We start from the raw sequence: 72,089 nt of genomic DNA on the forward strand, positions 1-72,089 counted from the left end.
GCCATGGTGGTTTGAAGGTCCTCCATACAAGCATACTTTTTAAAAATCAAAACAAATGTAGGACAAGCTATACTCGCTTCAGTCATTTTTTATGGAGTGCAATTCGGATGTCATAGAGGATCAGGGGACGTTCAAAAAAGGGGCAATTCATTCTGGTGGGGTTTCTCCCTCTCTTTTTGGGATCGTTACTGACACCGCCCCATCTCCAATCAAGGTCACACAGATGGTCACACGCAGTGGGAGGTGCCACCCTAAAGATCCCAGGGACCTACAAGCATTATAGGAAGAGAAAAAATAAAACAGCGTATTATGAAACGCAAGCCTTAAAAATTCAGATTTGCAAGTTAATTACCTATGCGTAATGTGGAACATGCGCTATTCATTTACCCCTCAAGTACTAATTTGCCTGATCACATTCCCTCCTCTCTGGTATCAGCACCTGGATGTTTAAAAATCCCTATTCCCCATTTGCTGATCAATAAGGTAGGGAAGTCCGGATTTAGAGCACTATGCCGAAAAAGGGGGCCGGTATCTCACAACGACAGAGGTGTCTCTGATCCACATGATAAAATGGATGGAGCAAACCCCAATGGTGTTTGCTTAAGAGGGGTTGTGAGCATTGGGGGCATGTGGGCTGCTGCTGACTCCCGTGGTGTTGCTCAGGTGGGGCGCGGCATGAAGCTGTCTGAAAAGGTGCTCCCAAAGCGTGAGCAAAGACCCTGCATACCCCTTAACGAGGATTCACATTTTTTTTCCCCTCTCACAGTGCCATCGAAATGAAAAAAAAAAAAACTGAAAGGGTACCAGAAAGGTCTAAGAGCCCCAATTTTGATTTTGCTATTCTGTTCGATCAGGAATTGGGTACTCTTTATAGACACTTTATTCTACACTCTCTATTAGAAATGGAGTCATTGAGATTGGTGACAAGCAGCAACATCGAAAATGTTTATTTAATCCATCAGCCCCACTGCCTGGCTCTAGAGTAACATTTAGCTCAAGGATTATTGTAATGATAATTATGGAGAATGTTGAGCATTTTCTTAAAAAGGGAATCAACCTAATCTGTGTAGAGCCTGGGGTAGAGATTAACAGTAATAGTCCCAAAATCAATAGTCAGGAAAAGTTCCAGGACTCAGTACTAAAGGGGCCTGTTAAACCTAAGAATATTACCATTTTGGTAGGAAAAGGGGGGAGAGTTATACACATAATGGAGACAGCAGGACTGTGCTCTTGGTGGCCTGAGCAGGGGAATGAGTTATCAAGCTGGAGTTGGGTAGCAGGAGCACTGAATGACATCACAAACACTATAAGGCATCCGGTGTTGAGGCAGTAACCCGGGGGAACACTCATATCCTGGAATATGGCAGGCTTAGGACAAGCTCATTTGAAATTGAATTCTCTAATATAACTTGGTCCTTTGATTGTATCTTGGCAAGAAACATGGTCCTGCACTGACTTTGCGTTTGTTTAAAATTAACATCAATTGGAATCAAAAAGTATTTGTTCACCCTTCAAAGCTCTGTCTCTGTTTAAAGTTGGCTTTGTTCAAAGGGACAGGTTAACCTGTACATTACCCCTGGCAAGTCTCAGGACTACTTAGTTAACTTTATGTTCATATTCGTTAGTAACATCAATTTAACAGAGGAATGTCCTCTGGTAACTCTTCTAGGTGATTTCAATCCTAAGGGATCGCATTCAGCATATATGGCATCCAGTAATACCGAATTGGATGAAGCGTGCTCTATTTCTGAAGCTGTGCTCGCGGAAAAAGATTAGAATAGACAGGTGGGGTCCTCTATTTTTAGATAATCTGAGATTTCATGATTTGGTCTTTTTGAAGGTTCCCTGAATGTACTGCTGGTTCTTACACTTTTCATTTCTCCCATGGCCAGTCCCTTATTGATTACATGGTGAGGTTACCTCAAATCTTTAGTACATGCTAATATTCGTAGTTACTGCGGTCGCAGTTAAGTGACCACAGAATCCTCTGTACCTCTGTTGATTTGGAGTTAAAAGTATGTGACATCTAGAATACCGCAGGAGATAATGTGGCCTACAATAAGACAAATGGATGCTCCCTTTGGTCATGTAACAACATAAAGGCTTTGGGCCAATGTCTTAAGATAGCAAGTTTGGGTCCAGTGGATATACTGCAGCACAACCCTATTTCATGGTATGGAAGCCATATGAATTCTTTTCGCTCTCATGGGAGTACAGGTAAAGGATTAAAACCACTAAAAAGATCACCTGGGCTTTATAAAAGGTTAAATCAAGAAATAAGCAATTTATGACTTTCACAATCTCAAAACAGGTGGAAATGTATTTCCTTAAACTCAAGGGAGCTACATTGAAAGTGACAGAATGTAGAAAGGAAGAGGATAGCAAATGGATTAATCTGAGGGAAGGTGATACCTCTAACCATGTAAGAGAACACTTGTCTTTTATTGCCCAATACTGTGATTCTAGAATTAGTGCTCAAGCGATTCTGATTTTGGATGATGTTTGGAGCCAATACATTCCTGAGTGATATACACGCATTTCGTGTAGCAGTGACTCTCCTGTTCTAAAAGTCGTTGTTGGTTCCTTAGCCTTACATGGCCTCCCTTCATGCAAGGAGATCATGGGATTCAAGAGCTTCTGGTGCCACGGGCCTTGATGGAATCCCGATTGCAATCATTAAGGAGGAGAACCTTTTATGGGCTACCTTTTTATGTCCGCTATTTCACCATCGCTACCTTTCAGGTGATATTCCATCCTCCTGAAAGGAACACATTTTTATTCCCTGCCCTGTAGAAACAAGCATTGGCATAGCCAATAGGTCTCGCCTTTGGGACCTTATAAGTGTTTAGCCATGCAACAGTTGATGTTGTTGCACCAAGGATATTGTGCTGAATAACTAAACACTTATAAGGTCCCAAAGACGAGACCTATTGGCTATGCCAATGGTTGTTGTATAAGCAGTGTAAATCTGACAATAGAGTCTTTCACTACTGGCTCAGGTTAACTAGGGTCTTGCACACAAGTACAAACTCTTTAACGACGCTCGCTCTCAGACGTGCATCCTCCAACACTGGCTGATGCACTTGGCTTTTTCCACAGCAGGAGAGTTCCTTTCCGGTGCATTAGGGGCTCATTGTTATACTTAATATTGAATTATCTAAACAGAATCTCCTCTTATCGGCATCAACTGTACCCTGGAAAGAGAAGAGACAAACATGAGATCTGCAGTGTGCCTCAAACTGTAAATAAGTGCTCAGTAAAAAACAAATGCGCAGTGTACTGTCTATGACGGTTAGAATTAACAGGCACATGCATCAAGCGATTTTGGAATCGCAAACGGTGCGAATCGCAAAAATCGGGCGTTTGTGATTCCAAAATCACTTATTAGGATGCATCATTTATTTTTCATTTATCGCAATTTAAGAATTCGAAATTTTTTGTGATTCCTCAAATTGCGATAGCATTTAAGAAATCGCAAAATTTGCGATTTCTTAAATGCTATGCATGATTAATTTTATTTTGCGAATTCGCAATTTTGTAGGGAAAAATTACCATGAAGTACACCTTCATGGTAATTTTGCGAAAAGTGTAAAAAATGCAAATAAATGCATACTTGACACTTACATGTTACACACACACATGCCCTTGGTACATGTGTGTGAGTAAAATGTACTTACGTGACATTCCAGGGGTGCAGGGGGGGGTCCTTTGGACCCCCCCTGCACCCTTGACATTGCATTCTTATTTTGCGATTCCTTAATTGCGAATTCGCAAAATGAAAATGCCTTCCCATTGATTCCTATGGGCCTATAGGCCCATAGGAATCAATGTAAAGCGATTCCTATTTGCGATTCGCAATTAAGGAATCGCAAATAAGGAATAATAAGAAATCACTAAAACTTTTGCGATTTCTTGATGCATATTCCCATTTGCGATTCCTTAATTGCGATTCCTTAATTTTAGCAATTAAGGAATCGCAAACGGCATCAATGATGCATGTACCTGTAAATGTCTTGCCCACTTCGTCGCATCCTGGGTTCAGTAATTGTCTCAGGTGAATTACAATGCTACATTGTGTGCGGAATCCTCCAGGCACAACATTAAAGCTCTTTGCGGTGCCTTGGTGTCAGGTCTGCATTATCTATCAAATACCCAACAGAACAAATGTAGGCCGAGGACCCAGGCTGAATGGCGTCAGACTGTTCTGCCTCCTGTGTTCTAAAGAAATAGAACAGCGCCATTGACTTGGGAGGCGCTGGGCTCTTGAGTGGGAGCCTGCCTCTGGGTGACAGCACAGGAGTGAAGATGACGCCTCAGGACGCACTGCTGGGACTTGTTGCCAAGGATCCCTACTGCAATTAAGAGGACCCTGTTGAATAAATCAAAACCAAAATGCGGACAGCATCGCTGCATTCTTTGTACAGAATCTTTCTGCCACTGACGCCACTAAGCCCCGCACTTCGCCATGGAGAATGCCAGGTCCTACCCCCCACCGATGAGAACGCAAGATCCTGCAGCCCTGAGTGATGACATCTAGTAAGCACCAAAAGTGGGAGAGGCATTGGATCCCAGGCAGAGTATCCTAGGGTTTAAGTCCCACGCAAGAAGAAGACTGCGATGACAGCAAAACATACCCTGCCAGTATATCTGTATGCTGATTACATCTCGTCTACCTTCGCCCTGAAAAGATGCATGGCCAATGCAGAGTGCCAGCAGGCACTGGTGAATATACACAGTAAAAGCACTAATTGTTATAGACTGCAATCAATCAATCAATCAATCAATCATAACACTTGTATAGCGCACTACTCACCCGGAAGGGTCTCAAGGCGCTTGGGGGAAGGGGTCCGATACTGCTCGAACAGCCAGGTCTTGAGTTGTCTCCTGAAGGCGAGATGGTCCTGGGTCAGCGGAAGGTGGATGGGGAGGGAGTTCCATGTCTTGGCCGCCAGGTAGGAGAAGGATCTGTCTCCGGCGGTGGCTCTTCGGATGCGTGGTACAGCGGCGAGGGCGAGGCTAGTAGACCGTAGCTGGCGGGTGGGCGTGTAGAAGGTCAGGCGGTCGTTGAGGTACTTGGGGCCCAGGTCGTGGAGAGACTTGTGGGTGAGGAGCCTGAACGTGATCCTCTTGTTGACGGGGAGCCAGTGCAGGTCCCTCAGGTGGCCGGAGATGTGGCTGAGTCGGGGGATGTCCAGGATGAGTCGGGCGGAGGCGTTCTGGATGCGTTGGAGTCTTTTCTGTAGCTTGGCTGTGGTTCCGGCGTAGAGGGTGTTTCCGTAGTCCAGTCGGCTGGTGACGAGGGCTTGGGTGACCGTCTTCCTGGTTTCGGTCGGGATCCATCAGAAGATCTTGCGAAACATGCGTAGGGTGTGAAAGCATGATGAGGAGATGGCGTTGACTTGTCTGGTCATCGAGAGGGAGGAGACTAGGATCAAGCCCAGGTTGCGTGCGTGCTCTGTTGGCTTGGGAGTGGTTCCCAGGGCTGGGGGCCACCAGGAGTCGTCCCAGGCGGAGGGCCATGGTCCCAGGATGAGGACTTCCGTCTTGTCTGAGTTCAGTTTCAGGCGGCTGTTCTTCATCCACTCGGCGACGTCTTTCATCCCTTCGTGTAGGCTGGTTCTGGCGGTGTCGGGGTCTCTGGTGAGGGAGAGGATCAGCTGGGTGTCGTCGGCGTAGGAGATGATGTTGAGGTTGTGTTGGCGTGCAATGGCTGCAAGAGGTCTCATGTAGACGTTGAAGAGGGTGGGTCTGAGTGATGATCCTTGCGGTACGCCGCAGATGACTTCGGTGGCCTCGGATCGAAACGGGGGAGGCGGACTCTCTGTGTTCTTCCGGCAAGGAACAAGATGATCCACTCCAGTGCCTTCTCTTGGATGCCGATGTTGCTGAGGCGTTGAACTAGGGTGCGGTGGCGGACAGTGTCGAACGCTGCAAAGAGGTCCAGGAGGATGTGTGCCGCTGTTTCCCCGTTGTCGAGCAGGGCTCGGATGTCGTCGGTGGCTGCGATGAGGGCGGTCTCGGTGCTGTGGTTGGCTCTGAAACCGGACTGAGAGGGGTCGAGGGATCCGTTTGTCTCGAGGAAGGTGGCAAGCTGTCTGTTGACGATCTTCTCGATGACTTTGGCAGGAAAAGGGAGGAGCAAGATGGGGCGGACGTTTTTGAGGTCGGTGGGGTCCGCTGTTGGTTTCTTCAGTAGGGCGCTGAGCTCGGCATGCTTCCAGCTCTCCGGGAAGGTGGATGTGTTGAAGGAGGTGTTGATGATGTTCCGGAGTTGGGGTGCGATGGTGGAGTCGGCCTTGTTGAAGACGTGGTGGGGGCAGGGGTCGGTTGGAGATCCGGAGTGGATGGTGTTCATCGTGCGGGCTCTGTCTTCGGTGGTCACCGTGGTCCAGATGCGGAGGGTGGCGGTGGGGGGCGTTGGTTCGACGGTTGGGTGCGTGGATGGTGCGCCAAAGCTGTTGTGGATGTTGGCGATCTTGCGGTGGAAGAACGAGGCGAGAGAGTCGCAGAGATCTTGTGAGGGAGTGATGTCGTTGTTGCCGGTGCTGGGGTTGGAGAACTCCTTGACGATGCTGAAGAGTTCCTTGCTGTCGTGGGCGTTGTTGTCCAGTCGTTCCTTCAGTGATTTCTTCTTGGTGGTGCGGATGAGGTGGTGGTGCTTGCGGGTGGTGTGTTTGAGGGCGGCCATGTTGTCAGTGGTCTGGTCGAGGAGCCAGGCTTTCTCGAGGGTGCGACAGGTCTTCTTGGAGTCCTTGAGTTCGTCGGTGAACCAGGAGGCCTTCTAGCTTCTGGGTCTGCTGGGAGGGTTCTTCAGTGGTGCGAGGTCGTCGGCGCAGGCGGTCAGCCACTGCGTGAAGTTGCAGGCTGCTTCATTGGGGTCTGTTGTGCTGGCGGGTGGGTTGTGGCTGAGGGAGGTGGTGAGCTGGTCGGCGGTGATCTTGCTCCAGCTCCTGTGAGGAACCTGTTGTGGGTGGTGGTGGGTTGTGGTTCTTCTGAAGCTGAAGTGGACGCAGCTGTGGTCGGTCCATTGGAGTCCAGTGGAGTGGCTGAAGGTGATGTGCTTGCTGGATGAGAAGACGGGATCAAGAGTGTGGCCGGCGTAGTGGCTGGGGGTGTTGACCAGTTGCTTGAGTCTGAGGTTGGGGAGGTTGTCCAGCAGGGCGGCGGTGTTGCGGTCCTTGTTGTTCTCCAGGTGGAAGTTGAGGTTCCCTAGGAGGATGTAGTCGGCGGAGGGGAGGGCGTGTGGGCTGATGAAGTCTGTGATGTCTTCGCTGAATTGTGTGCGTGGTCCCGGGGGTCTGTAGATGAGGGTGCCCCTGAGGGTCGTCTTTGGGTCGGTGTGAATCTGGAAGTGGAGGTGCTCGGCGGCGGCGAAGGTGTCGTTGGAGTCGGTCGTGATGCGGATGGTGTTCTTGTGGACGATGGCGATGCCTCCTCCGGTCTGGTTGACGCGGTCCCTCCTGATGATCTTGTACCCGTCCGGGATGGCGATGGCGATGTCGGGGGCTGAGGAGACGTTCATCCAGGTTTCCGCGAGGAAGGCGATGTCTGGTGATGTTGTGTCGAGGAGGTTCCAGAGTTCCACGGCGTGTCTGTGGACAGAGCAGGTGTTGAGCAGGATGCACTTGAGGATGTTGCTGCTGGTGCTTGGCTTGGCGGGTGCAGGTTCGGAGGCAGGTGAACTTGCAGGTTTTGCAGGTGAAGGGTCCGTGGAAGCGTTTCGGGGCGACCCGGCAGCAGGCGGGGTTCCGGCCGGCATTGAGTGCGTTGAGGGCGGCGGCGTCGTAGGTCTGTCGGGTCGTCTTGCATCGGTGGGGGCAAGGGGTCCTGGCACTGGGCGCGGTCAAGGCGTGGAAGGGCGCAGACGGGCTTGCATTTAGAGCGCCTTCAGCGCACAATCGGCGCGCCCACTGCGCGTGAACGCTGCGTGTGGTCGGCATAAGTAAGGAGCCAGGAGGGAGGAGCATCTGGGTGGCGGGAGCAGGGCGGCGAATGGGCAGGAGGGGGCGGGGCTGCCGGGAGTCAGCGGCAGGAAATTAGCGGCTCAGTGGCGGCTGGGGCGTCCTAGGCAGCAGCGAGGCAGGAGCGGCAAAGCGGCAAAAAAGCGAGGCAGGAGTCGGCAGGAGCAGCGGTGAGTGGGGGCGACCTCGCCTGGAAGTAGGCTCAGCGTTCGCTCCCTTCACCTCGTGCGCGGTCCCCTTAAGTAAGGAGCCGGGAGGGAGGAGCAGCTGGGTGGCGGGAGCGGGGCGGCAAATGGGCAGGAAGAGGGCGGGGCCGCAGGGAGTCAGCGGCGGGAAATTAGCGGCTCAGCGGCGGCTGGGGTGTCCGAGGCAGGAGCGGCAAAGCGGCAAAAAAGCGAGGCAGGAGTCGGCAGGAGCAGCAGTGAGTGGGGGCGACCTCGCCTGGAAGTAGGCTCAGCGGTCGCTCCCTTCACCTCGTGCGCGGTCCCCTTAAGTAAGGAGCCGGGAGGGAAGAGCAGCTGGGTGGCGGGAGCGGGGCGGTGAATGGGCAGGTGGGGGGCGGGGCCGCCGGAAGTCAGCGGCGCGAAATTAGTGGCTCAGCGGAGGCTGGGGCGTCCTAGGCAGCAACGAGGCAGGAGCGGAAAAGCCGCAAAAAAGTGAGGCAGGAGTCGGCAGGAGCAGCGGTGAGTGGGGGCGACCTCGCCTGGAAGTAGGCTCAGCGGTCGCTGCAGGCAATCGTTCCACAAAAAAGTTCCTTACCCGCAACCTCTCCTGCGCTTGCGCTGGTGTTAGACCTCCTCCCTGGACGAGCGACCAGAAAGCAGTGTCATCAGGTTGTTAATGTGGCCTGAGGAAGGAATGCAAGTAACAGTTCTATGTCAGCTGAACAAGACGTTATTCCTTCCGAGTGCTACCCACTCCGATTCCAACTTACACAGAATGCAAGATACCGTAATGTATATCGAAAGCAAATAAAGTCAGTCATCGACAACCAATCTTGTTACTCCTTCTTCCCCCGCCCCCATAAATGTTGTAGCCTCTACCATTCTCCTACTATCTGATTACACCAGTGCCCGATCCCCTCTCTTAAAAGGGCCCCCTCTCCTCAAGTTTCTGGTCATCCATGCCCACTAATCTCTTTCGTCATCATCACTCTTTACTGTTCAGTGTGACTTTACTGACACTTTCCAATAGTCTCCTTGTCAAAGTCAACTCGCAGCTGCTGACAGTAGCCCCGCTGGCGTTCCCACAGTTGGCACGTGGCTTACAGCCTGCTTGTCTCTAGCTGAGGTAGTCCTTCAGGTTTTGGTTGCTCGGATATAGCACAGCTCGGCCATCAAATCCCGGTACTTGGAGGAGGGGCTGCTCCGTAAAGTAATCTTCCCAGTAGAAGACAAAACTCGATGCAAACTGGGAGGCCACGTGAGTCATAATTTTACTGATGGGTAGAGGGGAACGCAAATAGAAAACAGATGATTACAAGGGGGGAAGAGATTGAGATATAGCATTAGAAAGCAGCATCACAGAAATACACTATTTAAATAGTGTACACTAAGTATCACAGCGACAGGGCAAAGAAGAGCATTATAAACCTTCACTTCTATTTTTCCATTTCCAGCACTGGACACAGCAGATGAAATTTCCATAAAACTGTGAGAAAGAAAAAATAAGTACGGAAGGAGCTAGGGATGAGAGAGAGAACACATACCAACAATCTGAGCAAATCGTACTATCGCTTTTCAGACTTGGTCTTACTTAAAGGCTCTAAACTGGGTAGACACAAAGGAGCCCATTCATACTATCTATGAGCTCAGACCTATGTCTCTGAATGAGGAAATAATTGTGTGCAGTCAGTTAAAATACCTTTGTGGCTATATGTGTTTTCCACTAGTAGTTATTTCAAAACTGCAACAGAGAAATAAAGGCAAGCTGGGTTAAACAAAATCAACGCAATGACTTTTGACTCAAAAGTAGAGATCACAAGTCTAACATCCGGCTTATTTATTGCAGGTTTCATGTCTCTTTTTTCTGTAACAGTTGAGAAAACCACACATTTAGTTGCACGCATAATTTACTATTCCATCTTGAGTTACTGCATGTTATGGGTAAGAGGGTGCGGGCACTTCTAGGTCACTGGGCATGCACGCTCACATAGGAAGGACAATGTTTTTCAAAAGCTACAGAAAATTGGCAACACATCCGTTTTCTTCCTTCTTGCTGTAGTTCCACCTTACTCACCTGGCCCGCCTCTTGAACCAATTTGATTTCTTGTGGAAGACGAAGCTATATTCGTCACTCTGGGCATACACAAGCAAAATGTCCTCCAGCTCCTACATTACATTCTGTGCACAGCGGTTCATCAAGTGCAGGGCCCTTGCATCATTGGGCTTGGAGAAGTTGTGTTGCTCAGAAAACCTGCACAGAAAACAAATATCAGGTTTACAAACAGGCATGGTTGTATTTTGAAAAACTAATAACGGTCATTAAAAAACAAAAGATTTAGAAACCAGCACTCACCAGCCCCCAAAAAGCAGGTCAATGCCCACCCACTCTAAATTACATCCTCAGCAATTCAGACATGCTCAGAGCTTTCAAATCTAATGTAAATGTAAATGTAAATGTAATGTTTACAGCCACATACTCACATTCCTTAGCATATTCACTCCCGCAGCCTGCACCTTTAGCAAAACAAGTAAAAGTTGTCGAGAAGAGAGTTGCAAAAAGCAGAGTAGGTTTGGGCATGCGAGGGAGAATCACTAAAATGAAGCCATCCCTTCATTCACATAAAAAAGGATTAGAAGGACCCCATTGGAAACTTTCTGTTTCCGGCATTAACTCTCAAGGCAGGCGGTATGTGTCCTTAGCCAACTGTGCCAAAATATGCAAACAGGGATGCCTATTTGTTTGAAAAACAATGACACAGCCAACTTTACTTAACATTGATAAACGTCTGCAACAGGATTTTCTGTTCACTGAGCACCATCTTGTGGCTAATATGTTAACATCTTTTACAATGAAGCAGAAGAGAAACCGAATGTAACTTAACGTGGTAGGATATTTAACAGGCGCACGCGCCTCGGGCTAAAAGTGGGAGGGTTGAGGGAAGTGCGGCCAAGAGCACACAAAGCGTTTCCCTTGCGGGAGCGAGCCAGGGGCACCATGTGTTTGCAAGTTAATTACAAACATATGGTGTCAAAGCTCGCTCCTGCAAGGTAATCGCCAAACGTGCACGCGTTGCCATTGAAGGCAATGGAACGCGTGCATGTTTTAGGACAGAAAGCGAAGCGTTTGCTAAAGGTCTTTTTCCAATGCAGCACATGCGCGCTGTGTAGGCGAGACCTAAAAAGGAATAAATCTCCTCCTGCCAGCTATAGGTAAACTGCTCTTTTGAATGTGACAGGCAAAATATTTGCTAACAGCATTCTACTCCATCTCCAGCAGTTGCCATTTAGCAATAACATAATTCCTGCAGAGCAGACTGATTTTTTGAATAATTGTGGTGCCATTGATAACATGGCGGCATTACAAACAATTATAGAAAAATATCCCTATTTGAGTTTGGGGGGTGTGCCCATTTATTCTGCATTTACCGATTTCTAGCGTTCAATAGGGTAGACCGAGGGACGCTGTGGAGAAAATAGCATTTTGAGGCTATTCGTAGATCTTCATTCTTCTACGTGGACCCAAGTGTTGATGGATGGGAACCTAGGTCCTTCACAAAGAGTAATGACACACAATGGAATGAAGCAGGGAGGCCTGTTGGCGCAGCTGCTGTTTTCGCTTTACATTCACGATCTGCCAGGCAGAGTAAGAATGGGAAGGATGCCCCCCTAAAATTGACTCCATTGAAGTGTGTTTTCTTTTATATGCCAATGATGTAGTCCTGTTGGATTTAACACTAATAGGACTTCAAAAGCATCTCAGTGCTTTGAAAGATTATGTGGCGGAGGACTATCTCAAAATAAACATTTCAAAAGGTAAAGTTTTGACTTTTAGAAAAAAAGAAGCTAGAACAAAGCAGAATTCTTGGCTAAGGTGGAACAAGTGCAACTTTATCCTTATTTAGGCAAGATGTTCTCTAGTAATTGTTGTGATAGAGATCAAATAAACTATTGCACAAGTAAGACACTCTCCCAAGCTTCGGTATTAACAGATTGCATAAGAAGTGCAGGAAAAGGCACTTTGCACATGTCCTGTCGGTTTATAAGGAAAAAAGTAACTTCCGCGTACATTAAGTTATGCCTGTGAAATGATGGACATGAAGCACTGGCCCTTTTTTAATACAGGGGTGCATTCGGTGTCAAATTTGCTAATTGAATTCCCAGGCCTCGTCTCCTGTTCTTCGGCTGGAGTTTGGCCTACCTTTCACTGTCGAGTTCACTCTGGTAGCAATTCTGGGATGGGGGAACTGCCTGCTCGTAAGTGAAATGGGGTCAATTTGTGCCACATTAAGGCATGAAATATTTAATATACTGAGGGAGACAAGTGTATTTTATTCAAACTTAGCAAAAGCAACTGAAATGCTGAAGATAGCCCAAATTGGAGATTTTCCATTGCCAAAATCCCCTTTAAAAAGCCTATTAAAAATTCTGTGTACCCAGTAAGCCAGAAAAAGGATAGTCTGGTCTGTAAGCAGCATGCAAGAAATATGAATCTTCAAGAAAGTAGCATTTGTAAAATGCCCCAGCCCTACCTTATTTGGAATCTCCCACATGGAGTGCATACAGTTATTTTGCTTTTAAGGTTAAATTTACTCCCTCTGCATGTGAACACAGTAATATAGGAAGATGTACCAGAGGAAGAGTTACTCTGTGAATTATGTTCTAAATATGTATAAGACTTAAATCATGTGGGTTTTGTGTCCCCATATTTGCACTTTTCATATCGCCACTTTTGAAGACCGATTTTTATAAAGCATAATGCACATTTGCAGTTGAGGCACTTCAATGTTTATTTGCCCCCTCGAATGACATGGCCCTGCTAAAATGTTTAACTTCTTCAAATGATTTATGAATGTGTTTTAATCTTTTGTATGTCTGTGAGAGGCTGGCTTAGTATATGATGCTCACTTATATGAGTGTTGCACCCTGCACTAATCCAGACAACCCTTATGGTGATTTTAGGGGTTTAAACAACCTTAGAAAGGCCCTCTGAGAGGTAGCTGTGGAGAGCAGCCGTCAAGCTTAGTCTTGAAGGAGTGTAAAGCAGCTTGGTTTCACCAGTATCCAATCTTAAGCATCGGCTAAGTGAAAAAGGAACCACACAGTGTACTTATAAACATAGATATTTATTACAATCACTCACTAACACTATACAATATTGTCTATCCATAGATATACTGATAATGCACACAATACTTCAAAGTAGAACAATAAGCAGCATCAATACAAAGTAGTCTTCAGGGGGAGACCAAGCCATATACAAAATGAGTGGAATGCGAACCCCAACAGGAGTTGAGACTGTACCCAATAGTTGTAGAGATTCGGGGACCAGCAAAAAGTGGGGGTAACCATGGAAGAAGAACCTACTTTCCTACACTCCCCCCCCCAAACATAAGGAGATGTGACTAACATGGGACAGTTGAGTCTTCATTATCTAAGTGTAAATATCTGGAGAGTTCATCTGCCATGGCATGGTTACTCCCAGGTCTATGTTCCACTGTATAGTCCACCCCTGTAGGGAAATGGACCACTGCAAAAGTTTTGGGGTTTTCACCCTTCATCTGCGTATGCCATAGGAGGGGCTTATGGTCTGTTTGAACAATGAAGTGAGTGCCAAATAGGTATGGCCTCAACTTCTCCAGGGCCCAGACCACAGCAGAGGCCTCTCTCTCTATATCTGACCAACGTTTCTCCCTGGGGGTCAACCTTCTGCTGATAAAAGCTACTGATTAATACTGGCCTTCTGCATTGAGTTGCGATAACACATACTCTACCCCTATCTCAGATGCATCTGTCTGGACAATGAAAGTTTTGGAGTAGTCAGGACTCTGTACAATAGGAACAGTGCACATGGCCTGCTTCAGTTCATCACATGCCTTTTGACAGCTTACTGTTCATTTAACTTTCTTTGGCATTTTCTTGGATACAAGATCATTCAGGGGAGTTATAATGGTCCTATATCCACTCACAAAACTTCTGTATTACCCAGTCAAGCCTAAGAAAGCTCTGACCTGAGTCTGGGTAGTGGGAGCAACCCAGTCAATTAGGGTCTGGATTTTGCTCTCTGATGATTGAACTTGTCCTCCACTTACCATGTGACCCAAGTACACAACCTTGCTCTGCCCTATCTGGCACTTGGTGGCCTTGATAGTGAGGCCTGCATTTTTCAGGGCCTCTAGAACACTCCTGAGTTGGACCAGGTGATTCTCTCAGGTGGGGCTAAAGAAAACAATATGATCCAGATAGGCTGCACCATAGGCTTCCAGACCTGCTAGGACTTTGTTTACCAAAGTCTGAAATGTGGTGGGTGCATTTTTCAGGCTAAAGGGCATTACAATAAATTGATAATGCCTACTAGGGGTTCAAAATGCTGTTTTTGGCTTGGCATCCCCAGCTAGTCAGATCTGCCAATAGCTAGCAGTCAGGTCAAATTTGCTCAGAAACTTGGCTGAGGCCAAAGTATCTATAAGCTTATCTGCCCTTGGAATAGGATGAGCATCAGCCCTAGTGACTGCACTGAGGCCTCTGTAGTCCACACACAACCTCATCTCCTTTTTCCACCCTTGATGTGAGGTTTTGGTACCAGGACTACTGTACTAGCCTAGGGGCTATATGAAGGCTCAATGGCCCCCAATTCTAGGATCTTTTGGACCTCGGTCCTGATGCAATCCCTGACATGGTCAGGCTGTTTGTAGATTTTACTTTTCACAGGCAGGCTGCCACCTGTGCCCACTTCATGGGTACACCAGGTGGTCTGACTGGGTGTCAAGGAGAACATCTGTCTGAACTGATTAAGGACTTCCCTACAATCAGCTTGTTGTTGTTCAATGAGACTGCCTGCCAAGGCTACTCCGTTCACCGACCCATCATCAGGTTTCTGAGAGAGAAGATCAAAAAGAGGGCCACTTTCTTCCTCCTGTCCTTCATCAGTTGCCATAAGCAAACTCATGTCAACCCTGTCCACAAAAGGTTTCAGGTGGTTCACATGGTTATCCTATGGGAACTTCTTAGAGTGCCTAGGTCCACTAAGTAGGTGACCTTACCTTTTTGTTCAAAGGTAGTGTGGGGGCCACTCCACTTGTCTTGGAGATCTGCTGGGGCCACAGACTCCCACACCCAAACGTTCTGGCCTGGCTGGTAATCAGTCAAGACAGCCTTTTGGTCATGCCAAGCTTTTTGAGGTTCTGGGCTGGCCTTCAGGTTTTTACTTGCTTTCTTTATGTATTCAGTTGTACATGAATGCAGGCCAAGGACGTTACCCACAATATCTTGTTTAGGAGGTTTAAGAGGTTGCTCCCATCTTTCCTTAACTAGATACAAGGGACCTCTAACTGCATGTCTAAACAGAAGTTCAAATGGGCTGTAGCCAACCCCCTTCTGAGGAAACTCTCTTTAGGCAAAGTGAAGGCAAGGTAGTAAGATATATCATTTTCACCTAAGCTTTTCTGGGAGTCCCATGATCGTACCCTTCAGAGTCTGGTTGAACCTTTCAACAAGTCCATTGCACTGTGGATGGTAGGGTGTGGTAAACTTGCAGTTTATTCCACACTCTTCTCACATGGGAGTGATATAACTAGACATGAAGTCGGTACCTCTGTCTGTTAAGACCTCCTTATGGAAGCCCACTCTAGAAAAGATTCCGAGGAGGGCCCTGGCCACTACAGGAGCTGTAGTGGTTCTAACAGGAATGTCTTCTGGGAACCTAGTGGCATGGTTCACCACCACTAGTATATAACTGTGCCCAGATGCAGTTGGAGGGTTCAAGGGACCAACAATGTAAATCCCTACCCTTTCAAAGTAGATCCCCAACCACTGGAAGTGGAATTAAGGGGGCCTTTGTAGTACCACCTGACTTACCACTGGCTTAGCAGGTGACACAGGAGCGGCAAAACTCCTTGGTGTATTCAGACATATGGGGCCAGTGAAAGTGAGGGACAAGCCTGTCCCAAGTCTTACTTTGCCCTAAGTGTCCTGCTAGGGGAACATCATGTGCTAGGGAGAGGAGGAAACCTCTGGCACTCTGGGGTATTACCAACCATCTGGTAGCATCAGGCCTGGGGTCTCTACCTTTAGAGTACAGAAGCCCATCTTCCCAATAGATCCTATGGGACCCATTGCTATTACCCGCTCCCTCAGCAGCAGCTTGCTGTCTGAGGGGTTCAGGAGAGGGGCAGGTCTGCTGCTCCAACTCAAATCTTCCCTGGAAGGGCCCTCTGCTCCCAAAAACTCCACCTGGTGAGGCCCACGTTCCTCTGGGACAGTTCCTTCACACGGGTTGAGATCATCTCCCTCAGGAGGTTGATCTTCACTGGGAGTTTGAGAGGAGAATAATTATTTACCCTCCCTGTTCCTTTACTTAGGAGGATCCAGTGCTCCTTCAGTGCTGAGTTGTTTAGCCTCAGCCCTGGTAAAAGCAAATACACTGGCAGAAATTCCCATCATATCTGCATGATTCCTGAACTCTACTTCAGCCCAGGCTGAAGTTTTCAAATCATTGCCCAAAGATAATCAACAGGTAGGTCTGAAGATATGACAACCCTCTTAGGTCCAGTTACACCTCCCCAGCTGAGATTCGCAACTGCCAAGGAATGGTCTGTCCTTAAATTGCTAGCGTTGGTGACTTGGTACTGCTGACCAAGTATGATCTGTTCAGGTGACACATGTTTCTCTGTCACCATTGTGACAGTGGCCCATGTGTCCCTGTAGACCATTGCTTCTTTTCCATTGATCAAAAGCTGTTGTCTGTACTTGTCCAAGTTAGTGGAACTTACCATTCAGGTGGCAAGGTCTATGCCACCATTGAAGACTAGAACAGCCTGAGCTGTAGTTCTGACTAGGTCAGAACCCATCTCAGAACCCAAGCTTAACCCTACTAATTCCTTGGGAGCCGTACTACCACTTGTACTGGAACTAGATGGTGCAGTTGCTTTAAGGCCAATGGTGGTAGTTTCCTTGGCTTTAGGACAATCAGCATATGTTGTCCAGTGAGCCTTAACCTTACAAAAGTAGCACCAAGGTTTCTTATTTCCTTCCTTGGAGGTTTGGGACCCACCCTTAGATGCAGGTTTTTGGGGGCCTTGAGAAGACTCTGTCTTGTATTTATTATTCTCCCCACCCTTATCTTGAGATTTAGAAGAATCTTGCTTCTTCTGGTCACCCCACCAGTATTTTTGAGCTAAACCCTGGTGCGGACCCATTTGTCTGCTTTCTTTCACAATTCTTGGGGAGAGTTCAGATCAGAGTCCAAAAAGTACTGGTGCAATAGTTGGTTCTGACAATCATTAAGGATGTGCTCCCTCTTGATCAAATTATAGAGTCACTCATATTCCTACACCTTGCTTCCATGAAGCCAGCTCTTCAGAGCCTTAATAGCACCATCTACAAAATCAACCCAGTCTTGAGGGTCTGCCTTCTGGGTATCTCTGAACTGAATCCTGTATTGTTCAGTGGATAAGCCAAACCCATCTATGAGAGCAGTTTTCAAGACAATGTAGTTAACAGCATCCTCTTCTCCAACAGTGAGGAGCTTATCTCTTCCTTTGTTAGCAGGGGCTGTAACACAGGCCCTTGCAGCCCCTGTGGGTGGGGGCCCCCAAACTGCAGGGGCCCCCTCAGCACAATACACAATCCTGAGAAATCCAGATTAAATCTGGAGCGGGGGCATCTGTGTACCTTGCAGGGGGCCCTCTCAACTTTCATTACGCCACTGTTTGTTAGCAAAGAAGAGCCAAGGGATAGCTGCCCACTGCCCGCTAGGGACCTTCGCTACTTTACAGACCCTCTCTAAAGCAGTGATCCATTTATGGATGTCATCCCCCTCCTGGTAAGGAGGGACTATCCTGCTCAGGTTCCTAGAGTCAAAGGAGGGTTCCCTGATCCTAGGGACACTGGGGCTGCCACCATGGGACTCTAGTCACAATTTCTTCCTAGCCTTCTGTACTTCTAAGACCTCCTTGTCAAGGCCAACTGATCCTTCCTGAGCCTATGTCTCAGTTTCTCCAGGCCGATCCTTTGGTATTCCCTATCTATGGAGTCATCCCTCTTGTTAGAGATGGGTGTCCCTACAGAAGTTTCGGAGGCAATGGACTCTGCAGAGGAGGAAATAATCTCCCTTTGTCTACTCTGTACCCTCCCAGGTAGAATAAAGGGGGACCTACTTCTAGGGACACCCGCTGTGCCATCTGCACTATCCTCTGGGGATCTGGGTTCTCATGGGGTGGTATTAGACTCCTCCTAGTTAGGCTCAGAATTAAAGAGGGGGTTCCTTCCTGACTCATCTTCTGACCCCTGCCCACCCACTCGGCCCTGCTCCTCTCCCCCACCAGCTTTCTGGAGGTCATCTTGCAGTAACACTTCTAAGAGGCGTTGACTGCTAGGGTTTTTCCCTGTATTAAGCTTCCTAGAGGAACACAGGGTTCTCAGTTCCTAGAATGTGAAGCCACTGTATCTAGAAGGCAGAGAGCCACGGGCTTCTCTTACTAAAGACACACTAGGTGTAGTGTGGTGTTGCACCTGCCTAACCTAGTGGAAACTAAACTTCCTAAGATTGGAGAAAGGGTGTTCCAGGCCCTAAACAACCAATCTGTAAGTTCAGTAGGACATGCTCATCTATAAAATATTATATGTGCCTAACTGTTAGTGATGGTTTTTCAATTAGACCACACTCGGATTAGCTGGTAAACCGGTGCAAGATTGAATCCCACCCACTGCACACCAATGTGAGAGGTTGGCTTACTATATGATGCTCACTTATGTAAGTGTAAAATAATCAAAACATCTATTTATTTTGAAGCTTATAAAGCGCACGGCTACCCCCAACAGGGGTGTCCCGGTGCTGCAGACAGCAGGCTAGAGAGGGACGATAGCGGCTAGAGACTGGAAAACAACCAGGTTTTCAATTTACTCCAGAACAGTGACTCTGATGGAGAGAGCCTAAGATCTAATGGGAGGCTGTTCCAGAGTTTAGCGGTCCCTACAGCAAACGCTATGTCCCCCATTCTGGACCGGCGATAACGCGGAGTGACAAGGAGTTAAAGGTTATTAGATCTGAGAGCTCTAGTGGAGCGGACAGGTTTAAGCCTATTTCTCAGATAGGCAGGACCAAGGCCCTTGAGGGCCCTAAATGCAATGACCAGTGCTTTAAATTGAATACGCGGAGTCACTGGCAGCCAGTGCAGCTTCTTCAGGTATGGAGTGATCGAATAGCGGTAAGGGATGTTACCAATCAGCCTAGCAGCCGCATTCTGCACGATCTGCAGTCGATTGATCAGGTAGGCAGGTGCCCGACATACAGACTATTTGAATAGTCGAGATGCGAGGTGATTAATGCATGTATGACGGTCCTGCGTGAATCAAGAGGAAGACAAGGAAAGATTTTCCTGATCATGCGAAGTTTGCCGAAGCAGGTTGCAGTGACTTTGTTGATATGGGTTTTACACGATAGAGTATTGTCAAATTGAAAACCCAAATTGCGAGCAGCTTGAACAGGAACCAGAGGAGGATTTAACTCTGAGGGCCACCATAATGTGGTAGATAATGATGACTTCTGATTAAAGAACAAGACTTCTGTCTTGTCCGTATTAAGTTTGAGTTTATTAGAAGTCATCCAAGAGGAGATGTTAATAAGGCAGTGACGAAAATTGGCCAAACTGCAATCAGAGTGATCTCTAAAGGAAAAAACAAGCTGAGTGTCATCAGCGTAAGAGATCACTCTGACCCCCAGGATTCAACCACTTTTGCCAAAGGAGTAAGGTATATATTAAAAACAGAGGGCTGAGTGCGGAGCCCTGCGGGACACCGCAAAGCAAAGGTTTTTCCTCAGAAATGAAAGGGCGAAGAAAGACCTGCTGAGATCTATCTGCTAGGAATGATCTGACCCAGGCCAATGCAGTTCCCCCAATTCTAATGTTGCGCAGGCGGTCCAATAGTATGTCATGCGATACTGTAACGAAAACCACGGATAGGTCGAGGAGAACCAACATGGCCTCCTCGTCCGCATCCACATGCTCTCGGATGGACCCAGACACCTCAAGCAGGGCCGTGTCAGTGCTGAAGCCTGGTCTAAAACCTGACTGAGAATCATGCAACAGTTGATTGGATTCTAAATAGTCAGTCAGTTGCTCCTGTACCACTTTCTCGAGAATTTATGCCGGCTTAGGGAGGAGGGAGATAGGCCGGTAATTACTGAACAATGATGGATCAGCATCAGTCTTCTTAATAATTGGGATTAGCATAGCCTGCTTCCAAAGAGAGGGGAATTGGCCTGTAAGTAGAGAGGTGTTCCAGATAGTAAGAAGTGGGCTGATAACCAGAGAGGTAAGGCTGCTTAAAATTTGTGCTGGGGCTGGGTCAAGAGGAGATCCAGATTTACACTGGTCAAATAAAGTAGGGCAGACTCCATAGTTAACTCTTTAAACTCGACGAAAGTCTCCTCCTGCATGATTTTAGAGTCGAGCTGAAGCAGCGTACCGTCACGCCTGAAGGTGGATGAAATATTGACGATCTTACCATGAAAAAAGTCAGAGAGACCATCACAGAGAGTTTGACTTGGAGCAATCGTAGTGGCCAAGGCAGATGGATTAGAAAATTCCTTAATGATGTTAAATAGGGTTTTAGCTGAATTTTCACCGGTCTTAATTTTCTCTGCAAAGAAATCCCTCTTAGTGGCCCGTTTTAATTTATGGAAGTTCTTTAGGGCCACTTTGTAGATGGCTTTCGCAGACGCATCTTACGTCAATCGCCAAACACGTTCTAATTTCTTACATCGGCTCCCTTCCTCACGTAATGGCTGGGAAAACCAGGGTGCAGATGGTCTTGACCTTAAAGAAGCTAATGGTAGTAGTGGGGCAACCAGATCAATAGCGGAAGAAAGAGAGTTGTTGAACTTTGCTACGTCTGTATTCAAATCATAGGAGGGCTGCCCTATTAATTTAGGAAATATGGGTTCTAAGGCCTCATAAGTGACCTTATACCATTTTCTCCCAAGATTCCTACCTTGAACTGAAGAGACCGATGGCATTGGCAAAGTCAGCTCAAGCGGAATCAGATAATGATCCGACCAGGTGAGAGGAAGGGAGGGGAGAATGGTTAGGCCAGGATGATTTGAGAAAACAAGGTCGAGAGTATGGTCAACTAAATGTGTAGGGCCCTGCACCAGCTGAATAAGGTTCAAACCGAGCATGGAGTCTCGGAAGTTATTAGCCCGAGTGCAAGTGGCCTCATCTATGTGGAGATTAAAATCTCCCGGAACAGTAAAGTGCGGGTGCTTAAGTGAAAGATCTGCAATCATATCAATAATGGAAACGAGTGAAGCGGGTAGGCTGCTAGGGGGATTATACACCAGAACATCCGCAAGGATGATGGTGGAGGAATCCGCAATAGTAAAATACATGGCTTCCATAAGGCCTAACTTAGTGATCTTCCTACTAGTTATCTTGAGATGTGAATGCAGAACAACAGCAATCCCCCCCCACCTTTGAGCCCTCCTGGTTTAATCCCACAAAGCGATAGCCTAGGGGGTGCCAAACTCATATCATGATTAGAGGAACCCTTGACCCAAGTCTCCGTTAACAACAGGATGTCCCAGGCATGGGTAGAAAGTGATAACCAAATGTCACTAGCGTGGCGGTGGAGAGAGCGACAGTTGACCAACCCAGCCTTAAGGGTCACAGGGAGCCTAGCTATGCTGGAATTTCTGGCATGCAGAGTGGTGGAGGGTTTTAGTATGAGCGAGCAGTGAGCGCAACTAAAATCCTGCTTTTCAAGCTCAGGTGGATTACAGAGCGCTGGAGAGGTACAAATGCCATATCTCATATCCAGAAGCTGAGATCTAGACAGGCAGATCCGGGCGGTCTGGAGCCGACCAGCAGTATGGCTGGCGCTGGTCCCGGCTCCGGCACGGACGGGCGCAGACGGGCTTGCCTTTGGCGCGCCTTCGCCTTCCTGACCATTTGTAAAGCTGCCTCCAGTTTAAGCAGACTTGAGACCAAACTCACCAAGAAGATGGTCTATTTCATTTAATTTTTTTCTTTTTTCATTTCATTTTTTAGATTTACACGACAGATATCGAATACACTTTACAATTTACACAGTTGACATTACATATAAAAAAAATGTAAACAATAAAACCAAATCACAAATAACACTCAATTTGGATTGTTTCCAGTCAAAATACAACAACAGGTAACCCCCGAAAACAATTTTCAAAGGCACAAACTAAGGTTACCAACCAAAGGGGATAAATACATTTCGAGCAACAGAGGATTTACATTTTTAAGCATTCCCTACACACATTTCTATTGAAACAAGTCCCCTGATGTAAAAGTGCTAACTCATTTCGAATCCCAATTTATTTCTGGGAATTCTCCTCAGGGCTGTAACACGTTTCGAATCCCAATTTATTTCTGGGGATTCTCCTCAGGGCTGTGACTTGATTTCTGTAAAATCAAAATAGAAAAAAATATTTTTGTTTGGCCAACCATTACCTCTCTACTTACTTTCCTATGTTCACCCTTAAGAAAAAGGAATTATGTGTTATACAGCAATATTGGTGGTAGCGTTTCTCAAGAAGAGAAAGCGTCCGCACCTTCCGTTGATATCTATTCCCACTGAACAAGTTATACGCGAAGTGTAAGAAGAGGTGCACTGCGAACCTGATAAGACACCCACCACCAGGGGTGTTAAACAAAGCAACTAAATGCTAGTATCAAGAATCAGGGAAAACCAAGTTTCACAAGCACCCTCTAAGAAATCAATTATCAGGAAATTTTCCGTGGAGTATTAGTTTTCAAGGCTTTTACACCAACATCAACCATAAGTTCATTTGGAGTTTAAAAGGCTTCAAATTATGGATCCAAAACAGTCGTTGTACTTTATACCTTCGTAATATAAAGCCCCACGTTATATAATTCTTATGATGTGGACAGTCATAAAGATATGTCTTTGTTAAGTAGTGCGACTTGCTGCGTGCAGATTAATCACATTTTCAAATAGTCATATTCATGGACCTTGATAAGTCTTCTAGCCATCAGCATCTAGGCCGAGTCTCCACTGCTAGGCGCCTAACATATCTTTATGACTGTCCACATCATAAGAATTATATAACGTGGGGCTTTATATTACGAAGTTATAAAGGTGGACTCAATACCAGGAACAGTCCGTCGTGATTACCATACCCAATAGGAATCCTACTTTCAACACCTAATACTTGCATCCTTTGATTAATAAGATCTTCCCGACCATCACACCCGAAAAGAAATTTTATTGCCTTGAAAAAGCCTCAGAGTAGGCGAAACACGTGTCGGCGGTGCAAAGCTGGAAAACTTTTAATGTGTTTGAAAATAAAGATTTTGAAGTACAACGACTGTTTTGGATCCATAATTTGAAGCCTTTTAAACTCCAAATGAACTTATGGTTGATGTTGGTGTAAAAGCCTTGAAAACTAATACTCCACGGAAAATTTCCTGATAATTGATTTCTTAGAGGGTGCTTATGAAACTTGGTTTTCCCTGATTCAAGGAATTATGTGTACCTGTTTAAAAGTTTCGAAATCCCTTCAGAGTTATGGGAAAAGTTGTGGGTATATTTTCCTGGAAAAAAACAAGGGCACTTAATCACTACCGATAATATGTCCATTTTGTGATCAATACGATTGTGACAATTCCACTTACTTGAGGTAAATAACTCAATAAACTCTGACACATGTGCCACTCCTGCGTAGAGCTGATACTTAAGTGGAGTTCCCATTATTTAACAATGCCAGCAGACACGTCGGATTTAATCTGTTGTAAAAGAAGGACTTAGACGTTGTGAAAATTCTAACAACAAGCGCCTTAATAATTACTTTTGCTTTGAATTTAAAGCTTACTTTCCGATTAGAAATGCTGTTTCCAGCAGTCGCTCGCAATGGCAGTGTGAGAAAAGTCTGTAGTTTTATAACCGTTCAGTTATTCTTGTTCTTCAAGTAAATTCTCTGTGAAGTTAAGTGCAAGAAAGAGGCATTAGCTACTACGCTTCTTCTTCTTACACTTTCAATTAGATACAATGTTTCAAACCCGATGACTCACTCATGCTTCCGAAGCGATTGTCATGCATTCTTTCTTCTGTTCCGTTCACTGTTGTGGAACGCTAGCAGTTCGGCTGAGCTTTATTACGTTTACAACAACTTCCTGTTCCTTGTCCTTGGTCAGTTGGATTATTAAGCAAGGGATGATGGTTCTTGTAGTACCACTTTGTAATATCTAGGCACTTTCACTTCCTGGCGATTTGCCCATAGATCTCCACTATGTAAACGCTTGTAAGCAGTGATTTAGAAGCGTGTTTGAATTCAGTTATTTTTAGGTTCTTGATATTTCAAACATTTCATTCAACCCAGATATTGCACTATTAAACTTGAGAATGAGATATGGTTCTTTTGTAATATAATTCTTTCTGTATCTCCGCCTCTAGGCGTCTGTTTCACCACCCAGAGGACTGTCAAATTAAAATCTTTTTCACTATGGTTGGCTGTTATAAAGTGGCTAACCATGGGGACATTTGTCACTTTTGTGCGAATTCTAGATCGATGTTGAACGATTCGCAGGCGACTCTCTTGATGAATTGGATCAAATGGATTCACAAGCCTTTTTCAAATTGTAAAACAAAGAATGTCATTTATGGGATTACATGCCCTTGTGGCAAACTGTAAATTGGAAACACTAATCAAAAGATTCAACTGCGAATCGTTCAACATCGATTTGGTTTTTGATTTGGTTTTATTGTTTCAATGTTTTTATATGTTATGTCAACTGTGTAAATTGTAAAGTGTATTCGATATCTGTCTTGTGAATCTACAAAAGTTAAAAGAAAAAAATGAATAAGTAAATGAAATAGACCATCTTATTGGTGAGTTTGGTCTCAAGTCTGCATAAACTGGTGGCAGCCTTACAAATGGTCAGCTATATGTTTTGATTATTTTGTATTGACTGGCCCTATCTAACTGTGAGACTTAGGGTCCACCCCTTGCATAACTAACACATATGTAAGTGTAGCACCCTGCACTAATCCAGACAACCCTTGTGGTGATTTTAGTGGTTTAGACAACCTTAGAAAGGCCCTCTAAGTGGTAGCTGTGGAAAGCAGCCTTCAGGCTTAGTCTAGGAGGAGTGTAAAGCACCTCGGTTTACCAGTATCTAATCTTTAGCATAGGCTAAGTGAAAAAGGAACCCCATAGTGTACTTATAAAAATAGATATGTATTACAATCACTCACTAACACATTACGATATCTCCTATTGAGAGATATACTGATAATGCACACAATACTTCAAAATAGAACAATAAGCAGGATCAATACAAAGTAGTCCTCAGGGGAAGACCAAACCATGTACAAAATTAGTAGAATGCAAACTACTACAGTAGTTGAGACTGTGCCAAACAGTTGTAGAGATTCGGGGACCCAAGATACCACCCCAGGTGACAGAGTCTAGGTGTCCCACAATAGTGGTAGGCTAAGAGGGTACACAACCGCTTATTCAAAGCTACTCAGGGTATGTTCTGGTTGCAATCTTGCAGAGGAAAAGACCATTCCAAGTGGACCTCAAAGAGACCCCGGTGGAGGACAGAAGGTTGAGGAGCCACCCCACCCGTAGAAACCCTCGGAATCGGGATACCTACAACCACTGTTAAGGACAATTGAAGACTTTAGGACGAGAACGCTGTTGCAGAAGAATGAAAGAGTCTGTTGGAACCCCGGTGTGAATTTGTGTCGAAAAGTACCTGAAAGCAGAGAGGACAGAGTCTATGCTACACCAAAACGTCCAGGAGGCATGGAAGACGAAAGCCACTCGAGTTCAATAAAACAGATTAGATGAAGAGGCTTCAGTTATGGGTACACCGAATCGGTAGCTCTGCCCGAGCCACTGGGATGCTGAAGACAACAGAAGCGGTCCGTCCAACCAACTGCGTTGGCACTGGTCAGTTATAGTGCCGACAGACTCGTCGACCAAACCTTTCGATGCATCCGACTCCATTGGCACGAGTTGATTGTGGTAACCAATGCGGCTACCATGTGATAAAGCGATGTAGCGGCACAGTGCGCAAGGGTTTGGTTGCAGGGTGTTCTACGAAGGATGCTGTCCTCGACAAGAGGTCAGCTCAGGCCTCGAGGGAACGCAAAACCACCACTTGTGTTGCTTAGCCTTGTGGAGTCTGTTGGAGCCCAGGTGTGTCAGACCGGTTGTTCGCGCTACGATGCCTGCGGATGCAGCGGAGTGACTCCTTAAGTCCAAGGGAGATTCCTTTGGATGTCTTTAGATACCCACAAGCCCAGGACAGAACCTGTATGGAGCATGGATACTGATGGTGCAGTGGGCTTGCAGAACGACGAGGTCAGAAGTAGACAGAATCTTCTCAGTTGCAGGCTCGGTCCCAAAGCAAAGGAAGATTTGATCAGTCTGGCACGATCAGCATGACTTGGCCATGATGTCCAGACAATCAAAGATGAAGTGGAGTTATAGCTGAGTCAAATCCCATAATGAATCTAGGGTCCCACCCACAGGTAAGCTCTTCAGCACCCTCAGGAGAGAGCTGGGAAGATTCAGGGGCCCCCCAAGAGGAGAGGCTGGACAGTGGGGAGGATACTCCCCTGTCCTAAATCCAGTTTCACGCCAGAGCAGGAGCCAACGGCTCCTTGAGCTGGTTTGAACTGGAGTATGCAAGGAGGGCACCAAATGTGCCCTTCCTGCAGACTATGTGGCACTGGCAAGCACCCCGACCCTGGCCTAATAAACTAAATCCTGACTAGGAAGTGATTACACCTCCCTGTGACTGGAAACGCATTGTCCTACCTTCCTCTGCTTGGGCTCGGCCCAACAGCAGGAGGGCAGAATTGTGTCTTTGGTCAGCAGCAGCCCTAGGTTGCTGACGGGTTTCTTTTAGATCCATCCGAGAGCATGGAGGGCCTCCTGGAGGGGCCCTACCGTGGATGGAATTTTTCCTCCAACACCAGATTCAGTGTTAGGGTATGATTCAAACATGTTTGATGTCAAAAATGCCCAGGTGTCTTCTAACCAGTGCAGTGATGGTCCTCGCCTAATGACGCATGGCCTCTCTATATCATGATGGCTGATTCACTTATAAAGTCTGGAGAATGGTCTCCGGGGTTTGTAGGGGTGGTCTGCTCATGAAGCGCCACCCTCACATTTGTAACCGATCACCCTGCCTTTCAGACTGAAAGGCCTGCTTGAGGGTTGACTTCTAGGTCTCAAGTGCAGTGAGTTTGGGATATAAGGAAACGTATCTCTAGTGAGTGATGCATGCACCAACTCACACAGGCTGCAATGGCAGGCCTGTAGTTGTAGTTTGGAGGGTTGGCATAATACATACTGCAGCCCAGAGGGGACCCCTGGCGTACCCATGCCCTTGATGCTTTAGTACCATATACTAGGGACTTACCAGGGTGCCCCTGTAGCCAAATAAGAATGTACTAAGGTACTTACCCTAACCGATTTAGGGAGGAAGCACAGTGACTGGGTTTCAATTTGCAGGATCCCAGTCAGACTAGTCAGAAAAACAGTACAACTCCGGCAAAATGTGGGGGCAACCATGGAAGCAGATCCTACTTTCCTACAATATCTCTGTTAGTTGCAACCATGCTTGCATATATGTATGTGTGTTTCCGCACTTTATAAGGGTATTGTTGTGAATTTCGTTATTCATGTATCCTACTTAAATCACGTAGCCTAAATGCCCTATTTGTACTTCATATGCTGTCACTTTTAAGCCTGTTTCTTTAATTCTTGTTGTAATAATGTTTGTGTAAAGGTTTTTATGGATGTAATGTGTACTTTTTATGTGGACCTCCATCAGAGTTTCAACACATAAATAAATTAATTGAATGGAATTGAGTAGGTACATTAAGGTAATTCTCATCGCGACACCCCTGCTTATCTGTCACAGCATGAAGCTCTCTGTCTGCTTTATTAGCCTATTTTCTATTAGAAGATGCTTTTTATTTCATATCATTTATGACACGATAATAAAACTTCTTCCTGACTCCCAGGGTGGAAAGGGTGAGCCACTAATTACTTGGTGTTTTTTTTTTACAATTGTTTACACTGAACATTGCTTCACAATTGAATGTAAAAATGTGGGTTAAAGGGCATAAACTAGTTTTAAAAAGTAATACCAGGAGCGAAAACAGTAGAAAATATAATGGTTTGCCAATGTAGATTCTGATGATGATTCTGCTAATAATTAAATGATGAGTGATCTGAAATGTTAGAGAAATCATTTTCATAGGCGGAATATCAAGAACTGTTTATTAAAGCAAACGGGCTGTAATACACATCACACACATCATAAGAGAAAGCGAACACCCACCCCCCATTTTAGAGGTGTACCTCAAAGTTATGCAGCTTGAAGTGCATACGATTGGAAGGCAGCAGATGGAGCTGGTATTTGAGTATGATCATTGAGGCCCTGATTCACAAAGCGCCTCCGCACTCGGGTGGAGGGTCCGCAGTCGTGGTGGCAGGGCAGGGTTTAAGGGCAGTGCGACCGGTGCCACCGCTCAGGGCGCTGACTTCGGGAGGCGCCATGTTTTCAAGTATATTTTAATTTTAAAAGCACCTGCTGCCGCCTCCAGCAATTTTCTGGCAACAAAATAACTCTGGTGATTAATGTTCTTCCTGGAGCAGATCAGAGTTTTGTCTAGTAGCAGTTTTGATCCATCGTAAGGTAACACAGAGGGTTAATATGACTGCTGCAAAGCACGTGTACCATGTAGATTACAAAGTACATATAATGTAGCTAGATTAGTGGGTTACTGCTTTTGTCAGAGAGGTGCTTTTGGTACTTACAGGTTATAGGTTAAAATCCTAAAATAGAATAGTTAGCTATTAAGTGTCATCAAAGAGCTGCATGCAAACTGCGAGGTATAAGTTAGAGAGTTAGTATTTTTCCCTTTCTTTCATTACCTAATGTTGTAAAAAGGGTTCATTTGGGAAGAAATCAATTCTTATTAGTAAAAACAACCTCCACCCTTCATGTTGCGTTTTAAATTATAAGTTTATGTTTCCCCAGACCAAGTACTCTTAACCCATTCTGCCTACCAGTATGGATGATGTGACTCCTACACCTTATAGTCCTCTTTCTTATGTAACATTTCCTATACACTGATTTACATACATAAGATTCATTGTCGCTGTGTAACGTGTGTGATGTAAAGTGCTCTGACACCCTACACTGGTATGACTGGTGCTATCAAACAAAATAAATGCATGAGAGAGAGGGGTTTAGGAGACTTAAGGGGCAGTGTTAAAGGGTGGTGGTGAGGAACTCAGTGGAGAAAGAGGTCATGGGGCGCCAACAAACACTGTTGCACGGGGCGCTACCAGAGCTAAAGCTGGTCCTGCGCGTCGAAATCTCTGCACTCGTGGCGGGATTTCCACAATTGGAAACTGCATTGCGGAGATCCCACCACAAGTGCAGAGATACCCCTACGAGTGCAGAGATGCCACTTTGAGTGCAGAGATCCCGCCACAACGGCAGAAATCCTACCACGAGTGCAGAGATCCAGCCATGAGCGAAGAGATCCCACTAGGAGTGCAGAGATCCTGCCACAAGTGCAGAGATCCCACCATGAGAAAAGAGATCCTTCTACAAGTGCAGAGATCCCGCTATGAGCACAGGATCTTTGTGCATCAGGGCCTGAGTTACTTTAAATCCCTGGAACCTTCACATTTTGTGTACCGTAATCTGTGTCTATAGTTTTAGGGGTTGTGTGCGTGTGTGTAGGAGATAGTGCACTCCTTGTCAAGAAGGGTTTGGCTAGACATTTCTCTGGACAAAGTCAGACCACTTCTGTTGTAGCGGCGCCGGGCTGAGGCTTGTGTACGTTCATTCAACTCTTGGTTTTGGGAAGTTTTCTCCCTAAACTGTTGTATTGACATTACACCATTCATTTTTATGGGGAGCGGTGAATCATTAGCATATGGTTATAAAGTAATAACATGGTTTTGTATTGTATTTTTTTTTTATAAGATGCAAACAATGCCGGCACAGGTGGAGGTTTAAGGTGCCTGCGAGCAATGCAAGCATATAGAAGTAAACAAATTCAGTAAAATAATGACATACAATCAAAAGCAGTAGTGTCCACTCACAATATGGAAGAATTTAGGATAGAGTCAGAAAAAGATCACGTTGAGGTCTGACAAGCGTCACAAAGGGGAATTGGCCACGCGTTCCAATGAGTAGACTGATAAACGAGTGTTGAGTACTGACAAGAGTTCCAGCAGGATCAACGTTTCGTGGTGGCCTTATTCCAGTATGGAAACTTATTGTACTTGGATTTCGAGAAAATCTGAGACGCAGGACAAACCTGAATTGATTGGGTTCTAGAATGTTAGATGGGTCCAACTGTTGTAACTGTTCCACCTTTTCAATACGATTATTGGTATGCCAGATTTCAGGTAGTAACGGGTACGTTCACGCAACACAGGATTGTCTCTTTTGGAAGAGGTGTCGTAATAATCTTCTTTAAATGGCCGAGTACCATGCATTTTAAGTGACAATTTAACCATACATTGGCTGATAGAATCAAAGTGTTCAATAGATGTCACAAGAAACAAGGCCATAACTGAGCTGGTTGTGCAGTCTAGTGCCTTGATACCCAATAGTAACTCAATGGTGTCTTCGCTAGGCTGAATGAATCGTGGCACCATGTAGATAAAAGTGATGATGAAATTAATGAAACTCTAAGTTCCTCAAATGCTTCAAAAGTACAACTTTCATTTCTTAAATGTATGCAATATTTCAATGCAGCATATGACAAAATACTTCATATTTTTATTCAAGGAATAAATGGGCAAGGTTTGATCTTATTACATGTATGTTGGAATGGAGCGAGAGAGGAGAACTGCCGGTAAGGACGCACCCATTGGAGTTAGGTCTAGACTGATTTGCATATGGCTGTGTCTAAACTGAGGTGGCATGGTGGGCGAAAAAATACGGATTGGGATGCGGCCCGAGTGATTGCCAGCGGCTGAGAATAATTCAAGCATCCCATCCATCACCTTGTTTTTGATGCCCTGTAAGTTCTAATGCCGCCAGCCGGCCTTTGAAGTGTTGGCTTCCAAAGACATGCAAGCTACAGACACACATCATTTTTACCTCAGCAAACAAAAGTCATGAATTCTAGGTAATGTTGTAAACTGCGACTGAGTACAGTTCATTAGCGCGTGTGGAGAGTTGACAATAAGGCTGGTAGCCTCAGCATGCTGATAAAGGCACTAGTCGGCTTAGAGCCATTCACTTCTGATTGCTGACCTTCACTGCAACCTGACCCGCACTACACAGTGAGAACTGCAGAATGAGTCAAACATGCCCGGCGTGCCCAGACTCCGCAGCCGCTTCTTTAGCAAAGACTAGGCTTAATCTCTAACCTGCTGATAGTTTATACATCTTTATTCAAGCATGTAGCTTACTCTGTTTCCATGGCGACAGAGCAAAGCTGCCACATGGTCATAATAGATATAATATAAGCAATGATCCCTCGCATGGATACTGCATCTGACCAGGACCTGATAACGCGTCAGATTTTGTGAGAATTTGTTAATGAACATGTCCTTGTGATTAGTGTTATGTTTGTAAGGGGCTTACTCTGAGCATGTACCAGTGATTGCTATTTAATATTTTTAAGTGTCTTGCAAGATGTTGTATCTCAGCCTCTAATGAATATTGTCTCGCATTTATGAGGGTTCAGCGTGGGTCTGCCTCTCAGCATCTCCTGGTGATTAGGGACTTAAGTTTGGTGAACATTTCTACAAAGTTCTGCCTCTGAAGAACAGCAGGTGAGTAGTGTCTTGTTATAATGGGGTTACTTGCTCTTTGATGAATGTGTGCCTATTTAGTTCCATGGTCATTGTGCTTGTGTGAGTGGGTTCCATTTGCTGGCAGTTGCCTGCTGACCGGCGAAGGGGGCGATATCATCCCTGTTGGTAGTCTACATTACTACATGTCTCATGATTTGTGAGAAGTTCTGCATGATGCAGGGTCTGAACATACACTAGTGATGTGTGTCTTCTGTTCTCTCTGGGCGTGCATGGTTCTCTCAGGGCTGTCTCTGGGCATGTACTGGTGATTAGTGTCTCATGTGTTGTAATGGGTCATGCATAGCATGTGTGTGAATGGGGGAATCTAATCATTTTTAAGCCAAAATAATGTTTTTGCTTTCTCACTGCTGAAACTTCATTTTAGGTGTTACCTCGGACGCAGTGTGGGGCTGTTTCTGATGCTCTGCTGGTGATTAGTTTCTCATTTTTAGAGGTCTTGCATGTTGATGTATATAGATTGCTGCCTTTTGTGTTAGTTAATCTTTCATGACTAGTGAGGAGCACTGCGTGATGCTGTCTAGGAGGATGTGTTTTGTGTCCTGGGCATGTGCTTAAGGGAAGTCCGCTATACTTATTGGCTAGGAAGAGAGATCTCTGGCTCGTAAGATTAACAGAATTAATCTCCTTGGTATCTATCCAGCTCAAGCATAAGATCTGTAGAACAAGTCACTAAAAGGAAAACTGTCACACTCAGGGAAGGTATATTCCAATAACATTCCAGTGAAGTCAGTTGTGTTGTGGACTGGGACATATGGTGAACATAGTACCTAATGGGACTACCCACTCTTCAGGCAGGAATCCTGTTTTTGGAATGTAACAATGTCTGCTGGTTTCAGCTCTCAGTCCTATTCTTTTCCCTGTCCTGCCCCCTCCGCATCTCCTTTGAGCGAGGACTGATGTTGATGCATCCCATAAGCTCAAGAGTTCGGCCTTGTCTTTAAGGCTGAAGCAGCTCTGGCTAGACAACTGATGTCCCCTTGACACACAATGGTGTGCTTCTAAATTCTGCTAGATGCTTGGCCTGGGGGATTGATGGATCAACAATTGGCAGGGAATGTTTTAAACACATATTTTTTTTCCATTTTGTCAAGCCAGGGGTGACAAGAAATTTGCGCACCAGGTACCACCTGACCTTGCTACGCCACCGGGTAGTGCAGCCCTAAGGATTGCTATGGTGCCATGCTAGAAGTTTGCATTTTTCGCTGATTTGCTTGGCACTGAGCATAGTGTAGACAACCAGGAGCTTCCACAGCAGCGTGGTATGCTGTGAAGCGACTGGCAAGACCCTCTCGTTCATCAAGACATTAACTAATCAGGAAGAGCAGAAATGCAAACCAGGCAGAAGGAAAAGACACTCAGGAAGCCTTTGTCAATCTGCTCCTGCATGGCCTGCTGTAGCCCCTTAGTGGGACACAGGATACGCTTCACTAGGCATCTCATAATTTGGAGGCCAAGTGAACCTCTATGATCTGCAAGGCACTTGCTTTTTTCAACAAAAATCCAACCAAATTCCAGTACTTCCGAACGAGTCCCAAATTTACCGTGATTGGCTGCTTGCTCTCACAACTCTGAAACTACCCTCTTGCTTTTCTCCAAACTTTTCCTCCCAGTGTTCTTTCAGTATTCAGCCCAACACTGTTTTGTTTTCCTGACTGTCCCCCTACCTTTCACTCAGGGCACGAGTCCTAAAAAGAGAAGTGGGGGACGCTGTCACCAGAAGTGACGTCACGACCGGAAGTGGCGTCACGAATGGTGTGCTCCGATCTCGTCCCAGAGAGGCCAAAGAGTGAAGTCCAGCTGTTTGGCAGGGGGGACTGCGTCCACCCGGTAAAAAAAGTGGGGGGACGCCGTCCAAAGCGTGGTACCCCGACTCAAGCCCTTCTTTCACTCTGGGTTTAAATACACTCTGCTTATATTCTCGAACTCTTTCCTATCATTTGTTTATTTCCTGCCCTCATCGTACTTTCATCTTGCCTCTCCCTTTTATTCTTTTCCTGCACTTCATTTACTCCAGCTAACCTCATACTTTGGACCTGTCCTCCCATATTTTCCTCACTTTACTCGTACTATCTCTTCCTATCCACATAGCCCCTCCCTTTGCGCCTATAGCCATATTGTGCTCCGACCCCTTATCTTTGCACATACCATTTCCAGTTACTCCACGAACTGGCATGGCAGCATGGAAGTTGACATAGCGATACATGGCTTGCATACTCTGTTAACTTAGAAAATGCATGAAAATCTGCAATCAATGTTTGTCATGGGCTTCAGCCATGCACTGCTTGTACATGCTCTACCTCTGGCAGCATTCTTAGGGTGACCAACTGGCATTGGTGCAAATTCAGGACGGTGAGTGCAAAAATTCAGGACAAAGAGTCAACATTCAGGACACATATTCAGGACAGGAGGTCACAATTCAGGACAAAACTTCAGGACAATTGGATAAGTTTTACAGACACATCAGTGGTCGCGCAATTGTATATAAGTAAGCCCAGCCATATCTAGACATATTCAGCCATTTGCAAACCTATCCATCATGTATCCTTCCATCTTTCATTTCACTCATCCATCCCTTCATCCATCCTTTCACTCATCCATCCGCCCTTTCACCCTATCTATCTGTACACTCATCCATCCACTCTTCTACCCATCCATCCATTCACTCATCCATCCAGCGATTTACCCTTTCACCCATCCAGCCATCCTTTCACTTACTCATCCATCCACCCAGTCACTGATCCTTCCACCCATCCACCCTTTTAGTCATCCATCATCCTCCCTTTCTCTCTCCATCAACTCTTTCACTTAGCAATCCTTCCTTCCATCCATGCACCCACCCTCCTTCCATCCATCCATCCACCCACCCATCCATCCATCTACTCATCCGCTCATGAATCCATCCATTTACCCTATCACTCATCCATCCTTTCTCTCATCCATTTATCCTTTCACTCCTTCACTGGTCTATTCATCATTTTGTCCATCTACCTTCCCTTTCACTCACTCATCCATCCTTACATCCACCCTTTCACTCATCCGTCCATCCATTCGCCCTTGCACTTATAAATTCATCAATCCATCCATCATTTCACTCATCCATCCACCCACCCATTCATCATCCACCTTTTCACTCATCCATCCTTTCACTCATCCATCCACCCTTTTACCCATCCAGCTACCCTTCCACCCATACATCCTGCTATTTCCGTTTTCTCTCTTCCATCCTTCCACTCACTCATCAATCCATCCATCCCCTCCCATTATCCATCTATTCAATCTTTCATTCATCCATTCACCCTTTCACTAATTCATCCAGCCATCCCTTCACTTACTCACTCGCCCACCTTTTCATAATAATTTTGAGCTGAGCCTTTTTGAGAAGAGGCCCATCAAGAACTTCACCCTCGTTGCAGGAGCCATTCCAGGACTGGGACAGAAGCCACCCAGGGCAGAGACAGGATTCACTACATGAGGGGACAGGAGCCATCACAGGCGGGGGGCAGGAGCCACCACATGGGGGGAGAAGAGCCATCATTGGAGGGGGAACAGGATCCACCAGGGTGGACACAGGAGTGGGTATGCAGTATTCTAGTATCATCTGGGTCTCTTCCAGGGTGGGGGAGAGCTCCTCACCCCCTCCTGGACAAGACAACGAGAAGACAGGCTCTGTTTCCAAAATGTTAGTTTTTCCCCCCTCCCCCCACACTGATGTACAGTACTGAAAGGAGATACTTCAAGAGAACTGATTTAACTGATTGTCCTCCATACTTTGTTAATCAGTGTGAGTGCGATTGTGCCATTTCTCTATTTTATTACAATATAGACTGCATGTTTGAAGAATCGAGGTTTGTTTACAATTTAGTGACAGTAATTAAGCTCTGTAAGGTGAACCACGTGCTGCCTCGGTGTAATCAGGGCCAGTTCTAGGATGTTTGGAACCCTGGGCAGAAAGGGAATGTCTCACGCCAATTGCAGATACAAGACGCATTCAGTGCTGTTTGCATCTGAATAGATGCCCCTGCTCCTGAAGCAGCCACCCCTCCCTCTGTCACCTTCAAGCACCTCTTAACAGCTCATCAAGGGCTGAAGGTGTGAGGGTTGCCATCCCACTGTGCCTCGCCAATGCTGATGGGTTTCTGAGCTTTTGTACTGCCTCGGAGTCTGTTACACCCGACCTCAGCAGCATCGAAGTCAAGAAGGGAGGTGGGGGCCAGCTGTGCTGGTTGTGCAACCAGTTAAAATTACGGACAAATGGCGTGCGTTAACACCTTGCGTGCGGTGCAGATTTACCTCCGGTGCTGGGCCCTAATGTAACTGGGTGTGGTCATGACGAGCTGAGCTCATCATGAGCACACGATCACCGTGCCTCATGACGAGCTGAGCTCGTCATGAGCATCGAAGGGGTTAAAGAATCCTTCACGGACAACGGACAGACAGCCGAAATGACGGACTGTCCGTGAAATTTACGGACGGTTGGTCACCCTAAGTATTCTTGTCCTTGACCAACTTATCCCAACCCACAAGACTATCGCTAGCCAACCAAACTCAAAGTTCCTATCAACCACTGGGAAGACTCCAAGCAAAGCTATGTGCTGTAGAAGCTCAGATGGATTCATGGTTAGTTACATGACACTCCCGATGAACCTTCGTATGATGCGTGCGTGATCTGAATTCTCAGCCCACAGTTTTCACAAGACCCAGACGTCTCATGGGGATAGCGGCCAAATTGGGCACAGCGTTGTATGTAAGCCAAACTCATCGTGAAAATGCTGCTTGCCTTTGAGCCTATCTGGCTAGAGCAGTCAACTTCGAAACTGGTGTCTGGGAACTGGGTTTGAGTCTCGGCAACGACGTTCAACATCCTGTGATTCTGGGCAAATCACTTATGACTTTCAAATGCTTTTAGGGGGATTGGGTCAAAGTTGAATGTGTGCCCAGCATCTGATTCTTTCTTTTGTGTCAATTGTCATAAGCGCCAGATTCTAAGAATACAAACACACATATCCTTAAGAGAAAAACAAAACAAAGAGCACAATGTGTGGCACCATCTAGTGTATTGGCCAAGTAAGCTGTCTCATTACTAATAATGACAGTAGGCTTCCTTTACATTTAAATCAATCCTACAACTGATGCCTGGGGCCCTATGAAGTGGCCTGATTCATGATGCTCCTTTCACCACCCACCCCTAATATGGCCCTGTTAATGATACCTGACAGTAGAAAAGAGATCAATTAGATAGATTACTACCACACTAGCGCTACGTGTACACTACAATCATGCTACTAAAAAAACTACTAAAGGACATTGGTATAGGATAAACTAAACTTAGTGTTGTAATTGAGATGCTTTGTTATAAAAGGGGCATCAATCAATCAATCAACCAATCAATCAATCAATTAATCATATCATTTGTAAAGCACACTACTCACCCGTGAGGGTCTCAAGGCGCTGCAGTGGGGAATGCTACTAAAGCTCGAAAAGCCAGGTCTTGAGGAGTTTTCTGAAGGTCAACAGGTCTTGGGTCTGCCGTAGGTGGATGGGTAGGTTGTTCCAGGTCTTGGCGGCGAAGTGGGAGAACGATCTGCCGCCGAAGGTCGCTCTTCGGAAGCGGGGGACTGTAGAGAGGGTAGGTCAGCGGAGCGGATTTGGCGGGTGGGGGTATAGAAGCTGAGTAATCTGTTGAGGTACGTTGGTCCGGTGTTGTGGAGTGCCTTGTGTGCGTGGTTGAGGAGCTTGAAGGATATCCTCTTGTTGAACGGGAGCCAGTGCAGGTCTCTCAGGTGGGGCGTGATGTGGCTGCTGCGAGGGATGTCGAGAATCAGGTGTGCAGAGGAGTTCTGGATGCGTTGGAACCGTCTCAGGAGTTTGGCCAAAGCTCCTGCGTAGAGGGCGTTTCCGTAGTCCAACCTGCTGCTGACAAGGGGCTGGGTGACCGTTCTTATCGTTTTAGTGGGGATCCACTTGTAGATCCTGCGGAGCTTGTGGAGGGTATTGAAGCAGGAGGAGGAGACTGTGTTGACCTGTTTAGTCATGGAGAGGGTGGGGTCGAGGATGACCCCTAGGTTGCGTGCGTGGTCGGTGGGTGTTGGGGAGGTTTCCAGTGTGGTCGGCCACCAGGAGTCGTCCCAGGCCGAAGGGGTAGATCCGAGGGTGAGGACCTCCGTCTTGTCCGAGTTCAGCTTCAGTCGGCTGTTCCTCATCCATTCAGCGACGGCCTTCATTCCTTCATGAAGGTTGGTTTTAGCAGTGTGGGGGTACTTCGTGAGGGCGAGGATCAGCTGGGTGTCATCGGCATAGGAGATGATGTTGAGGTCATGCCGACGGGCGACGTGGGCCAGCGGTGCCATGTAGATGTTAAACAGAGTTGGGCTAAGGAATGAGCCCTGGGGTATGCAGCAGATGGGAAAGGCGGACGCTCTGTGTTCTGCCAGAGAGAAAGGAGGTGATCCAGTCCAGGGCCTTCTCTTGGATCCAGGCGTTGTGGACAGGCGCGGTGCGTCCATTGGGGCGTGGGGGCATAGCCCCCCCACCCGCAGCTCCCTCGGCGTCTCTGAACTTAAGTAAAGTGAATCAGTTTACTTAAGTTCAAAGACGCCGAGGGAGAACTGACAGTCATGTCAGTCAGCATGACGTCGGACCGCCCACCCCTTGTCTGAGTCTGAAGGGGGTGGGCGGTCTGGCGTCATGTTGACTGACATGATTGTCAGACCAGTAGGGAGCAACAGGCAGCAGCACAACACAAGTGCGCATGAGTGGGGACAGAGGGCGATTTTTTTGCCCCTGCCCAGTCATGCGCACTTGTGTTTTCACTTATTTGCGCATGTTCATTAGGAGCCCTTTGGTCTCCTAAAGGGCATGCGGCGGGCGAAGAATAACCGTGCCCTAAGCCAATCCTGGCGCGGAGGTGGCGCGGACCGGCTGTGTATTTGCACCCCTCTTATATAACACGAGCACAACAGGTTTTAACTTTTGCCCCAAACCACCATACCTTGTAGAAAAATCTGTCCACCTGCTAGACCGAGGGATATTTGATATTCTTCACGCACCAACAGTCCCTGGAAATTTATTGACAGCTTGGAGCAATTAAACAATCCACAAACCAGTTTTGCAGCTTGTTGCGTATTTAAGAAAACACAGCACCGCGTAGTAAATTCCCCAGCAATGCGGCAGGGCAGGTAGAGCAAAGGACGACGTGCCATCAAGGGGAAAGTCGTTGAAGGCAAGTCTTACTGCGTTTGAGAAAGCAAAAATCAAATGTTTATCACAGTCGCACACCCAAGGAAACTGGGCATTCTGTGCCATATTAATATAATCTACAGAAGTCTATTTCTGATTGTCATGGTTTTTAATTTTTTGCGCAACGTGATTTGCATCTGAAAACAACGCTATTGGTTGTTTTCAAGGAGTATAACGCAGCATACAGGTGTGATGTGCTTGCTGCTAACTAGTATGTTGCTGAAATATTGTGGATCACTTATTGTGATGTCCGGAACATTAGAGAAGCCTTTTGTATTAAATAGTTCATATTTTTCAGTAGGCATATGTTTGTTTAGGTGGTGAGGTTAAAAAACCTAGTTTTTAAAAGCCATACGTGAGCATGATATACTAGAACATCCCTACAAATTTCCAATAAATTGGTCTGCATGGATTCTTTTTCGGAGCGTAAGTGTGAAGAACTCCAATACTCGAATAATTGCAGCCAGTATGTTCTTTAATGTATTATCCAGTGCTCAAACGTTCCACTCTAGAGGTCAGCCGCAAGTTACACCAGATCGTGTTTTCACCTGGTGCCGTAGAAACCACATGCATGCCATATTTCGTTTATTTCAAAATGTCTAGCGCGCTTTGACTTTCACTCTCAGTGAGTAACGCTTGCGCTGCACAATGGGGTCACCACCTCCTTCCATGCTCATGACGAGCTCAGCTCGTCATGAGGCACACTGGAGCTGTGCTCATGACAAGGTGAGCTCGTCATGAAATAATGCCTTTCAAGCTTTTCCAGCACAGGACGGGAATAGCCATAGCAGCCAAGGTGTTAATGGCGATTCGTATTGTTTCTGTACCTTCTGGTTTGCTGCTACCCCTTTATAAATCTATTTGATCAGTACAAATAGCATCCCCCACGAACCATTATGTGTGTGTGCTTTTTGGAGTCCACTATAACACTAACTAGCAAGAAAGAAGCAATCATTCATTGCACACAAGGGAAAGTGCGGCCATCATGAAAGCTAAACATGCTTGTTTAAGTGGACAAACATGATGGGCAGGTTTGGCTGGAATTAAAGGTGCATGCTTTTTTAAGCTACCTACACCATTATCATATAAAATCTCTTTATTTATGTCATAACTACACTTTCACAATTGCTTCATCAACTCTCTTGCTTCCTCAAAGTTACTTAAATGCACATTTTCATGCTCTTTTACAAACTTTCGGGGGGGGGGGTTGCAGGGGTTTGAGGAGAATCTGCCTGAACCCCACCATATGGTGTCTGGAATCGCTGGCTACACTCGCTCGCTTCCGGGCACTCATATAAAACTTTTACGCCCTACCACTTTCAAATGTCACCAGTCACCACTGATTCTGGAGACGTGCTCGTAGTGTGTGGTGGCAGACCGTGTTGAAGGCGGCTGACAGGTCCAGGAGGATGAGGGATGCATTGTCCAGCAGGGACTTAATGTCATCGGTGGCGGCAATGAGGGCAGTCTCGGTGCTGTGGTTGCTGCGGAACCCGGACTGGAAAGGGTCCAGGATGTTCTTCTCCTTGAGGTAGCGGGTCAGTTGTTTATTAACGGTCTTCTCGATGACCTTTGCCGGGAACGGGAGCAGGGAGATGGGCCCGAAGTTCTTGAGGTCCTTGGGGTCCGCCTTGGGTTTCTTGAGTAAGGTGTTGATCTCTGCATGCTTCCAGCTCTCCGGGAAGGTTGCTGTTTTGAAGGAGGTGTTGATGACTTTCCGGAGATGGAGTGCGATGGCTGTGCTGGCTTTCTTGTAGATATGGTGTGGGCATGGGTCTGATGGAGATCCGTGGTGTATGGTGTTCATAATCTTGACGGTGTCGTCGTCGTTGATGTTGGCCCAGGAGAGCAGGCGGTTGGTGCGGATGGTGGTCATGGGGGCTGAGGTCTCAGTGGTTGTCGGGGCAGTCATGGCGTTGAAGCTGTCGTGGATGTCCTTGATCTTGCGGTCGAAGAAGGTGGCCAGCGAGTCGCACAGGTCTTGCCAGGGTGGGACGTCGTTGGTGTTGGAGCTGGGGTTGGAGAGTTCCTTCACGATGTTGAAGAGCTCTTTGGTGTTGTGCGCGTTGTTGTCTTGGCGGTCTTTGAAGGAGGCCCTTTTGGCAGATCTGATGAGGTGATAGTGTCTGCCTTATAAGTAGTCTTAATAGTCTGTCTGTATCTAGGCCTTGTGAAAACCACCTTTAATAGCCTTATATACACAAAATATGCAATACAGGAAGAATAAGCAGATTTGTGAACCTGGCATTACGTGTAACTGCGGTAATTAGATCCACTCATATAGGTTTTAAAGATTGGTGCTACAGGTAAACATGCTTTTGTATATGCATCAAGGACAGACCACCAGTACACCACACATACACGTGTTACCCACCTTTGTTAGGACTATGTGTGAATACCTGCCTTGTGGGGACTAACCTTTCCCAATGTTTTTATAACACACAAATAACAGTAAAATGTTAAGAAAAAATTCATGATACAGGTTCCTGCTTCAAATTTGCAAATATATTGTTATTTAATCGTGCGCACAGCATCATCCTTGTGGGGACTTGAACACGTGCTCCTATCCTTATGGGGACCTAGTCCGTAACTCTATTTGTGAGTGAATACAGTCGAAGGCACATGGCTAAATGCGTATTTTATCAACAATATACACAAACAACATTATAATCTATTCATATATGAATTGCTGCATATATACTAGGGGTATACATTAAAGACAGATTATGTTGATGTGCCGGAAAATATCATATCATGCTAAAAGAAAGAAACTTAAATCTGTATTTAACATATTTATTAGTGCTTAAAATCTTAGGAGATAAAGGAACTAACACATAAATAAATTAACATATGGAACCAAGGAATATGGTCAAGTGGAACCAAGGGGTATATTAGCTGCTTACATTTTTACCAAAATAGATATTCAAGTCCCCACACCGATAGTGGGGGACGATCATTGTGTTTAAGCCTCCATAGAAATAGTGTGTACATTCAAAGCTTAAATCACATTATAGAGTGTGAAGCTAATGATGTTCAAGCGCACACAGAGGTTGTGTGTAATTATAGGAATGCTCAAGTCCCCACAGAGATGGTATGTTATTGTAGTGATGTTTAAGTCCTCACAGAGATAGTGCATTATCACAGAAATGTTCAAGTACTCACAGAGATGGTGTGTTATTATAGTGATGTTCAAGTCCCCACAGAGATAGTGTGTTATTATAGCGATTTTAACTCCCCACAGAGACAGTGCATAAAGGTGACTGTGTTTTAGTCCTCAATAAAATAGGGCCTGATTCACAAAGGTAAACTCAGACAAAAAGTCTAACTTTATTACTTTTCAGTTTTCACAAAGGTACATTTATACCAAAAGTATAACTTTACTACTTTTCAATATTCACCAATCCCCATACAGAGAATGTGAAGCTGATGATGTTCAAGTCGAAGCAAACACAAGGAGATGATGGACGGAACGCTGAAGCTTTTCAGACACTCACCCCCAGTCACAGATCTGGGTGGAATGCATCATCGTTCTTTAGCTCACTTCCCCACCCCAGTTTAGACCCATCTATATGCAAAACAGTCTTGACCCTATGCCTCATGGGAACAGTCCAGCCTGAACTGCCAAGCCAGGTCTTCCCGGAAACAAGCATCCTGGGACCGGTTTTGGGGTACCACACCTTCATCAACCAGGCTAACTTGAATCCAGTGGCAAAGTGAGCAAGGGACCCACGTCTGGGCATACCCTGCCAACTTAGGGCGAACAAAGCAAACACAAGGAGTTGATAGACGGAGTGCTAAATGTTTTCATTCACTCAACACCAGTCACAGATCTGGGTTGAATCCATCATCGTTTTTTAGCTAACTTTGCCTCCCCAGTTCAGACCCAGCTATATGTAATTCAGTCTTGAACATCTGCCTCATGGCACCCCTTGGTGCTTCAAGTCAAAACAGAGCTTGCGTTTAATTACAGGAATGCTCAAGTCACCACAGAGATGGTATGTTTTTATAGTGATGTTCAAGTCCCCACAAAGATAGTGTTTTATTATAGTTTTTTTGAAGCCGCCACAAAGATAGTGTGTTATTATACGATGTTTAAGTCCCTACAGAAATAATTCATGAAAATGATTGTGTTTAAGTCCTCATTAAAATAGGGCCCGATTCACAATGTTAAACTTAGACAAAAAATCTAACTTTTCGACTTTTCAGTTTCAACAATGTAAACTTAGACCAAAGGGCTTAACTTTACTACTTTTCAGTATTCACAAAGCCCCATACAGAGAACGCGAAGCTGATAATGCTTAAGCCTAAACAGAACTTGTGTGTAATTACATGAATGTTCAAGTCCCCACAGAGATATTACCACGGTCGCCAAAGAGAATGTGTGTGATTATAGACATGCCCAGGTCCCCGCAGAGAGTGTGTGATTATAGACATGCCAAGTCCCCACATAGATTGTGTGTAATTATAGAAACGTCGAGGTCCCCACAGAGTAGTGCGTGATTATAGAAATGCCCTGGTCCCCACAGAGATAGTGTGTGATTATAGAAATGCCCTGGTCCCCACAGAGATAGTGTGGGATTATAGAAATGCCCTGGTCCCCACAGAGATAGTGTGTGGTTATAGACATGCCCCGGTCCTAGGCGTGGGCGGAAAATCCGTTCCGCTCGCGGATTTTGCGGATTTTCGGGAAATCCGCAATCCGCGAGATTTGCGAATTTCCCGCAAAATCCGCAAATCCGCGAGCAGCGGATTTTGCTCGCACTGCTCGCACTGTTCGCGTGAGTTCGCGCCCCGCGAATAAGTGCAAAATTGCAGAAATACGATCTTGGCAAAACTGAAAGTAACTACTTACCAGGTTCAAAAGTTCAGGCACATCATTAGTAGCCATTTCCTGTAGTGCTTCCTGAGGGGCCCCTCCAGAGTTCAGTTGCCAGTTGAAACTATTATGTGACCCTGCTCTGAACCTCAGAATAGTTACACATATGCCACAAAGGTCCTGAATTACAGCTAAGGGAGACAAGCAGGAGCCAGGCTGGAAGTTAAAATCCATTAATCAGCCCCTAATTCATTATTGTCAGTTGGGGCAGGGCAGGTGTTGTAACTAATTTTGCAACAATGAAAGCACTTAGCAAGTGCAAAAGATCACTAATCAGGGCGCACTAAGGAAGCAGGTGCCAGCTAAAAAAATATTCTGTGACACATTAATCAACCCCAAATTAATTCAGGTCACTTGAGGCAGGGAAGGTGTGCTTTGCTTTGCCGAAAATAATGTACACTGGACAACCAGAGGGTGTAGTGATGAAACAGAGGGTGGCATGGGTGGGCCAGAGGGTGGCATGAGTAGTCAGAGAGTGGCAGTGGTGACAGAGAGTGGCAGTGATGAAGAAGAGTGTCCCAAACAGGCTGGACACGTAGAAACAACAAGTTCGCAAAACTTGCGACCCGACAGGTAAGTTCGCAAATTGCGAAATAGTAAAAACCCTCGCGAACTGGCAGAAACACGGGCGAACACAAAAAAAAAAAAATCCGCAAATTCGCGGGAATTCGCGGATTTTGCGGATTGCGAATCCGCAAATCCGCAAAATTCGCGGATTGCCAATCCGCAAAATCCGCTCATGCTTACCCGGTCCCCGCAGAGATAGTGTGTGATTATAGACATGCCAAGTCCCCACAGAGATTGTGTGTAATTATAGAGACGTCGAGGTCCCCACAGAGTAGTGTGTGATTATAGAAATGCCCTGGTACCCACAGAGATAGTGTGTGATTATAGAAATGCCCTGGTCCCCACAGAGATAGTGTGTGATTATAGAAATGCCCTGGTACCCACAGAGATAGTGTGTGATTATAGAAATGCCCTGGTCCCCACAGAGATAGTGTGTGATTATGGAAATGCCCTGGTCCCCACAGAGCTAGTGTGTGATTATAGAAATGCCCTGGTCCCCACAGAGATAGTGTGTAATTATAGAGTTGTCATACAATAAGTACTATTTACTTGGATAACAATAAACATATGGTATTCAGCACCAAGATACCCCTAGGTGTAAATGTGTACCTCATATATCCACATGAGATGATATGATGTGATTATAGTGATACTAAAGACACCACCAGAGATAGACTGGAATTATCCCATACCTATTAATCCGCTTTAAATACGGCATTTACGGATTTAAACTGTATTCAGCCATGAAGGTACACACCTCCTTAAAAATCCAAGTATCTGAGTTATCACTTTCAATCCTAGCCGCCATTTTATGAACTCTAGTCTCCATAAGGAAAATTAAGATGTATTTCTGATTGTAACAAACTCCCCATGCTGATTCGTTCTGACCCTTTAGGATTATTACTATACAGAAATAGATTTAAGAACTGGAACATCTTTATAACTTTTGTCTCTATAATTGGAGAATGTAATAGTCCTCTACTCACAAAGCCCTTCTTTCTCTCAAAGTATTTCTTTGTATAGGATAATTAGTCATCTACAATTTAGTAGCATGTTGTTCAGTTTTTAGGGGAATAAGGTGAGAAATTATTTAAATTAAAAGTTTCTTTATTAACTTTTTATGTTATTTAAATACTTAATTTATAAATCATTATATAATTGTTTCCTTGATTATTTAATCTGTAAACTTGTTATTTCATTTAGACTATGTAAGAAACAATAATGTTTATATTTAAAAAGTTTTATTTATTATTTTTATATTTTTCATTTATTTGATTTATTTAAATTTATTTTATTTATATTATAATTTATCTTCTTGGTGTTTTTCAGTTGTAGTGAGAGAAGTAAATTCTACATATGTGTATTGTAATATTTAATTTTATTTATACATGTATTTCATATATTTAGAATTAAGTCTCTTGGTTTTCCGTTTAAACAGATATTTACACTTAAATACAGACGGATAACTTGATTTCCTTTTTCTGTATTTATAAATAGAAACGAAAAATACTGCCAAAAGAAATGGGTAGGCGAAATTTGAAATAGCTGCCTTCGAACTACAGCTCTGGAGAGGAATGAACAAGTGCAGCCTGGAGCGCTGTGTCTTTCCACCCCTGTGCAGAAGGAAGTGCATCAGTGTTTATGAGGCCATGCTTGGTGAGCATCTCCATGTCTGGAGGGCAGGTTCTGTTCCTCACATTATCGGGGACAGTCCTAAGCCTCTGCCAGGACACCATGGCCAGAAGACAAGTCAGAATTCCAGTTTCACCTTCAACTGGGCACTCGGGGCAGGGGATCTCACCTGTGCACAATTCAGGGGGCATTCCCATTCCAGCACCCATACCCAAAGCCCCCTCACACTGGAACACCTGTCTATGTCAGTAGAAAGCCTGGAAGTAATTGAGAGCCAACCTGATGTCACTGTCTCCTTCCAGACCAGGTTTTATGTGCACTGTTGGTAGTGTAACACCCTAAGCCCTCAATCCATTCAAGCCTTAAGGCACAGCTTTCCAAAATGTGTGGCGCGACACGTTACTGTGTCGCAACCCACACGTAGGTGTGTCACGCGATGCGACGCAATGACGTCTGCCGGCCGGCCGATATTAGGGGAATGCGACTAGCCCCCTCACTCAGTGATCACGACGTGAACACAACGTGCAAGGCGGAGCAGCTGCAGAGCTCCAGTGAGTATTGACCCCCTCCTCTAGGTGTGCTACGACGCTGCTCACGGCCCTGAGAGCGCGGTTGGTAACTGGTGAGGTTTAGACCATTTTGGGGCACTTTTAAATCGCTAAATCTCTGTATTTTGCATATGTACATATCATCAATGCCACAAATGGGTATTATAGTAAATAAATAGCTCAGTGAGTTGTGGCGCCCACCGCGGCGCCGAGGGCAACCTGCAGTTTTGAGTGAAAGGCGAGTCGAGCCAGCCTTTCATCTTTATGTTGTTCATTTGGTAATAGAAACACGTTATTTATATGTCTGAAATATGCGTGACTAGGGGCACAGTTGGCTGGGTGTGGCGGAGCTACATGACTTAGGGACGCCTGGCACCGAGGGATCAAACAGAGGTGAGCTGCCAGTGCTGAAAGTGCACAGATGAGGGCAGGTGCATGGCTGTGCCTGATAATGACCTCTCCTGTGATGGTTCCTTAACCTCTAGGGGTGGCTTAGTGCTGGGCGGTACTGCGCTGCTCAGGCGTCCAAGCAATTAATTTAAACGGCATCATGGGATCTCTGGTTTTCAACGGCGGTCCTTGGCTCTTTGGTGGGGACCGTCCCAGGGCATGGCCTCGCCGAGTTCCTGCGGGCTAAGGGCTGAGCCTGCACTGTCTGATCTCCGTGCCGGACGCCCCTGCATAGCCGCTCAGGTTTCTTGCTCGCGCAGTGTAATTTCAGTGAGCCATCTCTGAGGGAAGCAGGGGGCAGAGGGCGAACCTCTCTCAGCCGTGCTGCCCTACGCATCTTCAGGACGACATCCTAGGGCTGCGAAAGGCTAAGCAGCCTCTCACTTTCGCCCCGCGCCCCTGTGAATTAGTGAGATTCTCTGCAACCAGAGGTCTCCGACCGCTTCCAGGTGGTCGTTAAAACAAGACAACAGCCCCGCTTCGAGAGATCCCTCTCGGATCTCGGCGCGCCCACCCAAACCTAAAATCTTCCTTTTTTACTGGCACCTGCTCTTATGAGACTAGATAACATTTTGTAAATATTTCACATTCTGTGTTAACCACTTGATACATTCTTCTTTAATGTATTCACTCATCTTTAAAACAGACGCCCTATAATCTCAGGAATTAGCTTTTTGTGCACTGCTGTAAACTATGCTGGGCTTAGACGCCAATTAACAACGATTGTTAAGACGTTCAGCTTTATTTCCTAACATTCTCCAACAGTTAATACAACAGCAACAGCACACTTGGAAGTTGGAACAGAACACAGCACCAGGTGCATACAAAGGCCCGGTGCGCCTCAACTGACGTCAGGAGGCCCCAATAGAATTTAACTATAACCCAAATCCTCCAGAACCCACAAGACAGACTTCTGGGGAAACACACAACTAAGTACAGGCAGGCTAAATAGTTACGTATCAATGTGTTCACAATAGTATTGCCCACCAAGATTTTTTTCATTCTATGCAGTCAAGGGTTAAACAGCCCTGTGGTTGACAGGGCACAGACATCCATCCATGCAATGGGGTTGTGTGTGGGGGGGGTTGTGTGTGTGTGGGGTTGTGTGTATGTGTGGGTGTGTGTGTATGTGTGAGGGGGGGTTTGTGTGTGTGTAGAGGATGAGTGGGGGGTGTGTGTGAGGGGGGTTGTGGCAGTGTGTGTGTGGGGTTGTGGGGGGTGTGTGATTGGGGGTGTGTGGGGGGTTGCCTGTGGGGGTGGTGTGGTGGGGGTTGTGTGTGGGGGTTGTGTGTGGGGGGTTATGTGTGTGTGGGGTTGTGTGTGTGTGTGAGAATGTGTGTGTGGGGGGGGTTGTGTGTGTGTGGGTTGTGTGTGTGGGTTGTGTGTGTGTGGGTTGTGTGTGGGGGGCTGTGTGTGGGGGGGTTGTGTGTGTGGGATTGTGTGTGTGGGGGGTTGTGTATGTGTGGGGCTCTGTGTGTGTGGGAATGTGTGTGTGAGTGTGTGGGTTGTGTGTGTTTGGGGCTGTGTGTGGGTGTGTGTGTGTGTAGGGGTGGTGTGGGGGTGTCTGGGGTGTGGGTTTGGGGATGTGTGGGGTTGTGTGTGTGTGTGGGGTTGTGTGTGTGGGGTTGTGTGTGGGGGGTTGTTTGTGTGGGGTTGTATGTGGGTGTGGAGTTGTGTGTGTGTGTAGGGGTGTGTGTGGGGGGTTGTGTGTGTGGTAGTATGCAAGTGACATCATGGTGCATGACATCACATGAAGTAACATCACAGCTTGTGCCATCACAGGTGGCATTACAGGAAGTGGCATCACAACTCATGAGTTTACAGGAAGTGAGATCAGAGATTAAGACCTCACATAAGATTAAGACCTCACATAAGAACCCCCCGAAACCCCCCTTAGGGGGATCGGGCTCGCTCGCTCGCATTACCATGTCCCTCAACATTGTTTCATAAAAAGGTGTGTCACCGACATGAAAAGTTTGGAAAGCTGTGCCTTAAGGCATTCACTTCGAATGCTTTGATTCCCTTCAACAACTTTCAATTGACAAAAGTGGTTAAAGCCATTCACTTTCACAGTGCATAATTTATACAAAATGCAATAGCTCTTGCCATGTGTTATGGCGCCTGCACTAATAGCCAATGTGTCATGGGCCCTAGTGAAAAGAAGGAAATGGGTCCCCAGGCTGCTACTTGAATGATGAAATACAACAAAAATCAAGGTTCAGTGGGCTCTCAGGCCTCTAGTCCTGAATGGTATTGCACCTCTTGCACCAATGGAAGAGATGCCCCAGGATGCCTTAAGTCCGTCGCTGCAGCTGCAACTCTCTCTCTGCTGCTCAGGGAGACTCAATCAATCAATCAATCAAAGCATTTATATAGCGCACTACTCACCCAGAGGGTCTCAAGGCGCTAGGGGAGGGGGGTCCGCTACTGCTCGAACAGCCAGGTCTTGAGCTGCTTCCTGAAGGCGAGGTGGTCCTGGGTCAGGCGGAGGTGGGTCGGGAGGGAGTTCCTTGTCTTGGCGGCGAGGTAGGAGAAGGACCGTCCCCCTGTGGTGGCTCTTCGGATGCGGGGGACGGTGGCAAGGGCGTGGCCGGTCGATTGAAGCTGGCGTTTGGGAGCGTAGAAGTTGAGGCGGCTGTTGAGGTATCCTGGGCCTTGGTTGTGTAGGGCTTTGTGTGCGTGGGTGAGGACTCCGCTTTTCTCTAGACCTGGGGGAACTTTAACAGCGGTGAAAACAAATTCTCAACATTTCGCATTGCACAATTCCATATATGTTTTAATGCAGAACCTAATTCATGCAGAAAAGTCTTACTGAGAGACATTTTCTGCTTGAAACAGTGTCCAGCCATTATATTGCAAGTCTTTGTTTTACATAAAATTACATTGTAAGAAAAATGTAGAGATGCCAGAAAATCTCATTTGGCTCTTGTTTTAGGCATTTGCTGAAAAGATGATGCAGTTTTGCATACCCCTAATTTTACATTGCCTCCGGAGTCAGGGAGGCCATACCATCTCAGCCAGAAGTACCCCACCTGTACAGAAATCGTAAAGGTAACTAAGTGGATTAATGTGCCTTTTGCTTTAGATTGTGGTGTTACACTAGGTAACAGGTCTAAATACCCCTTTTGCGTCAACTCCGTCTTACCTCTTTCTATGGTTAATAAAATGAGCGACATTATAACATTTGCAGAATGACAACTGGATTTATAGACGTGAGATATATATTTGCTCAATATTTGTAAATGTGTTTACCTTGAGGAGCAGAGTAGAAAGTGCCATTTCACTAATGTCTCTTATCTCATTTGTCGGCTGACCATATTTAACATTTCTTTTTAACTTTTGACATCATCTTGGCACTAGAAACAAATTCCTTAAATGTAAATGTAAATGTACAGGGATTTATATAGCGCAAATCACCAACTGGTTTCTAAGCGCTTGCTTAGGGAACCCGTCCTGGTATTCCCCTGTGAGATAACCCCGGCAGGGTATCTGCAAGGTGAAAGCCAGGCATCCCGCCACGAGGGGCCGTTGTGGAGATTAAGCAAGCTATTGCCCAGAGTCACAGAGTGTGAACCCGTGAATCGAGTAGGCACCGGAGCAAGAATTGTCGAGTCCATGGACATTTTGGGACTCAAGCCCCTGCCGAGCCAGGAATTGAACCCTGGTCCCGGGCTGACTTCTGCTTCCAGGTCTGCCTCCTCTAACCAGTGAGCCACACTTCTCCACTTAAAACAGTATCCTAATTGAATTATTTCTTCTGGGATGTTAAAAGTAACTTAAAAAAACAAAACAATGTTTTTTTAGGGTTGGGTTATGATGGAAAAACCTCCAATGTTTAGAGGATGGGCTTAACATGGATGAGAAACTGCTATCTACTTTATCTTTAATGTGGTTGAGGACCTACTAATGGTAAAGTCTCCTCCATTATTACTAATATTAGGCTTTCTCTAAATCAAGGATTTCTTTATATTAACCAACTAATAGCCATGTACTAGGGTCCCTATGGCAGCGATAATTAGGCAGCTAGACTCTCCATTGGCAGAGAATCCACCAAAAGGAAAACCTGGCTTGTTATTGTAACCAGCCATCATTAAATCAGCTTGCACCTACATCTCACAATGACAAAATACATTTGCTTAACCACACTAATCGAGGACAGTGAATACTACCAGGAAACCAAATATTATCTAAAATTTAAAAAAAACTCTGCTTCACCTGCTCAATCTTAGAATACATATTCTGAAATACATAATTTGCATTATCTAGGATAAAGTGAATCAGATTCTTCACAGCAAACCTTTTGTTCAAGTGCAGAGGATCTCCTACCATCACAGTTAACCACAGAAATTAAAGTCCCATGAGCTGACTCTGAACCCAAACATCCTGATAGTATACGACCAAGATACCCTCCAACCCACAACCCAGCCCAACACCTTTCACTTCTGGTGGATCCGTCGGTATCCTCACCTGGAGTCATAGTATGAACATGGCACATCTGTCCCACTCTGGATCACGGCACACCTTTAACATACTAGGAGAGAGCATTCTCTTTGAGTCAGTGGTTTGCTTAGAGTACAGCCGCAAATGCACTCTGAACAGTGCATTATCAAAAGTCAGACTGGCTGTTTGAAATCACTGCTCTGCCTTTTACTGCAGACAGACATCCAGCTAGTCTTAAAGGGAACAAGGATTCCCATTGTAGGCTGGAGCAGTAACTAACTGCAGGGTGTATGCCTTGAGGGTTCCTAGGAACCCTACCATGATTTGAAAGGGCACCATAAGAGGTGCACTAACTGAGCACCACATCTATGTGGTGCACAATCAGTGCATCTCCTGATATCCTTTTTCACATTGCCCCTGCATCTTTAATATGCTGCACGTGCAAGGACACAGGGTTCCATTATGTGTGTGAGGCCACACCCACATGCAGATCGGGAACACCACTTTGTGATAATGCTGGAGCCCATTTTGCATCTGCGGGATACACATTACTGAAGGGGCCACAAACTCATCTATGGTTCCTTCTGTAATATTAAAGTGCATCTGGAGTGGAAACAACTGAAACACACACCTGTTCTGCTTCAGGGGCACTTTCTATAAAATGGTGGCGGGTCCTCTGTTAAGGGAAAGAAATACTAAGGTGTCTTCTATTGGCCGATGACAGCCAAGGGACATAATTTCTTTATCTCAACCCTTAGACTACAGAGCACTTTGGTACCACTGACCTCCACATTTGTAATAATAATCTACCTTTGTAAAGCGCAAACAATTAACCATAAGGGTCTCTAGGCGCTGGGGGCCGTCGGGAAGATTAAGCAAGCTATTGCCCAGAGTCACATGGTACTGGGCTAATCTGCCCCTGGCACTGGGGATCAAATGGTGATCCCCAGATTCCGGAGTCAGTCGCCCTGGCCGCGGCGCCACACCTCTTCCACCTCAACACTGTGTGTATTCCATGCACCTCTCGTTTCATCTTGATTCTGCCTAGAACGTTTGTCCAACAACCACATTTTTTATACAAAGGTAATACGTGAAAAAACTGTGTAATTTCAATATTGCGATTTCTAAATGTTAATGAAACAATCGAAACACAAATATAGACAACTGAAAGTACCACAAACACAAAGAAATGATGGGTAGAAGGCATGAAATAATTTCAGCCAGTGGTAATTACTTTGGGCCGTTGTCTAAGTTAGTATACATAAGTGGGAGGGTAAGCCATCTCTGCTGTAGGACTCAAGCTGCACTTTACTGATGAGGCCAAGCAAAACCAAAATCAGTCTAAGGTTACCTGTGTTTCCTTTCAGAGGGGATATGAACTAACACTTCAATGCTGGGTGTTCTAGGCCTCTATATGTTATGGGAAAATCCAGAGGCTGCCTCTTTCCCTACAAAGACTAATCTTAAAGAGATCTATTGGGAGAAGGTGGCAGAACGGACTTGAAATGAAATCAAAGACTATGGCTGGAAAATTCCTGCAAGCAAAGTTCCTCCCTAGCCTAGAACCATACTGGGACACCATCACTAGTCAGAGGGATAGGAAGTTGCTTTTCCCCATCAGAGCAGGTTCTCTCCCCCTTAGATCTCTAACAGGCAGGTGGGGAGGCCCATCAAATAGTTCTTGCCCATCCTGTGGAGCGCATGACGAAACAATCGGTCACTTTTTATTTTCATGCAAATCCTATGTAGAGCCCAGACGCATCTGGCTTACACCCATGTGTAAGAACTTAGATACGACCAGCAGTGTTGTGGCCCTAAGAATTATCTGTACTAGTTCCTCACTATTTATATTAATAGCCACGTCTAAATTTCTCGGCTGGTCATGGTCCATTAGACAAAAGTTTTTAGGTAGATGAATTAAGAGGAGTTCACTAATCAGAGTGTATATATTTTATCTGTAAATGTTATGTGACAATGTAACTGAGGCATTTTTTATAACCTTTTTTAAAACTCATTTTTAATCAATTCAAATGTTTTAATAGCTTTTTAATGTTGTTTGTAAAGCTTTTATGAGTTTACTCTCAAATAAAGCAAATTTAAATCATGTAACACTTCAGTCTGTAAAGTCCCATGTAGGTTGTGACAAGGTGGGTTTGCATGATTTGCATATGTCTGGCTTATCTGTAATAACACACAAACTAAAATGATGAACTCAAATTGTGACCCAGAATAACTAACAGGAACTGAGAGTGATTGAAGCACACCATCTATCATTTGTGTTATGTCTAAGTGAGTCTCTCTATGTAGGACAAGTATGCCCGGATATAGAGTCCAAGCTCACTGTGTCACAAGACTCAAGCTGCACTTCACTGATCAAACCTAGGGAGGCCAGAATTGGTATGTGGTTGTGGAATGTGTCCAATCAGACAGAACATCAACTGGAACTTTATTTTATACAGTTTCTTGATGGGTAGGGCAAAACTGATTCACATATGTTGATCTCTGTAGCTGCACATATAAGCTAAAACAAAATGGACAGGAATAATGATGATCTCCAGGGGAGGTTTCAGAAACTGAGGTTAACCTAAGCATTCCATTCATTACTTTTTTGCTCTCAATAATCTCAGAAACTCCTATATAACTAAAAAAGTCTGGTTTTGCCTACAATTTGGATGCACAACAGTTTCAAATTAGGATTGTGATCATTAATCAAGATGAAACGAAAAGACAAAATATGCATTTAGAACTGACAAATATCTGAATTAAAGGCTGTTCTGAATTAGGCATGGGCGGAGTTCATGGAGTTTCGCGGTAGTGCACAAAAAACTCTGGGGTGCTACGTGGAGTTCCGTAAGCACTGGAGTGCGATAAGTCGCGCTGCCTGTGCTGATTTTTACCACCCGATGTTTGTCCTGTACTGTAAAAGCAGCACAAACAGCACCACACACAGGACAAGAGGGTGGTGCTTCTTTTTGCCACTCGGGTAGATGTTCTACCCAAGAGGCAGCTTCCTCAACTTAAGCGGACATTTTCCCAATACGAGCAAAAGTGACCTGCCACGACCACCTGTGTTGAGAAATTTCACTGGGAGGTGGTCTTGAATACGATTTTATTTGCTAGCGCTCACCAACTCAACATTGGTGGGCTGCACAATAGGAAAAACTCTGCTGCGCTGAGTTTTTTTTCGGAGCTCCGTGCTCTCCATGGAGTGTGGAGTGGGGAAAAATCCACAAACTCCATGAGCAGAGCGGAGTTTCAAGACCAGGCCTATTCTGAATAAACAAAAAATGAATCTGTTTCTAAGACTCAGAATTGTGCATATGTTTTAGAAAATCATACTTTGCACAGTACAATGATTATACTCATAAGGACAAGATGTGCTTATCTTTCCCATGCAGAACAACGATTGTGTGGTAGAGAGGCCATTCCTAGTATTGTTTGAGCAACCATTCTTTAAAGATTGGTACGTGAAAATTACAGTAACCTATACAGTACAGGATGAATCTTAAAATCTCCCAATAACTTTTTGGAGACCAAACTAAAGTCCCTTCACAGTGAGCAGTGCTCATGCTGTCGTTGTGCATCCAGAAGACATATAGGACCTCCTTGCCACACATAACCACACTACTTAACCCTGAACCTTACCCTAATCCTGAACCTAATCCTAGCCCTGAACCTAAAGCTAGCTCTGAATCTAGCCAAAGCCAGGAGCTTAATTGCAGCCCTTTGAGCCAACCCTTAGCCCTGAACTTAAGCCTTGGAATACCCTTGAATATAACCCTGGTCATGAATACCTAATACTGATCTTAATGGTAACCTAATGATTAAACTATATTATACTTTTGTCTTGACAATATTTTCCCCAAAATATTTTTAGCAACACTATTTTAAACTTAATATTTTGGTGGTAAACGCTTTTGAGCATATATGTTACTAACATCACTTATGTATTCATCAAACTAGTACTGCTGGTAAACTAGGGTGTAATGCAGGCTCCTGCAGCCTTTGTGGAGCTGGAGGCTCTCCACCCTCTCAGGGTCTCCCCAACCCTTCAAGCGTGCCCATTCAGCACAAAGACAATAAATATTTGTGAGATATGGGAGAATTATATACGAGATGCCAGCCTGTCCGCTAAAACAAAAGAACAGCCTCTTCATAGTGAATGCCATTTGACCTTCAAAGGCGGTTCCCCTTTGAAGCTCGTCATTTTGTGCTCTTTCCCACTCTGACCATCCTGCCAGGAGGTGGTCCACCTGTTCCCTAGGCAGGTCCTTTGTTTCTCTTCCTCAAAGTCATTCACACCTCTTTACAGACAAACAGCATCTGTCTTGAGGACAGCAGCTATATGCAGCAAAAAATGGAAATGGACAACTTTGGGCAACAAAGTGGCAACTTTCTAAATTTGTAAAATGAGCCCCTGGGAACCTCGGGCTGCGCTGCGCACAACTCCCAGGCCAAAAAGCCTATTGATTCTTTACTTGTATTCATTACCATACTAAAACATCATAATCTCAAAACGTGAAAATAAAACAGTTCATTCTCCTTAAAGCATGAAGTTCAAAGTATAACATAACATTTCTTATTCAAAAAAATATTCAATTATATGTAAATTAAACATTAAAGACCCACCCAATGCATTTCGGGTTCACACTGAACTCTTCGTCAGGGGTTATTATAACTCTTGATTAGGTTGAAGTTCCTCGGGATAGTTCAGTTTTCGTGTCTACAACAAAAAATATTTTTACAGTATCCATTGTTAGAAGAACATACATTTTTTGCATGTTGTCACCTTCACCAATAGTGAAGGTGACAACATGCAAACAATGTATTGGTGACAGCCTTCCTCTTGCATTCCTCATTTGGTGCTATAACTTCTCCAATTAACTCCAGGAAAGTCTTAACGCATACCTCTATCTTTTTTCTGACCTCGGTACATCTCCCTCTTTCATTGCTCTGTCCTAAGGCCATATCTCATAGTTTATTTCTCACTGATACAGTGTCCTTGTGTTAGTGCTCATTTTTTTGTGCCAATATTTGTGTCTCCCTATATCAGAGTCAATGTGAGCCTGTCTCATTGGCAGTGAATGTCCCTTTCAGTGTGCTTTCCTGCTTTTACCGTACCATTTTTGCATTCTGTGTCTATATCTTCCCATGTCATTGCCTCATGAATCGATCTCCCTTAGTCTTCATTCTGTGTCTTCCTGTCCAATCCCTGTGGTACAGTACTCAAGTCTGTGTCTTCTTGTGCCTATCTGATGTTTTTTACCGTCATTTTTTCCCATGTCTACTCGAGTCCAAGCATCCTATATTCATCTCTCTTTTTGTCTGTGTAGTTCTGTCTTCCCACATCAATCAATCAATCAGAGTACTTGTAAATGCGCTACTTACCCGTGAGGGTCCCAAGGCGCTGAGGGGAGGGGTGTTCTGCTACTGCTCGAAGAGCCAGGTCTTGAGGAGTATTCTGAAGGCGAGTAGGTCTTGAATTTGAATTGAATTTAAAATATTTCTATAGCGCGACGTTCACCAAACGGTTTCTTGGCGCTTTAGGAACATGGAAGGCAGAAGCCGAGAGATAAACAGAAATGGATTCAGAAGTGAATTCACTGTGGAAAGGCTTGGCTGAATAAAAAGGTCTTCAGGCCCTTGCGAAAGAGAGAGTAATCTTTGGCCAATCGTAAATGGGCAGGGAGGGAGTTCCAAAAGGTAGGTGCCAGAACTGAAAATTTGGACCCACCCCATTTTTTTCTCTTAAAACGGGGTACCTGTAGGAGAGCTTGGGACGAGGACCGGAGCTCCCTAGTGGGAACATATTCCTTTAACAGGGCGGAGATGAAAGCAGGGGCAGTTCCCTGGCGTGACTGAAAGACCATACAGCCCATCTTAAAAAGAGAGCGTTGCCGAACAGGCAGCCAGTGTAGAGCCTTTAGAAGTGGCGTGGAGTGATGAGAGCGGGAGAGGCCGTACACTAGCCGAGCCGCCTGATTTTGCACTAGCTGGAGTTTCCTTAGACTGTAGGCCGGGATGCCGTTGTATAGGGCATTGGCATAGTCCAGCCGGGAGATCACAAGGGCAGACATGATTAGTTTTAGTGCCAGAGGGGAAAAGAAGCGAGAGACGGTGCGGATAGTGCGGAGAGTGAAAAAGCAAGAAGAGACGACAGAGCTAACTTGTGAATGAAGGGTGAGGAGGTTATTCATTTTTATGCCTAGGGTCTTGACTGTAGGGGAGGGAGTGGGAGGGGGACCAAAGGAAGAGGGCCAAAAGGAGGAAGCCAGGGACTGGAGGAGCCACCCGTGAGAACCAGCTCGGTTTTATCTGGGTTCAACTTCAGATGGTTGTGGCTCATTCAATCCCTGATGAAAATCATAACAGTTTGAAAATTAGAGATAGAGTGAGGAGAGGAAGAAAGATTAAAGACGAGCTGGAGGTCATCTGCATAATTGTATACAGTGACCTCCAGCTGCTGGAGTGCAAAAATGAGAGGGTAGATATACAGGTTAAACAGAAGAGGGGAAAGAGAGGAACCCTGGGGGACACCACAGGTGATCTTGAGGGGAGTTGATGTGAAATCCCCCAGCCGGACCGCCTGGGTACGGTCCCGCAGGAAGGACGAGAGCCAGACCAGGGCTGAGCCCCCGATTCCTGCCGCTCTGATACGTGAAAGCAAGATGGAGTGGTCCACCGTATCAAACGCGGCGGAGAGATCGAGGAGTACCAGAGCCTGGTGTTTGCCCTGGTCCAAGCCCTCCCTGAGTTCGTCCTGGACCGACACCACAACGGATTCAGTCGAATGCCTGGGCCGAAATCCCGCTTGACAAGATGCCAAGCCGCCAGTTGCTTCAACGTGAGCACTGAGTACCGAGGTGGTATATCGCTCAAGCACCTTGCCTAAATAGGGTAGCAAGGAGATGGGCCGATAGTTGGTTGGGGAGGATGGATCGGCACCAGGTTTTTTTAAAATGGGTACGATAGAAGCCGATTTTAGGGCAGGAATTACAACCCCTTGTGCAAGAGAGCTGTTGAGGAAGGTAATCGGGGGCTGAGTGCAGACGGAATAAATCCGTTGGAGGATATGGGCCGGACAAATGTCGGCCGGGGAGCCCGATTTTACCTTGGGGAGTAATCCCAGGAAAACTTCTTCCGTCAGGGGGGGAATCGAAAGTAAGCAGGATTGAACAGTGGGGGGAAGGGGGTCAACATAGCTCGAGGAGGGGGGGGGATGTTAGTCTTGATCTTAGAGATTTTATCCAAAAAGTAATGATTCAAAGAATCACACAGGGCTTGGGTAGGAGGGAGGTTGGGGGTGGTCCTATCTGAAAAGGCCAAATCATTAACAATAGTGAAAATTTCTTTCGATTTATTCTCTGACGCTAAGATTTTGGAAGAGAAGTGAGCAGATTTGGCTTCTAGGATGGATTTTTTATACTCCTGCAGTAGTGCGAGGTAGCGCGTTTTCTGTACAGGGCAATACTCCCTTCTCCACAGTCTCTCAGCTCGCCGGAGGGACAGCTTTTTTTCCTTTAAGTATTCGTTAAACCACCGGTTCGCCTCCTTAGGTCTTTTAGTCGATATCCGGCGTAAAGGGGCTATTATATTGCATCCTTCCGTAAGCCAGGTGTCAATCGCAGCAGCTTGTGAAGAGGAGGGTAAGCCAGCCAGATCTGGAGAGGAATTTAACAGGGAGGATGATAGGGAGACAAGATCGGCACGATTCCAACTTCGTGCCCAGGTGTTTTTTTGTGGCAGAGTCTTAGTAACAAGGTTAATGTTGAGGGAAAAAGAAATAATAGCATGGTCCGACCATGGGCATGGGGACACTAATAAAGAAGAGATGGCATAATTGAGGGACCAGACTTGATCAAGCACATGGCCACGAACATGAGTCGGGACATTGATGTGGGAGGTAAAATTCATTAGTTGAAGTAATTCAGTGAATTGCTTGGAAGCTGGACATTCAAAAGGGTCATATGCCGTACTTAATTCAAGGCTATTACCTTTAGGTAAAAGCCAATACGCTATACTCGTGTGCAGTCAGCTTCGTGTGACACAACACACCAGCATCTGGATCCCTTCCCTCACAACTGCAGCCTGCTGCCTGCTGCCCGTGTTTCCTGGGAAGGCGCTCACTGCTGGGGGAGTCAAGTTCTCGGACCTTTGTTATGCTTAACCTGGGGTAGAGCACATTGAAACCTCTCCTCGGCCATAGTCATGACAACGGAGGCCAGGGCGAGGCTCTATCAACAGGTACTCTGGGAGGGCTGCAAACAGGAGACAACTGCCTTCATATTTCAGGTAGCCGAGTTAGAGAGGACAGAGCGGGAAAATTGATTCCAAGAAAAGAGGAAATAGGCATTTAGGTACCTTAATCGCTTGACTTGGAAACCCAATGCAAAAATAGACTAGCATCAAGCCACGTTTATGAATATAATTGAATTCACATACCAAAATTAAATGCATATTCCTAGTAAAAGAAACACCTTTCACATAAAGTCTGTAAACAGTCATTCAAAAACAAATGTATTTAAACTCATGCATTAACGGTAGGTTATTTTTTAAATTTATACAATTTAACCTACTTTTTGTGAGTTTGAACTTTTTACTTGATTTTCGATTAGCGCACAGACGTATCTGAAACTTGCATTTTTCCTTTTCATGTACAACTACAGGCCCACAAGCATCAGCATAAAAGTGAAGAAAAAAACAAATACAAGCAAAGCATAAGGTCTCCTCTTTTGCTGTTCATCATCAACAAAAAAAGGAAATGGTTATTTTGGATACTGAGCAACAGTGCTGTGATGTGTGCACCCAAATCACCACACATGTGCATTTTTGCATCATGACGCTATGGCAGCCCCAACGTGATGATGTATGTGTGTGCATGTATCACAACACATGCAGCAGCAATTTATTTTTTAAATTTCAATTCAAGGTTGGCAGACTTGCACCATGCAGCGGTGCATTTTTAAAAAGTGAATGAAAGCAAACTTAAGAATAGGAGTGACTTGGTAGGAAATCGCAGCTGCCAAGATCTCCTAAGAACCAGGATGAGGAGGGACAGGAGACCAACAGAGGAGCAGAGTGGCAGGGGTAGGAAGTCAACTTTGCTGTCAGCAGTGATAAAAAGCAACCAGTGGCAAGGGAAGGGATGAGAAGCAACAGAAGACGAGGGATGACAAAAACACAGAGCAGACCAAGACATGGATTTGAAAGAGAAGCAGAACACAGTCCGGAGGTGGAGAGAAAGAAAACACATGTTCTCCCATGGAGTGCTGTAAGCAAAACAAACCAGCACTGGTAAATGCATTAGGTTTCACCTATGTGATTTATAATAAGCTGTTTTTTCGTTGTAAGTTGTAGCTTGCTGAATAGTTGTACAATATAAGTTACAGAAAGTTTGTTAAGTGTTGTTTGTGTATAAGAAGACAATATATTGTGCTGTTACTAGTGGTATAGTGCGGGCAAGTAATAGCAACATTTTTAAATGAAATTAAAGTGGGAAATAATTTAATTAATTGATGTAATTGCAATACTATGGGGGTCATTAGGGTGGCCATCCTATCGGAAATCAGAACCGCCCGCCATAAGGGCGGGTGTCCCGTGGGGGGTATTAGGATGTGCCCGCCACAGTGGCAGGCACATCCTGCATTTTTATCATTGTGGCGGGCGGTGCTCTCAGCACCGCCCGCCACAATGATAAAAATCATCATTTGCACACAATGATAAAAATGCACATTTGCATTTACATTAACAAAGTGGTAGCCACCGCGGGGTGCCTGTCGCTTTGTTAATGTAAATACAGGGGGGTACCACAGGTACCCCGAGTGTGCACCCCCCACCTGTCCTTCACTACGGGGGCCCGCAGGGGGCCCCCGAAGTGAAGTCCGCATGCTAATAGACACTAATAGACACCACCACCATATTAAACCTTTTCCGCCCCGGCCACAAGGCGACTGGGGCGGAAAAGCGGCGGACGGTCTTTCCGTCCGCCGCAGTCACCCCCGTCATCCTAATATGGTGGGGGTAATGGAGGGTAGGATGGTGGGCGGATCGCCCCCGCCAGGCCGGCGGTGGCTACCGCCATCCTGGCGGGGGTGATCCGCCCGCCATCCGAATGGGCCCCTAGGTGTTTAGAGGAGTTGTGGCAATTTTTGTGCATGGTGCTCCTGCAGCTGCTGCACCATTCAAATCATGCACCTAGTGCCTCCGAGATAACAGCATTTGTGTCTGTTTAGTAGCAAAATATAGCAATATTTCTTGTTTAGAGGAGTTATGACAATTTTTGGCCCGGGTGCCACTGTACCTGTTGCACCATTCAAATCATTACCCTATTCCTGTAACATAATTGCACTTGTGACTGCATGTGTAGTGGAAACATATTGCAATATTTGGTGTTTAAAGGGGTTCCTAGAGTTTTGGGCACTGGTGTCACTGCACCTGCTGCACCATTGAAATCATGACCCTAGTGCCTGCAAGGTAACTGCTTCATTAGTAGTTAAATATAGCAATATTTGGTGTTTAGTGGAGTCCCTAGAGCTTTTGACCCCAGTGCCACTGCACCTGCTGCACCATTCAAGGAAAGCCGCTTTGTACTGCACGATGATTGCCATTGTAACTGCCTGTTTAGTAGTCGAATATAGCAATATTACGTGTTTAGAGAAGTTCTAACAACTTTTGGGCCGGTGCTGCTGTTGTCTGCAAGGTAACTGGACTTGTGGTTTGCTTGTTTAGGAATAAAATATAGCAATATTAGATGTTTAGCGGGGTGCCTGAAGCTTTTGGTCCCAGTGCCACTGCACCTGCTGTACTATTGAAATCATAAACCTTCTGCTTGCTAGATAACTGCACTTCACCCATTTCCAATACAAAGTTAAAATATGTGGTGTCACATAAATCCTTGGTGCCCACCAACTCAGGAGAAAAAAAACCTCTTTTGGTGCATCCTCCTTTTTAGGTTTCGCCTGGCCGAAGGCTGCGCACTTGTGCGCAGCTTTTCGGCGCAGGTGAAATCTTTTGTTTACAATATGGGCTTCAGGAACGTCCCCCGGCTCCCATTGGCTAGCTCCATAAATGGAGGCTAGCCATTGGGAGCCGGATCTGTCCGTCAAGGCCGGACCAGATTCGGGGGCATTCCCGCGATTTTTTCCCTCTCCACCCACTTCTGATCGTCATCGCGGCGGTGGGTGTGTGTTATTTTTTTTTTTCGAGTCGGCCTGTTTTCTTCCTTTTACGAGTGTCTGTTGTTGGAGTTGTCTGCAAGATTCGAGTTCCCACGAAGTGATCAGGTAAGGAGCATTTTGTTTATAAATGTGTTTTCACTTTGTAAGTTTCCGTATTTTGTCCTGTGCTCGTTCCTGGCCCCCCCTCCCGCTGTCCGTGCGCCGTTCCCGCCCCCCACCTCCCGCCGGATTTGTTTTTTTGGAGCTACAACTGTACGTTTTGAACTCGTGGGTGGACAGTCTGCTCGCAATCTGTTGGTGCTGGCAAAGCCGCTCTGCACTCTGCAATATAATGCACGGCACCCCCTGCATCGGGACAGTTTCATCTTTTAATGAGGATGTTGCCTGGAGCTGCCAGTCTCACAAAGGCACACACCCCTCCACCCCTTCATCACACGCAGCTCGTTATTTTAAGGGGCTCCGAGGCGAGGGTCTGCTGTCGAGGGTGTGACGCAGCAATAATTCACTTATTACTGTATAGCGTGTATTATTTTGGACAGTCAGCACCTTTTCTTGCTTTCATGCTTGTTTTTTTCTTTGCCTTTCCGCCCCCCCTCCCGCTGTCCGTTTCCGCCCCCCCGCTGTCCGTTCAAGCCCCCCCCTGTCCGTCCCCCCCCTGTCCATGTGCCCGTCTTGTTGTAGATGACATCATCCCTAGTTGCAGAAAAGCGGCGTCTGCTGGGATTTGCGGTTCTTTCATCCCCCTCGGAAAATAGATTTAGCAAACGTTTTTTGCACCTTGGATAGTAATCTGCCTTCATCACTGAGTATGTTCCAGGGTGTCGAAAAGACTGCTGTGTAGGTTAGATGGCACTTGTCAACTTTGTAAGGAGTTCTACTATGGAAACATGTATGCTATTTGATTCTTTTGGGTGGCAAGTTCTGAATTTTATTGTGCTTTTGCCTGTACGGGACGAATACATGGAGAGAGTAATAAGGAAATGACTCGACCAGTAATAAAAAAAAATATCCACAATAATCCTACGGTTGCAAGCCTCATAACTGGTTCGTTTTTTTGGCCTCCCTCCTTAATTTACATTTAAGATTACAATATTAGTTGAAATGCAGCTTGGAGTTAGCAGCAGTGGTCCAGTTAATACGTCACACTAGTGAGTGGTAAAGTGAAAAGACATGTGTTCAGGCATATTAGAAAGTGTTAAATAGATCACTGCCTTACAACTTCATATGTGTTAGTGGCTGACAAGGCTTACTGTTGAAGAAAAGCCTGCAGGCAATCAAGACTCTGTTCATCGGTGTGCAAACATAGGGTGTTATCTTTGAATACATTTTTTAAATTCTTTCTTATTATTTTGCGTTCTAAGATGGGTCACTCATGGCTCCATAACACGTTAGTCATCTTGGGAAGGGTAAAGAATAGTAAAGTTAGCAAAGTATTCAGAGCATGCTGTCTGTATGTACATATGCAGGATTGGTCTTTTTTTAATGCTTTTCCTAATGTTTCTTTCCCCCGTACTTTAATTATTTTACTGTTCCTAGATGACCGACGTGTTGAAAACAATTCTTTGGCTTACCTGGTTAGAAAACTGATAAAGTGCTATCAAACAAAACCATCATTGCAAAAGCCAAAAGCGCTAAGGCCGGATAATAAAGCCAGACTCTTTGGCTTTGCCAGTGCTCGTTATTGGTTTAGGTACAGTTCTCAGTGGCAGTAGAGTAGCGTTTTAACTTACTCTTTTCCGGAATTCTTCATGCACAAACTGATATCCAGTACCTGTTGCTGATGCCTACAATTCTCCATACCTTTGTAATTCTTGTGAGAAATGTACACATTTTAATTAAATTAACAAAGGTTATAATATTGTGTGGGAAGGTCAAAATACAAACCGATTCTCTACTTTTCAGACCACAATTGTTGAAATAGTTTGCATGCTGATTTTCAGGTTAGTGGGCCTGCACCTAGTTAAAACTAGTAACTTCGGACTAGTCAATAAAGTGGACATCATGAAAATCTAGGCTTAAAATGAGAGTGGAGAGTGACTAGGGAGTGGAGAGTGGATAGTGACTAGAGAGTGGAGAGTGACTGGGGAGTGGAGAGTGACTAGGGAGTGCAAAGTGACTAGGGAGTGCAGAGTGCATAGGGAGTGCAGAGTGCATAGGGAGTGCAGAGTGCATAGGGAGTGCAGAGTGCATATGGAGTGCAGAGTGCATAGGGAGTGCAGAGTGCATAGGGAGTGCAGAGTGCATAGGCAGTGCTAGAGAGTGCAGAGTGAGTAGGGAGTGCTAGTGAGTGCTAGAGAGTGCAGAGTGAGTAGGGAGTGCTAGTGGGTGCTAGAGAGTCCAGAGTGAGTAGGGAGTGCTAGAGAGTGCAGAGTGAGTAGGGAGTGCTAGGGAGTGCTAGAGAGTGCAGAGTGACTGCAGAGATTAAGCTAATGGCAATGTAAATGACAATGCCATGTATTTATCTGTTTTCAAAACCAACTCATAAATACAAATTTTGTCATTTACAATGCCAATAACTCTAACTTTTCCAAAGGCGAAACAATTGCATTGTAAATGCTTGTTATATGCTTGCTCTTCACCCACCCTTTGGAATGTCAAAAAAACTGTGTTAATGCGTAAAGGCTTAGGAACAATTTTTAATTCAAAAAGTTCAAATGATTTAAATGTAGTAACATATTATAACAATATTTGAATATACATTCTAAGAAGTTCATTAGTTTTATAAGAACATGCCTTTTCTGGTATAAAAAAACTCTGCAGTGCTCTGGGCATAACATTTCTTCATTTCACTATCTGCAACAACGTAGCCCTTAGTGAAATGCAACTGTAATCACTCACTCATCCAGCCATCATTTAAAATAACATATTCCTCTGTGCATATTCATATCCAAACAAAGGAAAAGCAAAATAAAGATTCTGAATCCCTGATGAAAGCAGTAAAATGTAACAATAGGTATTGATGCCTGTAAGTTATGTGCATAACAAGATCAAATAAGTTTAAATTGAATCACAGTGTTATGCAACATCATTGTTTAATTGCAGAGATGCGTCAAATGACAATAGTGAAATGTTTTCGGATTTGAAACTGCTCCAAATTGCTTTAGCAATGTTCATAAAACCACTATCAATTTTCAGACACAAAAAGTCTAAATTCAATAGCTTCATATTAATAACGTTTTGTTTTAATAAATAGAGGAAAGGTTAATATGCATGAAAAATATTTGGATAGACACAAGTTATTGAGCTTTTCCAAATGTCTGCCCTATCTGCTGCTAGTATGTGATTTTGCAGATCAAAGTGTGTTTAAATGCAGTGTGTTTAAAGCTGCAGTAGGGCTACCTGTCTACAGGGGCAGAGCTGAGCAAAAATATAAACACACTTGATGAAACACAGGTCCCCACAAGGTCTTTTTTTTTTTAAGTTGTAAAACTTGACACAGGTGTTCTTGAAATCATTTTTCATCATTTAGAAGACTCTGCCTAGTGGGGATTGAGTTCAGGTTCCCACAGTGCAATCAAGTCCCCACGGCTTGAGTGTGTTATCATGCTCAAGTCCCCACAACGATAGTAACACAAACTCAGAGTTGCACCCCCCCCAAATGCTCGCACGCACACACACACACACACACACAAAGGGGGCAGAACAAGCCTCAAAGCCAGGTATATTCTTAGGCAGTATATCAGTATATAGGCCTTGTCTGTATCAAGGAGGAACTGCTAAGCCTTGTGTTGCCTTTTTATCTAGACACAATCCTGACCATATCCAGAAGACAACAGGACAATCCTGGGTAGTAAATGTATGAGTATCTGGTATCACACAGAGACGCGTTGTATCGTTCTCGTCACCTCAAGCAAATTTACTGCAGCAGCACAAGGCTATTTGATGAACATGTACAACATGCCCAGTTGGGAGTTCGCTTCTTACCAATATTACTGTTGCTGTCAGGAATATCCCTAATAGTTCGCTCATATCTCGGGAACTGAGAGCAGACCAAAAGTTCGAGGTGCTTTAAGGAAAATACAGTTTGAATACCCTTCTCAGTGGAGACGGTGGAGCACAGGCAGATGCCAGTGGCATCTGGAGCACAACGGTAGGGTGGAGTTAGACACACAGAGGAGCATGGTGATCCTTATTGGCCGGTATAATCAGAGTCAGCAGGAAGTCATATTGCCTAGCAATATCATCCTTGTAAGGTTCCCATCCTTGTCTAGAGTCTACAGAAAACCTTCTGAGTTGTTCACATTTGTTTTTTCCTTCTCCAGTTGCCCATGCAAGATTCCTATTAGTTTTGTCCTCATGTAGTTGGCTTTTATAAATACTGTATTTCCTGGAGGTTTCTGATGCTTCTCGCTTGTTCCTATGTATTGCCTGGCTTCTCCAGTGGTCACCGTAGTCTTCCCATTAGAGAGGATGGGAAGCCTAAAAGCATTTGTGTTGCATGATACTTAGCTGACCGTTTTCGGGCATACAACAGCTTTTTGATATCTGCCTTATCAGAGTCTCAGCTAGGGTTGCCACCTTGTTTGACAAAAAAAACAGGCATTTTGGTTACATTTTTCACTAGTATTCACAGATACAGTCAAGTCACAGCAGCAGTAGTGGTCAGGAACCAATGCAGATTAGCAGTATCAAATGTTCCCTTATGATGATAAAAGGGAACATTAACATAGAGAAGTTGTCTGTTGTTACAGCATATTTTGTTAAATACTGCCTTTCACTGGGGGTGGGGGGAGGAGGGGGTTAGCCATAGCTTGACACTGAGCAGCAACTCTTTCGAAAAACAGTTTTTTACTGTGGACGAGACCAATTTTGGTTTTAAAGTCAAATTGGCAAGGACGGAAGAGCTAGTGTTAGCTCTACTGGATTGGAGAGTAAAGAGGTTGTTTCTGGATTGTGCATTGTATTCATGTACAATGATTGCATTACAAAAGAAAAAACAACATAAAGAAATAAAAGTGATAGATGATACCTTTTAGACCTTGTGAAAAATATTTGTGAAAAATCGCCTATATTGGTGGCCCACAGAGGACACATTGAATTGATTTCCTTTGACTTTCTAGATTCCACCTATTTTGCTATTGTATTGTGCGACCTTGTTTTAGTAGACATAATCCACAGATAAACTGTGGATTGTCCACAACCACATTTAAATAATCCACTTGCAAGAAGCATATTTTTTTCTGGCGAAGGCTTGGTGATGACCAATCCCTTTTTTTAACATTTCTTTATTTAGGTTCAGAAGTACAGATACATTACAAAGACAGTGCAGCGATGTATCTTATTAAGATAGCCAGTCAATCATGGCTGTAGGTGTCGCAAATGAACAATAATATGCAGTGGTAGAAACCGTTTGAAACGGGGGAAGAGGTGGTGGGAGTGCCACAGTAGAAGTGAGAGACTGAGACTGAAGGGCATACGCTGGGTGCCGTTGTGTCCTAGGGATGAAGGACAAGGAATGAGGAGGCCCGCTGCGAGCCATAATGCCTGCCAGAGGTGTCGTGCTCTGTCTCATGCGGTGTACACGTACAGAGTCCTCCTTATTAGGTGTGTGACAACATATTGAATAGTGCTCTGGCCTAGGCATGGATCCCACCATGATACACATGGTGCAGGGCGGGGCCTGCCCGCGACACCTTATATAAGGATCTCAGGCAGACAGGACTGGGCATGGCCATGTGACGTCATTCAGAAATGGAGCCCAGATCTGTAAGTAGATCTCAAGTTTATCCATCTGCTTGTAAACGAGCCTCTCATACGACACCGTTTTCAGCATCTCAGACCGCCATTCCGTGTGTGTGGGTTGAAGCGGGGAGCACCAGTGGCAGAGAATTCATAGTTTGGTAATGGTCAGTGCCGTGCAGATAAAACGTTTGTGACTGGTCAGTGTGGGGCGTCAGAGGTGTCATGCAGCATTATCAGGTGCCAAGCTAGTGGCTAGGGAATAGAGATGGTCCTTCTGAGTGTGTCTCCCACTGCAACCCAAAATTCATGGATTTCAGGGCAACAAGGTTGTTCACAGTGCCAGCACTGTAGGTGATGCAGTAAGCCTGCATGCTCTGATTTTGCTAGGGACCAGTGCCAATCTTTAATGGTCGTAATGAGGCAGAATATCATTCTGGATTCCCTCGCCCCAGTCCAGGTTCTCCAGGACTTCCGACCAGTCTTCTTCTATATAATCATTTTGGGGTCTCTAATTCCATGTACCCCATACATTTTTAGTCAGGTTATGTAATACAAGTGCTGTGCCAGCAGGTTATAAAGGTAAAACATTATCCCTTTAAAACAATACCAACAGCAGAGATAGGAGCCCACTTGGGAGGGTGATATCACCCATGGCCGCATACCCAATTTGCTAAAAAGGCAGTGGCGGAGTTGTAGTATTTCCACTTCTGTGTTGGTGGCCGAATGAATACATTCATGGATTCCTCACAGGAATTTTAAGGTGTTATGGGCAATGACCTGGGATAGGGACATGATGCCCACATGTTTCTCCAATTTACAAATGAGCACCTCTCCTCCTTTTTGGATATTACTGTTCTGTCAGAGTGTTGTATTATCATGGAGATAAGCATTGGTCGAGAGATGTTTGTGGGCATGCTCCTAGGAGCGGATCATTGCCTGAGTCATACATAGGCTTAGGAGGCCTTATCCTGAGTGCTCCTGGTGCATAGAGCAAATGCACTCTTGAAGGACCGCAAGAGAGGTTCCTTGCAATAAGGACTCATAGACGGGGGGGTCAGGCGGGTGCTTATGCAAGTAGTTGAGTTTTGCGAGATGCAGTGCAAGGCTGTAGTGTTCTACCAAGGGGAGACTAAGGCAGATATATTTTCTTTGGGCAATCAGTTTGTGCATTGCTAGTTGGGGTTTTATGACTATCCATAAGAAGCTTTTGATCTCCCTGTCAAATCGGAGTCAGGAGGGAAAGCATGCCTAGGACATATGTGAACCTGGGGAGTGCCACCATTTTCACGGCTTGTATCCTGCCCCATAGTAACAGATTAAGGTGAGTCCACATTGCATAGTCCGCCTTAGTTGAAGATTGCTAAATACCTAGCCTCTATCCTGCCCCATAGTAACAGATTAATGTGAGTCCACAATGCATAGTCCGCCTTGGTTCAAGATTGTCCAGTTCCAAGCCTCTATTTATTTACACCTCTAGGTATTTAAGGTGGAACAGTTTCCGTTGGATGACCAGTATGGCTGCCTTTGTCGTCATCTTTGATGTGGGTAGGGCTATTCTTCATATTCCATGCTGCACAGGAATCGGGTCTGATAAGCAACCCCCACAGCTCACCTTAGCAGTGGGAAAGTCATAAAGCCACCGGGCCCTAGCGATAAAGTCATCACTGTGTCCGAATTTGAGGAGACTCACCAAAAGGTATTCCCAGTCAATACAGTTTGGCATTAAGCAAGAAGGCGAGGGCTTCCTTCGGTATGGCTTTGGTGAGCCGTAGGACGTGGGCTACAGTACAGAGGTGATTGTGAGAAGCTTGTTCTAGGATGAAGCCCACTTGTGAGGAATGGATAAGCGTGGGTTAGCTAATATGCTGGCCACAATCTTGATGTCTCCGTTACTGAGGGAGATGGGTTTTTAGCTGCTGCAGGACATTGGGTGTATACCCAGTTTGGAGACCACCGTCATTGGAGGCTGGTTCCCGGTGGTTCATTTGGTCCACCTCCCTAACCCCTAGGCAGCTGGGGTAATTCCCCCATGGTGGGGGGGAGGGGCAGGGGTGGGGGGTCTGTGGCCCAGCTGTGCTCATGCTCGTCATGACTCACAGTGGAGCTGTGCTCATGACGAGCTCAGCTTGTAACAGACCCGCCCACTCATTAATTCTCCCGCACAGGTGGGGAATTAGCCGCGCGTGGGCGGTCCGCGGCCATTATGACGAGCTCAGCTTGACATGAGCACAGCTCCACTGCGACTCATGACGAGGTGAGCTCCTCATGAGCACACAAGAGGTTAAAGATAGCATATAGAGACCAAAAAATGTCGGGTTTAATTCATTTTTAAAATTCCATGGTGAAGTAATCTTTCCCCTGAGCTTTATTATAAGGGAAACTTGAAATAGCTTGTTATATTTATTTTCTCTTTGGTGATCTTGCCTCTGAGCAAAGACCAGCTCTTTCTATTGAGTTGCGAAAGGCAGTCGCTGTACAAGAATCTGTCTGTTTGAGTGTATAGGACTTGGCATTTTTGGCTAAAGTTCCCTAAACTTTTTGCTTTCCCCCTAGACCGTTTTCCTGACATAGAGTTGCCAATTTAGATGCTTTGGGTACTTTGCCACTGCTGATCAGTGTCAAAGTACAAGTGTTCCCTGTGTAAAGTGTAATGGTAATTGGATGGCCATGATTGGTATGTTTGCCTTTCTAGTAAAGTCCCTAGTGATGTGAACTGTGTGTGCCAGGGCTAGTAATGCAACGGCGGGCAGAGAAGGGAACTCAGGCCCGCAGTGTAGGGCCTGCACGCAGTTTGGTAAGTTAGCATAATGTCCTGACAAGTGCAACCACTTGTCAGGCCTTACGTTCCCTTTTGCGTACACAGCGGACACCCCTGTGGTAGGTCCCGGGTTACCCCTGGGCAGGGTGCAGTGTAAGTAAAAGGCAGGACATATACTGAGGTGTGTGCTATGTCCTGACAGTGAGAAACACTCCATTTTGTTTTTCACTGGTGAAAGGCCATCCTGCCCATAGGACAGAATAGGGAAGGCTGGGTATTGTGTTTGTAAGCCTAGTTTCCCATAGGTTTAAAATGGAGAGGTGAAATTTAGTATGCACGAACTCACAGTGTCATAATACATCTTTCTATGAAAGTGGTCTTGTCACTGTGTGTTCAGAAACCACTCTTTTAGAAAGTGGTCGAGTTCTGTGCTTTAAGGATTTTTGTGTGTCTCTGCTGAATGTGGATTGACTGACTGGATCTAAGAGGTGAGAGGAGCTGGAAGAGGTCTTGACTCAGGGAAGGGTTAAGATGGCACCAGGCTGCCTTGCATCTGGAGAGTAGGGGGAGGAGAAGCTCGGGAGGTGAAAAGGCCTGGGTTGCTGCTATAAAACAATTGACCATCTCCTGCTGAGTAATTAGGGATCCAAACCCTCTGTATCAAAGGGAGAAATGTGACACTGGTAGTGAGGAAATATAAATTTTTGGTCAAGTTATGCTCCCTATCGTGTA

The sequence above is a fragment of the Lissotriton vulgaris genome, chromosome 1_1 (genome assembly GCF_964263255.1).
Source record: "Lissotriton vulgaris chromosome 1_1, aLisVul1.2, whole genome shotgun sequence".
Lineage (NCBI taxonomy): Eukaryota > Metazoa > Chordata > Amphibia > Caudata > Salamandridae > Lissotriton > Lissotriton vulgaris.